The 72,089-nt window shown below is 34.5% G+C and overlaps 4 protein-coding genes and 1 non-coding gene across 7 annotated transcripts; all 5 read left to right on the forward strand.

The window, feature by feature from the left end:
- Positions 1-9,735: 9,735 nt before the first annotated feature.
- Positions 9,736-9,809, forward strand: TRNAV-AAC (transfer RNA valine (anticodon AAC)). Its single transcript has one exon. It is a non-coding gene; the product is annotated as a tRNA-Val (tRNA).
- Positions 9,810-9,878: 69 nt separating this feature from the next.
- On the forward strand, positions 9,879-14,358 carry LOC126708688 (UDP-N-acetylmuramoyl-L-alanyl-D-glutamate--2,6-diaminopimelate ligase MurE homolog, chloroplastic). Of its 2 annotated transcripts, XM_050408554.1 has the most exons (5): positions 9,881-11,887; positions 12,227-12,343; positions 12,676-12,851; positions 13,423-13,568; positions 14,059-14,358. In XM_050408554.1, exons 1-5 carry the CDS (start codon positions 10,006-10,008, stop codon positions 14,075-14,077), a joined length of 2,340 nt encoding a protein of 779 aa, XP_050264511.1. In that variant the 5' UTR covers positions 9,881-10,005; the 3' UTR covers positions 14,078-14,358. The 2 variants fall into 2 exon arrangements, with proteins under 2 accessions (XP_050264512.1, XP_050264511.1); XM_050408555.1 differs by lacking the exons at positions 13,423-13,568; positions 14,059-14,358 and having other exon boundaries at positions 9,879-11,887; positions 12,572-12,706.
- Positions 14,359-20,841: 6,483 nt separating this feature from the next.
- On the forward strand, positions 20,842-24,253 carry LOC126710034 (uncharacterized). Of its 2 annotated transcripts, none has more exons than XM_050410415.1 (2): positions 20,842-21,329; positions 22,095-24,253. In XM_050410415.1, exon 2 carries the CDS (start codon positions 22,216-22,218, stop codon positions 24,025-24,027), a length of 1,812 nt encoding a protein of 603 aa, XP_050266372.1. In that variant the 5' UTR covers positions 20,842-21,329; positions 22,095-22,215; the 3' UTR covers positions 24,028-24,253. The 2 variants fall into 2 exon arrangements, with proteins under 2 accessions (XP_050266372.1, XP_050266373.1); XM_050410416.1 differs by having other exon boundaries at positions 22,099-24,253.
- An 11,548-nt stretch (positions 24,254-35,801) lies between these two features.
- LOC126709130 (signal peptide peptidase-like 2) lies at positions 35,802-45,128 on the forward strand. Its single transcript, XM_050409236.1, has 14 exons — positions 35,802-36,126; positions 36,969-37,127; positions 37,237-37,348; positions 37,708-37,827; positions 38,042-38,193; positions 38,303-38,485; positions 38,789-38,823; positions 39,990-40,146; positions 40,549-40,602; positions 43,496-43,588; positions 43,700-43,842; positions 44,410-44,480; positions 44,672-44,755; positions 44,849-45,128. Exons 1-14 carry the CDS (start codon positions 35,989-35,991, stop codon positions 44,971-44,973), a joined length of 1,626 nt encoding a protein of 541 aa, XP_050265193.1. The 5' UTR covers positions 35,802-35,988; the 3' UTR covers positions 44,974-45,128.
- Positions 45,129-55,894: 10,766 nt separating this feature from the next.
- LOC126709131 (aquaporin PIP1-1-like) lies at positions 55,895-59,575 on the forward strand. The gene is made up of 4 exons (XM_050409237.1): positions 55,895-56,336; positions 56,491-56,786; positions 58,987-59,127; positions 59,230-59,575. The coding sequence occupies exons 1-4, from the start codon at positions 56,009-56,011 to the stop codon at positions 59,323-59,325; spliced, it is 861 nt and encodes a 286-aa protein (XP_050265194.1). The 5' UTR covers positions 55,895-56,008; the 3' UTR covers positions 59,326-59,575.
- The last annotated feature ends 12,514 nt before the right edge of the window (positions 59,576-72,089 follow it).

Below are 72,089 nucleotides of genomic sequence, written 5' to 3' on the forward strand. Positions count from 1 at the left end.
GTCCACTACCCCAAGGTAAAGGTCAAGTAAAATTTTTACTAGTTGCTATTGATTACTTCACAAAATGGGTCGAAGCAGAGGCTCTAGCAACAATCACTGAAGCAAAAATTCAAAACTTTGTGTGGAAGAATATAATTTGCAGGTTCGGGATTCCCTTGACGATCATATCAGATAACGGGTGGCAGTTTGACAGCCAAGGCTTTAGGGACTTCTGTTCGAGCCTGGGCATCAGGAACCAATTTTCATCCCCCGGGCATCCCCAGGCGAATGGACAGACGGAAGTAACGAATCGGACACTGCTCAAAATTATCAAAGCCAAGCTTACGACGCGAAGGGCGCCTAGCCAGAAGAGTTGCCCAATGTCCTATGGGCTTACAGGACTACAGCAAGAACATCGACTGGAGAAACCCCCTTCAGGCTCACCAATGGCACTGAGGCAGTGATCCCGATCGAAGTAGGAGTAACCAGCATCAGGCGAGAGGTATTCAACAAAGAAGGAAATGACGATCAACTACAACTCAACCTGGATTGTCTGGACGAAATAAGAGACAAGGCTTCTAGCAGAATGACGAGGTACCAGTAGAAGATGGCCGAATACTACAATAGGAGGGTGAAACTCAGACGACTTGACATAGGTGACCTTGTCCCGCGCAAGGTTACCATAGCAACAAAAGATCCTGCCCAAGGAAAGCTTGGCCCCAATTGGGAAGGACCTTATCGAGCCGTCCACTACTCTAGGCAAGGCAGTTATCACCTGGAAACCATAGACGGGCAGAGGCTCCCCCGGCCATGGAACATTGGGCACTTGAAGAAGTACCATTAATAGATGTATCAAATGAATATATTCATTCCTGAAATTAATAAAAGAATCATTCACCCACTGTCTTCGTGCAAACAGATTTAGCCAGCAGTAAAACTAAGAAGGGCTAAGTAACAAGGTTTCGCCTTGACGGATGTTAGTTACTGACAATATCCGTTAAATGGGTTTAAGACAAACGGCCAAGTAACAAGATTCCGCCTTGACGGATGTAAGTTACTAACGATATCCCATAAATGGGTTTAAGTCAAACGGCCAAGTAACATAATTCCGCTTTGACAGATGTAAGTTACCGACGATATCCCTTAAATGGGTTTAAGTCAAATGGTCAAGTAACAAGATTCCGCTTTGACGGATGTAAGTTACTGACGAGGCTAAAACAAGACAGAATCCCTTAATGGGTGTAAGTCAAGCAACAAAAGGACTAAGTAACAAGATTCCGCTTTGACGAATGTAAGTTACTGAGGAGGCCAAAACAAGAAAGAATCCCTTAATGGGTGTAAGTCAAGCAACGAAAGGACTAAGTAGCAAGGTTCTGCCCGACGGATGTGGGTTACTAACGAGGTCATTTAAAAAAAAAAAAAAAGAAGTACAAGAACCTCGCAACAAATCAAAACAAAGCTCAGGCAGTATCGAAAGGCTGTCAATTGCAGATCGGGTAACGGAACAGTGATGAAGGAAGAGGAAAACATACAACTAAAGTTTTGCTAAGTGCAAGGTATGGACGAGCGCAAAACACCACAAGCATATCAAGTGCCAACAAAGTGTAAAATCACATAAACAAGTAAGTACGTAATCATAAAATTAATTAAAGCCCAAAAACAATGGGCAATTACCATTGTTCTTTCTAAAGACCCATAAACGCTGGGCCGAAAAACATTGTTCTTAAAACAGATTAAAAAGAAACTATTGTGAAATCAGATGTACAAAAAGCCCAAAACATAATGGGCACACACACAACATAAATTTTTTTATAAGTGTCAGGTTCGGGCATCAGTAGGGGTGTCACCGACAGGGTCGTCAATGGCAGGGGCGTCACTAGAAGGGGCATCATCATCAGGAGTCTTCTCAGGGGCATCACCCTCAGGAGTCGACGACTGGGCAGCCTCATCCATCGTCATCTCCTGATCCACCACTTCGAGATCCAGGTTCGGCAGGTCAACTCCAGTGGGATGCTTGACGAGGTACCTCCGCAAAAACTCGAAGCCCTTGAAATACCAACTGAAGAGCACTGTGGTGTACTCCTTAGTTTGCTGGAAAGCCTTAACGGATCTGACAGCGATAGTTTTGAGCTTTTCCTTGGCCACTTGAAGTTGGTCGTCCTTCTCTAAGTTTAGCTAACGCTCAACTCTAAGATCAGCATTCAAGGCCTTGACGTTTTCCTTTAAAGTGGCGGCCTCGTCCATAGAATCGATGAGCTTCTTCTTCAGCGTGGAGTTCTCCTTCTCCAAAGTCTCCATCTTGGATGCCAGAGACGCCACCTTGGCCTCTTGGGTAAGGCATTCAGAAGCAATGTGGAGACTCTCTCCCAACACCTGGGGAAGGAAATTGAGCCCGTCAGTCAAAAAGAAAAAGAAAAAAAAAAAAAGGACATTGAAAGTGCAAAAGTATTTTACCTGGACGATCCTGTGTACGTGTTGACTCACAACCATGTTGAGTGGCACCCCGGAAAAGACCTTGAGGTCCTTAGCATTCACAACCCCATGTGCCCGTTCCACGGCCATACCCTCGTCATCCCAGACTGTGGGTGGGCAAGAACCAACTTTTTCCTTTTCCTTTTCCTTACCTAACAATCGCTGCCTTTTCGAGGAAGGGGTAGGGATCTCTTCAACCGACATAGCCGGAGAAGCTGTCCTTACATTCTCAACCCTGGAGATGATGGGAGTGGCGTCTGTATCTGGAGTAATGGATAGACCCTTCCCCGTGACACGAACCCCCTTCTTCCCAATATTGGACAAAGGTTTGTCCTTCTTTGACCTCATCTTTGCATACATATCCTTATTGAATTTGGTCGTCATTTCTACAAGAAGAAAACACTTAAAAAAAAAAGGGGAGAAAAAAGAAGGATCCAAGCACACACGAGAAAATTAATACTGACGAAGTCAATACTTACTCTTTTTTCCCTTGATGTCGATGTTGCGCAAGACGTAGGGAGATGGGTCCGGGCCTAGGCAATAGAATGCAAGCGTCCGCGGATCTACAAGGTCCTCCCAACTTTTAATCGTCTTGGCGTACTCTATCGCCGTTTCAACACAATCCCAGTATTTGCTTTTTAACTTGGGTCATCTTTAACTGCCAAAGAAACTACTAAAAGAGTTAGAGACGGCCACATAAGCAGAATGAAAATTAATAGACGAGGAGAAACATTGACGCACCTAAGTTCGGGGTTCCCCACCGATGGAGCAACCTTGGGATATCACCCCAAGCCTCGCTAGAGGGGGTCTCAAAATCATCCCCGGACACGAAAAAGAAACGAGATTTCCAATACCTGAATGACGAAGGTAAACCCTTGACGATCCTAGTCCTCCTCGCCCAAGGTACTAACTCATAATATCCTTACTCTTTTGACTCCTTTAAACGATAAAGATAGACGAGCTCACTCACCTTGATCATATCCCCATTAGCGGCCAACCATATTTCCATACAGTTGATCACTATCCTCCATGAATTGGGCATAAGTTGCCCAGGAGCAATACCAAAGTAACCTAAAAGCTCCATCACAAACGGATGGACGGGAAGCCTAAGCCCACAAGTGAAAGCAGCCTCGTAGAAGCATACCTCACCAGGGAAGAAGTGGCAGGCCTGGTCCTCACTACTGGGCCGACGAACACGAACCCGTTCAGGAAATTGAAATCTATCTTTGAACCTAGCCACAGTATCAGCGTCCAGCCCGCACAACTCCTCAAGGGCGTAAAAAGCCCTAACTGAACGAGGGGCAGAGACAGCCGTATCGCCCTCCACTGGGTCATCGCTAGACGACAACCCAGTTTCGACTTCACTAGATCTCACCTCTGACATCCTCTTACCCTCAAACCAAGCAAGAAATTGGCCTAATATTGGAGATAGCTCCCCTAAAACCACACTCAACCCACAACCTTCAAAAATAAAATCCCTAACCAAGGGAAAAAAGTCACCAGAAACACCTAAAGCCGCCCCTAAGCGAGCGAAAAAGAAAGAGACCGAAGGGCAAGCTACCCTAACCTCAGAGGAACTAACCATGAAAAGGGAATAAAATCCTAAAAACTAGTAATAGATTATGAAGGAAAGGGGAATGGAAGAAGAAGAAAAGAGGAACGTACCTTGAAGAATGAACGATTGAATCAAGAAAAATCCGAAGGATATCACCGGAGCAGAGTCGGAACGGTCGCAAGAATGAACAGAAAAAATAAACTCAGAGCAAATGATTAAAGTGAAGGAGAGGAAAGTTTGAAACCAAGGCCCAAGAAAACTGAAAAATAGCGGGAAACCCAAGGGTCATGATATTGACTCCATTGATCAGCATGCGCCACGTGGCCACATTGCGAGTAGCGCTGCCACTATGCATTAAATTCGGAGCAAAACCCCAAGAGTCATGGACAGCTCAGGAAAACTTTTCATCTTTTATGGTCCTCATGACACGTTATAATGACCACAGAACCTGGGGGGGCAACTAATGGGAATGACGAGATTACGTCTCCTAGATGAAGCCAACAATCATGACGAAGTCATCTTGAATGACGAAGAAACCGATCACCACTGACGAGGATAGGGAAATCATTCAATATAGTCAATCAATGACTTGGGCAGTTACAAAACCAGCCATGCAGACCGTTGGGAGCCTATTAAAAGCCACATTATTAGGTAGGAGGCGTTACTGAGAAAGGCATTAACGACCACAACGGCTAGCAGCCAAAGCCACATATATAAAGCCCTCACATTATCAACAGAAGGTACATATACACACTCTAAGAAACACTCATTATTATCCTACTAATCTGTTTCATTTCACAAAGTGCTTTCCTATTCTAACTTTGGCATTGGAGACGTTATGGCAGGCACCACACCGGTGACCATCTTAAAAGATACATTCACGCAGACTGGAGGTTGGTTCCATCTGCCTATTTTGACTGACGAACTCATGCTTCATCAATTACAATCCAAATTCTTCGTCTAATCTATCTAATTCTTTTTCAATTTTAATTTGATTACAATCCAAATTCTTCATCTAATCCATTTAAGAAACAAGTTTAAATTTAAGTAAGACTCTTATTTTATTTGTTCTTATCGACTTATTTGGATAAAGTAACAATAAGTATTGTATCAATTTTTCATAAAGTAACAATTTTACTTTTAGCCTATTTTAAATGTTAATTGTTGTTTTTTGTGTGTGTGGATAAAGTATCAAATGATAGCTAATATGTATTAACATAACAAGTTTAAGTAAGACCTTTATTTTATGAGATGGGTTCAAGTTACACCTGGTGTAACTTTTTAGAGTTACACATTTTCTAAACCATTGGATTTAAATAGATCCAACGGTTAAAAAAAAAAAAAACTCATTAATGCTAATATTCTTATTGATCTCATTTATTATCCCTTATTTATGTCATTCTATACTTATCTCTAAACTCAAAAAAGGTATACGTATTCTCCTTCACTACAATACATTTTTTTTTCTCTCTCTCTCTCTTTAGGGTTCCACCTCTATGGACAGGTCGCCAGCTACAAAAAAAGCCACAGCCGCCAGTTGCATTTCATTCTTATCAGATCATTTTGCACTTGTCTTTTTTTTTTTTTTTTTACATGTGTATTTTATCTTTGGATGAAAATACAATTTTGTTGATTGATTTCTATAAGCAAAAAGGTCCTGAATCAAGATAATAGGTAGTCTGCGAATGCATTATAAAACAACATGTTGACAATGTTTAATTGAAAGCCATCCTTGGAGACATTAACACGTTTTGGCAAAATTGTTAATAGACTTCCTCCAAAACATTTTCATCATTCTTCTAACAGACTGCTTCTCCAATATAAAATTTTATCCAATTTCCATGCCATTTAAATACTGCAATTTGAATCACAAAATTTAAATAAATAAATAAAAGCCCTTTAAAAATTGGATTCTAAAATGAGAATAATTATTATTTTGAATGGCAATAGGTATGAGAGTATTGGACATCTTGCGTTTTACATGGTGGGATGCGTGTGTGTATATTTAAATTGTATAAGTCTAAGCATTTGAGTACAAGTAATAGGTACTTTATCACATGATGTTTTACTAGTGAAAACCTCAATAAAGTTGAAGGGAAACCATTCATGGTTGGATATGATGTCCTTGTTATAGGAACGAAAAAAAAAAACTATATACTTAAACCATATTTTGAGAGAGTATGCTTACTATCAAACCTTACAAGCATCGATTTCTTATGACTTAAGAGGTTATTTTGAGAGAGTTTGTTTACTGCTAAAGCTTTCAAGGCATTCATACTTCTTGGATCAGTTAGGACTTAGGAGAGGTTATTTTGAGAGAATATGTTTACGACTGAATCTTATGAGCCATTCACACTTATTGGATTTGTTAGGACTTCTTGGCTAATCGGTAAAAGAATTGTTTTTTTTTTTTTTGCATATTCTTAATAAAAAATTTACCACCAAACTTAGCATCTATTGTGTATCTTTGTTTCCATTTATTTTTAATAAAAAAAAATTGCAGATTATCATTTAAATTTATCCATGATTGTCTCCAGTTTGGATTGATTGGTAGAGTAGTGTTGCCTCTACTCATCTTTCAATTGATGGAATATACAATCATCACATCAGCATATCACTTGGTAGAGTATACATATTTTGCCATCGACAATTTGGCCATGGAGGTGGAACCCTAGAGAGAGAGAGAGAGAGAGAGAGAGAGAGAGAGAGAGAGAGAGAGAGAAGGAAGCACATATACCTTTTTTTGGGTTTAGAGATAAGTATGGAATGACATAAATAAGGGATAATAAATGAGATCAATAAGAATATTAGCATTAATGAGTATCTTTTTTTAACCGTTGGATCTACTTAAATCTAATGGTTTAGAAAAGGTGTAACTCTTTAGAATTACACCAGGTGTAACTTGAACCCATCTCTACTTATATATATATATATATATGCATTTCATAATACCTTAGTTTTACACAATATGAATTTATTATATAACTTAAAAGTAAAATATTTAATTATTTTTTATTATCTATTCTATAATCTAATTTTAAGTAAATTAATAAAAAAAAAAACTATTTACATATGAATTTTGATTAAGCCGTGCATCACACAGGCATAATACTGGTATTACTATATACATTTAGCCAATAAATGTTTATATATTAAAATCAAATAATTATGATGACATTATACATCAACGGTCATCTAATAGACTAATAAGCATATAGCTTTTTTTTTTTTTTTTTTTTTGAAAAACAAACACACACACACAAAAGAAGAGGGAAAAATGTTCTAACACAAAGACACACCACAACTCCACTCAAAAGCATATAACTGTATATGAAATCAATGAATTAAAATTACAGCTATTAACCCATGACATTTGCTAAGTTTCTGAAATAGGTTAGTAAAATAAAATCGAAACATTGAAAGATATTATATTTTGATTTGAAATATATAATTTTTATGAAAATATCCAACACTCTTGCTAGTCTCATTACCTGCAAAATACCTGTGGGGACATGTTTTGGAGCCTAAACCCAAAATGTAAAGGGATATTGGCCCAGTGAGCCCAGTACTATAAATTTGTAGAGAGTGGATTAGAGAACTAGGTTCTAATGAGTTGGACAACGGATAAAATGGGTTTGAAAGATAATCAAACAAAAACAAGAATGATTGATCCAAATAAATTCACTCTCGGCATAGTCTGAGGAGGTAAGTTCTAATATAAATCAATTGAACAGATTACTAATACAATTTTGATTGCTACAGTCCTTTCTCTCCTTATTTTTCGATCCCTTTCCTTTGGGGTCTCCACTCTCATTTATACTACGTCTTTTCTTTCATCTTTACCCTACACGTGGACAGCTAATGGCTTATGCTGATCCTTGTCCCATTAGCCTCCTCTAGAAGTCTTTGGGGATGGTTGTAAGGTTGAAAAAGTATTGTTCAGAGATCACTTCCTCATTAATGAGGCCAGAGAGTTAGTTACAGAGCATTCAATGTGGTGATAGCAGCTTTCCCTTAGATATTTTTGAGTTCCCATCCTTCTTGTACGATTATGAGGCATGTCCCTATTACTGGAGTTTCTTGGAAGGTCACCTTAATTATTAGGATACACATTTAAGCTATGCTTAGCTTATACGAAGAGATATTCCTTTTCGGACCACCTTCCCATTCGTACCTCACTCATGAGATTCTAAACTTGACGCAGCCACTACCATTTATTTGTCCTCGAATCACCATGCTCTCGGCCAGAGCCTAAGGTCCAATATATGAGTTAGGCCTTTAACCCTACAATACCAATACATCATATGTTTAGTGCATATTTTATTAATTTTTCTACTTTGGAGTAAAGGATCAAGCACTTTCCTTTAAGTTTGTCTTATAAGTAGGGGTGACCACGGGTCGGGTTTATGCCCAACCCATGACCAACCCGACCAAGTTGGGTTAAAAATTTTCAAACCCACCGTTGACCAGTCAGAGAATAGGGTCGGATCGGACAGTTCTTTGCCGGAAGGTGGTCGAGTCTTGGTTGGGGTTAGATCTGGTCAAAACTTGTTGGATCTGGTTGAAAATGGGGTCGATCTGGCAAATTTGGCTCAAAATTGGACTTTTATGGTAACATCTTGCCGGATCTAAGCGAATCTTGAAGAGATATCGTGGGATCTTGATGATATCACGTCGGATCTCAACGAGATCTTGCCAGATTTAACAAGAATCGATTGAGAAAATGTATAGGCGGTGGAGATCGACGGCCTTTTTGGTGGTAGAATCGGTTGTGTCGGTTGAAATTGGGTTTAAATGCAAGGACCCACCAACCGACTTGCCAGAATCGGGTTAGGTATCTCAGAAACCGTCGCCGACCCGTTACCGGAGTCGGATCAGGTGGTTTTCGGATTAGGTTGGTCGAAATTTTGGGTGGGTTGGGTTACTAGGTTGTCTTGGATAGGCCTACTTATAAGGTAGTTTCTCGTCATCCATATTATATTATTGCAACAGATGGCTGCAAATTAATGAAATTATATGAAGCTTTTGTTGCCTTTTCTTAACACTTGTAGGTTAGATTATGATAATAACACAATTTTGCCCCAATAAGTTATAGATGTTTAAAATGCTTTAAAAAAATAAACTAATGAGCTAGCCTAAGGAAATTAGTTCACACTTTTTTTTTTGCTACTGGACGATCTATATATGAATAGATGAGTTGGGGATGCTTCCTCATCCTCACATAACATGCAACCATTATCATCTATATTCATCATTTTTTAAATCACTTCTCCACTTGTTATTTTCCATATGCTCTCTGCCAATTAAAGAGTTTTAAGTCTCTCTTAGATTTTTAATTCCATAAGTTTTTTCCATTCCTTACTTTCAAGTGGGATGTTCTCTAAATCTCTTGATAGTTGTGAATTGTGATTACTAATAGGCCAACTTTGTTGGGACAGAGATCCATTTAACGATCAAGAATTAAATTTCACCACATAGAAAATCTATAACTATATAATATGACGTCATTTATAATATATATTTTTTTAAATTTATAAAAACTAAACATTGCCCATAAAATATTCAAAGATGGGCTTTTTTTCATTTTGGATGAAAAGGTTAGAATCAAGGATGGGCTTTTAGTGGTTTCAAAAAAAAAAAAAAAAAAGGATGGGCTTTTAGCCCTTTAGGCTTTATTAGATGGTAGCTGTTGTGTTTACTTTGTATCAAGAAGAGGAGGTAGCCATCACGGTGTCGTGGTGTAGTTGGTTATCACGTCAGTCTAACACACTGAAGGTCTCCGGTTCGAACCCGGGCGACGCCATTTTCTCTTTTTTTTTTTTTGAATTTTAAGCATAAACCAAAAGCATATTAATAAACTCTCTGTTTTAAAGTTTTTAACTGTAATAACTGAAAAACCCAATCCCTATTTTTCTCACAAAACCCCTATCCATTTCTCCCTCCAATGTTCCTAAAACCCTGTCTGTCTCTCACTTTCTCTTTCACACACTCTCTCTCAAATGGCTTTCACTTTCCTCTCTATCCCACACTTTCTCTCTCCTCCTCCACCCCACTTTCTCTCTCTAAAACCCCATCAAGTTTCTCCTTCTAAATCTTCTATGCCTTTGCTTACTCTTCGAGTCCCAAATGCTATCGGACCCGACGGCAAGTACTACCCGAACCCATCAGACGACGACCCACCCGAAGCTCCGGAGGACTCAGCCCATGGAGTCTCCAAATTCCAGCAAATCCACCGCCAAGCCTCCAGAGCCCGCAAGCTCCAAGAGGAAGACTTCCTCAACAACCGCTCTACCTACCTCTCCGCCATTGCTGACGTCGAAGACGCCGACGAAAACGATGACCCGTCTCAGATTTCGGACTCCGGTGACGATATGTTCGGTGATATCGACAAGGCCATCGCTATGCAGCGCAAGGAGTTCGTGAAGCAAGGTCTCTTGAAGCCCAACCCCAAGAAGAAAAAGAAGGAAGAGAGCGAGGACGAGGTTGAAGGTGAAGGGCTTGATGAGTTGGAGCCAGAGGAGGTTGTGGATTTGGAAGAGATTGATGAGCTTCAAGGGCTTCGAGTGGTTGCTGAGGACTCGGACACTGATGGGTCCGAGAGGTTTGACGATGATGAGGTTAGTAAATTCGCGAATAGCAATCGTGGGTCGATGTCAAATTCAAATTCAAATTTTGATTTGGATTTTGATAGTTATGGCAAAGTTAAGAGTAGGATAGTGGAACCCAAGTTTAAGATGAGCTTAGCTGAGCTTTTGGACGAGAGTAAGGTCGTGCCCGTGTCGGTTTACGGTGATTTGGAGGTTGAGATTACTGGGATTCAACATGATTCTAGGTTGGTTTGCTCAGGGGACTTGTTTGTGTGCTGTGTTGGGAGGAAAACCGATGGGCATTTGTATTTGAGTGAGGCTGATAAGAGAGGTGCAGTGGCAGTTGTGGCCAGTAAGGAGATTGATATAGAGGAGACCTTGGCGTGTAAGGCTTTGGTGATTGTAGAGGACACCAATGCCGTTCTTCCTGTGTTGGCTGCGTCTTTTTATAGGTACCCATCGAAGAATATGGCAGTGATAGCCGTTACTGGGACAAATGGGAAGACGACCACTACGTATTTGATAAAAGGTTTGTATGAAGCGATGGGATTGAGAACCGGGATGTTGAGCACGGTTGCTTATTATGTGCATGGGGATAACAAGTTGGAGTCGCCTAACACGACCCCAGATGCTGTTTTGGTTCAGAATTTGATGGCGAAGATGCTCCATAATGGGACTGAAGCGGTTGTCATGGAGGCTTCTTCTCATGGACTAGCACTAGGGAGGTGTGATGAAGTGGATTTTGATATTGCAGTTTTCACAAATTTGACCAGGGAACATTTGGATTTTCATGGGACTGAGGAGGAGTATAGGGACGCCAAGGCTAAGCTATTTGCTAGGATGGTGGACCCAGAAAGACATAGGAAAGTTGTCAACATTGACGACCCAAATGCACCTCATTTTATAGCACAAGGGAACCCAGACGTGCCTGTTGTGACGTTTGCAATGGAGAATAAAAATGCGGATGTTCACCCGCTGAAGTTTGAGCTCTCCCTGTTTGAGACACAGGTTTTGGTCAATACGCCTCATGGTATACTGGAGATTTCATCGGGGTTACTTGGAAGGCATAATATTTATAATATTCTTGCAGCTGTGGCAGTTGGGATTGCAGTTGGGGCACCTCTAGAGGACATTGTTAGAGGGATTGAAGAGGTTGATGCAGTTCCAGGGCGCTGTGAGTTGATAGACGAGGAACAGGCATTTGGAGTGATTGTGGACTATGCTCATACTCCTGATGCCCTGTCTAGACTACTGGATTTTGTAAGGGAGCTTGGACCGAGGAGGATCATCACCGGTATATTTGTATTTCCTTTTAATTCGTACAGGCACAGAAACCCAGGTGCAGATGCATACACACACACACACACACACAAATCTACTTCCACGCTGATTCATCTACTAAGCATGTTGTAGCAAGGGGCATCTACATTGTGCATTAAGATTCACAAGATAGGAAGGTGATTAATCTTGTTGCATTTGTCATGCAAAATGCCTAACCAAATCTTTTGTACTTAAATGGTTGGAAGGGTCTTAAGTTTCTAGTCTAGCATTGATAGTTCTTGATTTGCAGTAAATGTTGTATATAATGGAATCATCTTGCCTTTTCTGATTAACTTTCATACTTTATGTGAAGTTGTTGGTTGTGGTGGTGAGCGTGATAGGGGGAATCGACCCATGATGGCAAAGATTGCAACAGATAAAAGTGATGTGACAATTCTGACATCTGACAATCCAAGGAATGAAGATCCATGTATGTACAATGAGTCATACTTTGTAAAGGATGTATGCTGTCAATAGCCATGAACCAGACAATGTTTTGTTACATGTCTTTTCTAGATTTTAATGTTTTCTAAATATATGGAAGGTTTTTCAGTTTTCCTCACTGAAAACTGTTTCATATTTGAGAAAGGATTAGTTGTGGCATTGTGTGTGTGTGTGTGTGGTCATTCTTCCTTGTGACTGTTTTCTCTGTGTGTAGTGTGTGTGCTTCTTCATGTATAGCACTGGATGCTAAGGAAAGTTAAGTTGTAGGATCAAATTCCTGAAGCCTAATGCTAATGCATGCGTGTTTCACTTCATCAGTGGACATTTTGGATGATATGCTGGCTGGTGTAGGATGGACAATGCAAGATTATCTGAAATATGGAGAGAATGATTACTATCCACCTCTTCCAAATGGTCATAGGCTTTTCCTGCATGATATTAGAAGGGTGGCTGTACGTTGTGCTGTTGCCATGGGTGAGGAGGGTGATATGGTTGTAAGTACTTGAAGCTCCATTTTTTTTTCTTTCTTTAATACTCTAAGATATAAGCAGAAACGTTTCAAAATGGGAAGTAAAAAGGTAGCTCACTTCAATCTAAAGGAATGTTTGGAAGTCTTAAAAGATTAGTGTGTGTGTGTCTTTTTTTTTTTTTTTTTTTTTCACATCATTCCTGTGAACAAATCATCATGTAAAGCAAACTAAAGATTTTGGGAAAGAACTAAATTTAAAAATCCATTTGAAGGCTATGAAAGCCATCCAAAGAAAAAGATGAAATAGAAATCATTTGAAAACAAATAATTTATACAAAATTTTAATAATGAAAAGGTATGGTAATTATTTTCACAATTGAAATATTTTAGTAATTCAATGTGGCTTTCAAATTACCCTTATGGTTTGAAAACTAGATGTAAAGAAAAGATCTTTATTCTCTCGGGAGATTAGTCTTATCTATACCATCGCTAACACACTCCAGTTATCTAATAGTTTGCAGCTGAACTCTTTTTTTTTTTTTTTTCTTAAGACCCAAAAAAAAAAGTAGTTGTTATATGCTACTTTTTGGCTGCAGGTGGTTGCTGGCAAAGGTCATGAAACGTATCAGATAGAAGGTGATAAGAATGAATTTTTTGATGACCGGGAAGAGTGCCGTGAGGCATTGCAGTATGTTGATGAGCTTCACCGAGCTGGAATAGATACTAGTGAATTCCCATGGCGGTAATTTAATTGGCTACCATTACCTTCCTAGAATATATTCTTAAACTTCTTTTCAAGTATCTTGTTAAGAATCACTATCTCCTAGGAAGCAACGTATAGAGTAAATTGAAGGGGGAAAGAGAGTGATTACCGATTACTTGTTTTGATCATATAAGGATGCCACTTCCATTAATGTCAGGATCTATTTATTCGCTCGGTTTAGTGTCCTTTCACTTATTAATAATCATTGGCTTATCTGAAAAACATCCTCAACGGTATCTGTTCATCATTTAAACATCATGCCACAAGAGAGTTAGGCAACAACAGAAAGTATATATGCAGTTATTAACAACATCATCAACAACAAAAATAATTGAGTATATGCACCTTTCTTTATCATTAATTGCTGCAGTGACTGGAGAGTGATTGATTTACTGTGAAAAAGTGTAAAGATGTAGTTTGTTGATCATGATTAGATAATTATGCGTTTCTCTGGCCTATGCTGCTGCAGGTTGCCTGAGAGTCATTGATGTAGTTAAAAGGAGTACAGAGATCTTCAGATTAGTCTAAGACAGATCACTTGCTGCTGATTTGGCTGATTGTACGTGTAAGAACTGAGTAGCATATCACCTTCTCTTCCTTCAAAGAATTCAGACAGTGGAGGGCTATTTGGGTATTTGCTTGATGGACACATTACCCTATAATTATAGGCAGTTGACTGGCTCCTTGCTTGAAAACAGCAGTGACAATATTGCAACATGATACGTTAATCTTGGTTTACTTTCTGAAGTGATGTTGGATACTTAAAAAGGCAAGTGCTTCTTTTGGTATGTAAAGTTTACGAATTTAACTCAATGTACCCTTGCCTAAGACTGCAACCTGGTGATTTTATTTTTTAGGTCTTTGGCATGTAAGCTCGACAATCTTGATTAAAAAAAAAAAAAAACAATATGGGAACTAAAATTTCATTGAAAAAATTTTACTATATCAAGCCCAAAAAAAGAAAAAAGAAAAAATGAAAATATGGTGATAAATTGTTCCAGTATTCAAGAACCAGTGTTCATTATATATGTTAATTTCTGTAGTATAAAAATTTATTAGAGAACTTATGTGGCTGATTGAAAATTTGCTTGGTTAAGGTAGCACAATTTAGTTAAAAAGTATTCCTCCCACTAAAAATAGTGTTGTCTTTTGGCATCTATAACGCAATACAATAAAAGCTCTAGTGGACACAATGATAAGAATTTTAATGGAGTGGCAAAATCAACAGCAATGGTTAGTATGTCTAGATATAAGTATGTAGTTTGGTAATAATTTTAGTGATAGTATCCTGTTACCTGGCCCAGTAGGTTATTTTGGCACTTTGTTCTCTGAGGATATGGGACAAAAATTCATTTCCTTTTTGAAGGTGGATTGATTGGAGAAGATGGAGAGGGAGGATGATTATTCCTGCTGCTTGAATGTGACCCTAACAAAGGATTTGTTTGAATATTTTCTGTATATTTAGCCCTGTAAATGGTTTGTTTTATTGCTTAGTTCTGATTTAATGTGAGCAGCTACTGCTTAGAGACAGACATGATTCGTGCATGACTGACTTTAGCTATATCTCCTAGTTTTATCTAATTTTTCAATACTTAAGAATTATTTTTGGAGGGAGATACACATTTTTTTTAACTTTTGATTCTCTGCAGGTTGCTGGACCTTTGTGATTCTTAAATTCCAGCATGTTCAAAAGGTTTGGCCCCAAGAAGGAATTGAAGGTAAAATTTTGTAAGCAATATGTATGTAACATGTAGCTGTATTGCTATGTAAATTGATTGTTCGGACCACGAACATTTGGAACATTTTAATGATCTCACTTAGTTCGGCAAATTACTGAATCAGCCTATTTATGGGTCTTTGAAGTGCGGCCCGATATCAAAATGACACAGTTTGTCATTTGGTCTATATTCTCTTCTTGGTGCTATTGACAAGAACTCCATAAGAGTTTCCTAAAGATTTAAGTTGGCCTCTTTTATGCCTCTCTAGGTGATTCCATATTCCCACAAGATCTCCAAAAGCCTTGTAACTCAATTGGTTAACATCTCTTAGTGTATCGATGACATTCAGGATCCCCCTTCCCCATTGTAATTATCAAATTATCAACCAAAAAAAAAAAAAAAAAGAAGAAGAAGAAGAAGAAGAAGAAGAATTTTACCAAAACTGAAACAAATCACTCCCCTCCCCTCCTTTCCCTCCCACTCAAGTGCAAAAGGAGGTGGGCCTAGATGTAAAAGTGTGGATGAGGTGGGCTTAGGGCTTACATCTTTTTTTATTTGGGCTGAATTATATCTATCGTCTTTAATCTTTATCATGTGCAAATGAAAGCATCTTAAATCTTAGGAGGATAAAAATATCAAGAGTTGTAATTTGGTGAAATCCTTTATTCTTTTCATGAGGAAAATCTTTTCATGAGGAAAATTTTAGAGAACATCTCATTTCCTCACTTCTTGTAAGGGGAAAAAAAATGCTAAATTACAAAGTACAAATTACACGCTCTAACTTTGTCTAAAATTCAATTCAATCATGTAACTTATGATTTATTTATATCAAATCCTATGACTTCAATTCAGCACAATGTTAGAGAATTAAACAAAAGGAATATATTTTGAGATAGTTTCAACCTATGGTATTCGCTCTTGATAATAGCTCTTTATCATCAGATCAAGGCATCAATTAGTTTTTGTTGTAGGCGAGGATTAAACCCTAGATCTCTCATTCAATTATCATAAATTTTACCAGTTGAGCTAATTAGAACCCACAACAAAAGGAATATATTGAATAAAAGTAAAAGGTACAGGACTAATGAATAAAATAAATTTATGTGACTCAATTAAATTTTAGGTAAAATTAGATGGTATTTTTTGTAATATAAAAAAAAAATACAAAGGGAAGTGTCTTGTGGAATGCAGATTATTATTATTATTATTATTATTATTATTATTATTATTATTATTATTATTATTATTATTATGCTAGAGATACAAACATTTTTTCAATTTTTTTTTTTACAAATTACTGATGTGGTGAGTGATTATTGGTAAATGAAAAAGTGATGTTAATGGTAAGTTTAGATAAAAACCAATAAAAAGTTGGTCACATTGACAGTTTGTAAAAATATTATAAAATAATTTGTATCTGTAACATTATTCTATTTATTTTAGCAAAGTCTTGTGGATTATTTATGCATGGCGCAATTAAGTCAATAGGATATTTTAGGAAAACGAAGAAGATTAATTGGAATAAAGTGGTTGCCTTAAGTTTTAAAGCCCTGTTTCCTTTTCTTACCTTCTCAATTCGTATGTAACGCACTATATTGAATACAACTATGGATGGAAAAACCACCTGTAAACAGTGATGACAGGGATATTCTAATCTATATTTATATATTACTAAAAGTTGAAGCGTGATATTTATTGCTGCTGAGCTCCTGTTGCACCACCTCATCGCCACGTCATTAACCACATAATTATTATTTATTCCTCTATTTTTTTTACAAATAAATAAATAAATATATAAATAAATGATTAACTTTACATATTTATTTTTGTCGGTTTTAACATCTATATATATTTCTTTTTTATTTCCAATTTTCCTACAATTTTTTTTACATTCACTTATTTTTTAAATATTTACACTTTCTTCAACATTTTTTCTTCTCTTACCTTTTCATCTCTCCACTACCCTCTACTTTAATATTGTTATTCATCTTTTCCTTCATCTTCTTTTATTTGTCTCTTTTTATCCCTTCTCTCTTACTATAAATTTGTCACTCTTTTCCATTTTTTACATAGTTTTCTCTCACAAAAAGTCTCTCTCTCTCTCTCTCTCTCTCTCTTAATGTTTTGGTGGATTTTTATTTTTTTATTGCATCTCCACTTTGGATTGATAAATTTTTGTGTTTTTAAGAACTCTAATTTAGGTTGATACGATTTAGTTTTGTGTTTTAAGTTATTATTATTATTATTATTTTGCTATTTGATTGTTAAATTTTATCCGATTACATTATAAAAAATTAAAGATAGTAGATAAAAATAAAATAATATTCCATTACATACTATAATTTGGATAATTTAGTGTTTGTTGTTATATCTTTTAATTTTTCTTATTTTTTTTCTTCTCTTTTATTTTACTCAATATTGAAATTAAATCACATCCTCCTTATCATTAAATTATTTATATTTTCTCTTTCTTTTTGTTTTAAAAAATAAAAAATGTAATTTTTTATTGTGCTCATCAAATTGTACTAATTTTTTTAACATTTATACTTTCTCCATCCTTTATCCTTCTCTTTACCTTTTCATCTCTCCAAACATTCTACCTTGATATCACTTTTCCTCTTTTCTTTTATCTTCCTTTATTTTGTTTCTTTTTATTATCATCCTCTTAGTATAAATTTGTTATTCATCCTCTTAGTATAAATTTGTTATTCACTCTTCCATTCTTTACATAATTTTCTCTCACAAAAATGTGGTTATTTCCTACTCTTTCTCCCTCAATTTTTTGGTGGATTTTTATTTTTATTTTCCTTGCATCTCTATTTTAGCTTGATAAAGTTTTGTATTCTTTAGAACTCTATTTTGGTTGATGAGATTTAGTTTTGTGTTATAAGTTATTTTTATTTTTATTTTATGACTTTGATTGTAATATATTATCATATTGTATTATAAATAATTAAAAATAGTATATAAGAATGTACTATTATTATATTACATAGAATTATTTGGATAAGTTAGTGTTTATTGTTATGTATTTTATTTTTATTTTTTTTCTCATATCATTTTATTTAACATTTAAATTCAACCACATTCCCCATTTAAAAAAAAAAAAAACCTTTGACATACCACTAACATAACTACATTTATAACTATTTAAGCCATCCATGATATCTATTTCTTATTAATAACCATAAAATTTACAACTAGCAAGGGAACACACAAAGTAATAAAGAATAAATGAAGGAAGAAAAAAAGAAATGAAATCAAATGTCAATTAATAACTATTATTTGGAAAATAAAATGGTGGTAAAGAGGAGTAAGAAATAAAATAGAAATGGCTATACAGAGGACATTAAAAACTTTATAGTGCAATCAGATCAATAATTAAATATAATAATACAAAAAAAAAAAAAACTCTTTATAAAGTCTAGGGACTAAAATAGTATTTTATTTAAAAAATTATCACGTGCAACGCGCGGGTTTGTGACTAGTTTAATAAGCAAAAATGAAGAGAGGTCCTTTTGTGGTATATCATATATTTCAGGAGATTTTTTTTTTTTTTTTTTTATTTTTTTTTTTTTTATATTTTATTTTAGGTTGCTGTAATAGAAAATATAACATCTGAATAGTATGCATGTTCATTACCAAGAAATTATCCAGTGATTGTTAAAGAAAAATGATTGTTACAACAAATGGAGAGAAAGATTTGAATTTGAATTTTACTTATAAAGAAGATTAGGCATTGTCACTAAACTAATTTGAAATTAGTTACATGTAGCTATCAATACAACGGATGTGTACATGATCTAAGTTCAAATCATTATAGTGTAAAATCTGAGTATTATATATATAAATCTATTCACTTAAAATTTTAGGTTACGTTTGGTAACAATTTTTGTTTTCTATTTTCAAGAACTTGTTTTTGGAAATATTAAAAAAAAAATTCTTGTATTTTTGAAATAAAAAACATGTTTGGTTAGTTGAAATTAAAAGATAGTTTTTTGAAAAAAAAAAAAAGAAAATAGTAAAATATGTTGTTACTAAGATTTGAACTCTAATTCTAACTTATTAAATGAGACAAGTTCATTAAATTAAATTCTTGTTTTCATTGACTTTTGAAAATTAGAAACTAAAACAGCATTTTGCATGTTTTCAGTTTCTTTCACGTACTTAGTTTTGAGAACAGTTTTTGTTTTCTGTCCATTTCGAGTGGCCAAAAAAGTTTTTTATTCTCAAAAATAGAAAATTGTTTTTGGAAACAGAAAAAAAAAAAAAAAAAAAAGCAGTTACCAAACATACTTTTAAATCTCAAGAGTATAAATTTTCAGAGTTAAATTCACAATAACTAAAATTTTTAAGAATTGACATTTATTTTGGTTGGATATTATGACTCAAAGGGGTTTGACTTACTTCCAGTACTTTTTTACAAGAATCTCCTTTTGTTTTAATAAGAGATTGTCACATCACACACTAATAAAATAAAATGTTGAGATTAAAACTTATTACCATTTGCTATTGTATATTTAAAACAAAATGACATGTCCAGTTAAAAAAGTACCGGAGGTAAGTTAAACCTATGAAAAAATTACCTTTAACATTAATAAACATCTTATTTGGATAAATAATACAAAAAAAAAAATTCTAAAACTAACTCTATTTATTTAATTTTAACTTTTTAAGAAAGAAAAAAGAAGAAGATGAATTTAAGTATCACATTAATAACTTTCTCATCTATAAGATATTTGAGAATTAATTATTTTTACCTAAAAGATGTGAGTTAAAATTCAAATATTTCATTAGAATTGAGATATAACTAAATTCCTATATTAAATTTTAAGGCAACGAACACACTCCCATTTTAAATACAAGTTTTAATCGTTTAGTTGAACTTCAAAAAAATTGAAAAAGAAAAAAAAAGTTTATTTGAACATTATTTCTTTATATGTATATAATTTGATATTTAGGGAGGTGTAATTGAATCCTCTATGTTCTAAAATATACCATGAAACAGGATGAGTTACAAAACTCTGTGCTTTCTTTATCTAACTTCTATACCATGATTTTTTTTTTTAAATTATATATTTACACACACTATTGGGCATGGGATGCATCAACATGGGTTTTGGATCAGCTAAAAATTCATACTTATTAGGGAACCAATATCATACTTGGTGATTTTAACCCAGGGGTTGGCCGAGTTGGTTGGGTACTCGGTCTCAGGGTGCTTGTACTAGGTTCAATTGGATGTGCTTTCTAGTTTGAGTTCGGCTACCTGTACTTTGAAAAAATTTCTTGAGCCAGCGATTTACCCCACTATGGGCTCATCCATCATGAACAATGATTAATCTTTGTTTGAAAGTTTTGAGGATACTCTATGCGAAAGAAAAAAAAAAAATACTCGGTGATTTTGATTATTTTTTTGGTCAAATACCTGAAAAGAGAACCAAAAATGGAAGTAAAAGATTCCAACAGGGATTGTTCAAAACAAGAAAAGCAAGAACATAAAAGAAGAGAGAGAAGAGGGATCCTAATAAGGCAAGGCAGGAAGAGAACTATATGTCAAGGCAAACTTTGTTTCCCAACATGGACAGCAGGCTTTGGTTGGTACAGATAAGAAACGTTGGGGTTGTGAATCTGAGTGGAAAAAAAGAGAAACATACTAAATAAAACTGCTTTTTTCCCAAACAATAATTAAAAGGAAACCATTGATGATTATCTTAGCAATCATCCATCCACCAGACCAACTTATTGGAAAGAGAGAAATCCCCATAACTCTCTCTGCCACTCTCTACCCAACTCACTGTCTCACCAAATACAGCAAAACTGCACACATGGAAATAACAATTACACAGACAGCAAAAAAGCTTTTAAAAAAAAAAAAACACTTATTTCCATTAGTGAAGAGGGCCAGTATAAGACATAAGTGCAAAGGAAAATAAGGGGGTGTTCCAGTGATACATGGAGGTTTTGATCATGGGGATGGGAATTTCTTGCTTTGCACCAATATTCATCTGCTGACAAAATGGTTAGGAATATATCTATCTCCAAATAAAACCCCATTAATTTTGTTCTTATTTGGTTCACTTTGTAATGGTATTTTTTTTTTCTTAATATGTTGTTCATTGTTTGATGTGTATTTTGATCATGTTTCTGGGTATGTGAGATAATATTCGGAATTTCATTGTTTGGTGTCTTTTGTTCCAGTGCCTGTTTGTTACTTTTTGTTATATTCTTGTGGAGTTGTACAAGGTTCTTCTTATATATATTTTTGGGTTTATGAAGTTTTGATTTTAAATGAAAAGGTAGTCTTTTTATGCAAGCTTAGGTCTTTATTGGGATTTGAATTTGCTTCATGAGAAGCTTTGACTTTTGAGAATTCATAATTTGGAAAAAAAAAAAAAATTTACTTGATTGTTTGCATTGTTAGGTAAAAAATTGGGTTTTTGAACTTGTAAAAGTAGGCATTCTTTTTTTCCCAATTGGGCTTTTGTTTTTACATTTGGATTTTCAATGTATGCTGTTAATTTCTGGTTGTTGATGGTCTGCCTGTTGATTTTCTATCGTATAGTATGTTTGTAAAACCACTTGCTTTATTTTCTTATTTTTTTTGGTGGCTCTAAGATCAAAATGTGAAAACTTTGAAAAGAAGTCTTATCTTGCTTTAAGTACTTTTCCCCTTCTGGGTTCATTTACATGTTTTGTATTTTTTTTATGAGAAACTTTTGATATCTGCTATATCTCTGTCCCCTTGAATCATTCTGATTAGTTTTGATTGTTCTTTCTTTGCAAGATAGAAGAATGGAGAAGCCAGATTTGATATTCTTTCAGGCACTTCGCTGAACTCTTGCAGTAGATATTCGATTATTTCACTTTTTGCATAGTCCCAACACTGTAAAGCTCTGATTTTGATAATGCCCCCCACCTCAAATATGGGAGAGGAACCGAAATTTCAGCAGCGGTGGGAGTTTAGGAGGGGAGACACTGAGTTTGATTCTTCAAGTGAAGAGTCCAAATCAAGTTCAAGTAGCCAGCCAGTTCTTAAGAAGCATAAACTAGTTTCCAGCTTTATTTCTGATGAACATAATGAGGCCATGGACACCAATAGAGTTCAGCAAAAGGGCAAGCGCACTCCTGGCAATGGGGGTCAAATTAAAATTGGGAAAGCTAAGAAAAAGGATGCCAGAAGGAGTAGAAAGGAAAATTTAGCTAATAATGCAATGGGGAGGAATTCTCCCGAAGAGCTTAATAGAAATAAGAATGGAGCTAGTGCTTATGACCCTGCGGCCCTGGATGATGTTAAAATCTTCATGGATTCTCTATTACAGGATCTTAAAGATACGAGAGAAAATTTGTTTAGATGGATGAAGGAGGAAATGCAAAAATTGGTGGCAGATGATACTGCTCAGAAATCAAAAAATAGAAAAGGCAGTTGTGGAAGGGAGAATATCCAAGTGCAGCACGAGAACTTTGAGAAGAACAATGTGCAGAATCAAAACAACTTTGAGGAGAATGCTCAAGTGCATCATCGATACAATTTGGAGAATGCTCAAGTGCATCCTCAATACAATTTTGAGGATTATGTCCAAGTGCAGCGTCAAAACAACTTCAAGGACATTGTCCAACTGGAGCATAAAAAAAAAATTGAGGACACCCTCCATGTGCAGCATCAAAACCACTTCAAGGAGTCGATTCAAGTGCAGTGTCAAAACAACTTTAAAGAGAACATCCAAGAACAGCATCAAAACAACCATGACGCAAACATTGTGCAGCATCATGACAATTTGAAGTCTGGCATGGGAGCTCAAAATTGCAATGATGGATCTTTAAAGAGGCCTCTTAATAGCAATAAGGCCACTGGTCATCATAATCGCTATCGAGCGGTTGAAAATCAAGTTGATTATGGCCAATCTACTGGACCTAGTGCATCTACACGAAAGGAGAAAGGCAAAACAAGGTTGGTCTCATCTGTTATGCGAAATCTTCAATCTAGTCCTTCCATCCAAGTGCAACATCAGAAGAACTTTGTATTAGGCTTGAGGGCTCAAAACTGCAATAACGGCACTTCAGAAAGATCTGTAAAAGGCAAAAGGATAGCTGATTCCAGTAAATGCTCAAAAGTACTTGAAGATCAAGTTGATCACAGGCAAGCCATTGGATCCATGCCATCAACTGAAAATGACAAAAGAGAAAGGTTGGCAACAACTGCTAATCCAAAATTTCCATCCAATTCCTCAGGTCAGGTTGCTTCTTCCATGTATTTGACATTACCTACTATTCTAACAGAAGCCGGTATTGAGAATTACAGGCTTGAGACATCTCCATGCAATTATGCCAGCCCAAGATCTTCTGGGAATAAAAGGGATGTGAATTTATCAAATGCAAATGTGATGCTCGATTCAAGTTTTTATTGCGGGTACTTTCATGACATGCGGCAAGAAGAAAGACTTGGAAGCTTTACTCAAACAAGTTCCAATATTGTAGGTTGCCTCAACCAAAACAGCACTCCAACCACAAGCATTGGAACTGGTTTCCCAGTCCCACTTCATCAGGGTATGGGTGAAGCCTATTGCATTCCAAGCCAGCGTGGTTTGAAAAATCTACCCCAAGACAATTACAACATAATGGGTCTAAGGATGAATGGAGGAGCCATAACATTTTCTGGTGGAAGCTATGCATTATCAGAACAATATGTTGCCAACAACTTCCACAGGAATTCCAATTAAATAGTTGATGGTGGACTCACGGGGTTTCAAATCCCAGAACTTAAAGATGATCGTTTATTTCCAAAGTAATCGGTGGGGATGAACACTAAACAAAAGCTTTTCTAAAATTTTCCATGCATGAACCTAGCTATGACGTCTAGTCTAGTCATTCTTTTCAATATCTTGTTGACTCAAAACTTCCCAGGCAAAATATGTTATTCCTTAATTTGCTTCAATTTAGATTGACTATCTCTATCATTGTTTTTTACTGTGATTTTTATTTAACCATTGTAGAGAGAGAGGTTTGGGGTCTTGCACCAGCTCTTTTATTAGGAGGGAATGTTAAAAGAGGTTTTATTTGCCTAGGAAACTGGCTTTGCAATTGGATTTCTCTCTTTCCATCATGATATGATTGTACACAGAATAGTGTGGGGTTAAAATGTTCACTCCATTATCTAGTATCCGCTTTAATCCATAGTGGGAGTATTTGAATCTAAATTTTACTGGTATGCTTTTCAGGCCTAGTTCATGTATGTGCCTAGATACCTTCCCATTAAAGCTCGCATGGGAATGTAATAAAATCTTTTTTCGCACGTCTAGAGCAGCCCTTTTCCCCCCTATCTTGATCATAAATGAGAAAGCCTTTTCAGCTGGATATATGCTTCAGCTTTGTTACAGAAATTGGTTTAGTGGGAATATTTGTTTCTTGTTGATCTGTTGTTGACTCATGGTTGACAGTAACTTTGAATGCTAATAATTCATGTGGTTGAATGTGAAAGGAATAAGTCTTGGATCTTAGTGTTCTCCTTTGAAGCTTTTGAAACTATATGATGCCTATGGTCGGAAAAAAACAAAAGTAAGAGAACCTAGAAAGAACAAGAAATAATCCACCTTATTCTTCTCTGCAAAGCAAATTTTTACTTGCCTGCCACTAATGGAGATGTGACAAAAGAAAGATTAGCTTGAACCTTTGCCAAATTGCCCTTTTAAGATCGAGTTCAAGGCTTTCATGACCACTCAACCTAGGCGAGCTTTCATGATACATTGCTTAAGAAATTATATTTAAATTTTATCCATAAGCATTAATAAAACTAGATGATGTCTCGCGCTATGCGCGGAGTACTTTACAATTTAATTTGAAATCATTTTTATATATATTAAGACCTACATATAATAGTAAATTTGTTATATAATATTTATGTTTGCCCACAATATTTTTGAATACTTTGAAACTTGATTTTTTTTTTTAATTCATATTTTATTAAAAAATATTATACAACACTATAAGACTATAACATATTATAATATTTACCATTAAAAATAGATTTAATTTTTTATACTGATTAAATGATTTTGAAATATATAAATAAGAATTTAAAGCATAAAATACTTGTACATCCTAAAATTACATAAATTTAAGCAATCTTTCAAACATTTCCTCAACCACTCTATTCTCACAACCAAATATGGGGACCTCAAACGCAAACACCCAATTCATTATCTCAATGAAATTAAAGAAATTATTTGTAAGTATTAACATAAAGGGAACGTGATTAAATAAAGAGAAATTGGTTAAAAACACATCCATTTATCATTGATTTTTATTTTTATTACTATGGCTTATACCGAACAAAATAGGAGTAAAAAAACTTACAAAGAAACCTACGAATTATGAGTTCTAACACAAAAAAAAAAAAAAAAAAAAAAAAATAACTTCATAAATAATCAATCAGAATGTTTCCTTTTCTTTCTCTTTAATTCTAAAACAAAATACATTTATGACATTCCCAAACCAAAATCCTAAAAGCGAATTAGAACCTTCACAAAATCCACAACGTTCAACTTCAACATCAAAACTGTAAGGTATTGTCATTGAATAAAAAATGCAAGTCCCCTTCCTTGGTCATAATCTACTCATACGGGTTAGGATCAAATGGTATCACAATGTTGAGTTATGTAGGTGTCATTGAAAGGTTGAAGCTAAATGACATCGTTTTTTTTTTTTTTTTTTTTTTTTTTTTTTTTTTTTTTCTCCTGATGATTGTATTTAAGATGGAATGTCAAGAAGGGCTGTAGGCATATGTATATAAAAGAGTAAAAGTGAAAATGGTAGATGGAAATGCAAAGAGTTTTTTGTGTGTGGGGGAGAGAAGAAGTTCTGAAATATTGAACCAAATTAAATAAATAATAGTCTTAAAATATTGAATAACAAATTTAACAAAAAGTAGTTTTGAAACATTGAACCAAAGGAAATAAAGAGCCCATATTTTTGAATTTGTTCTTATCTTTAATGTAACTTAAGAGTATTTCAATTCTCTTCATAGAATGCACCACATGACAGAACCTTATGCTCTCCCACGTGAGTTCTTTGCTTTTATATATATATATATATATTGATGTCAAGGTTGATAGGAATTACATCACGGAGAGAGAGAGAGAGAGAGAGAGAGAGTTGCAATTGTTATTGTTATTGCTAATGCCAATGTTGTGATGATTTGCTGGGCTCAAATAACAATATGAGATTGAATACCATAACTGTTATTTATATTTTACTATGTTAGAACATATTCTTTTCATGTCGAAGACACTGGTTCTTAATTGTAATCTGACTGACAAAACTCATTCAAGCCAATGGTTAATTTTGATGGACAGACTTAAAGATGCAACATTGAAATTTAATTAAATTTAAATTCAACTATATGATCTTGAAAGCTCTAACTACACACAAGAAAATTCATTGATGAATAAACCAAATTTTTTTTTTTTTTTAGATCGATGAATAAACCAATAAATCACATGGTTGTGTTGCATCGACCAATAAGTCATTGAATTTAATTGGAAAATATAAGGTATAATACATAAAGAACTATATTTAAGTTTAGACAGATTTCCTGGTCCATTCCAACTCACAATATAATTTTTCTGCAATTTGAGCACGTGTCCTAACTCCTAATGCAACTGGAGATTTATTTGGACTCAAGTCTGTTTTACATTTTAATTGCTGCTTCAATACTAACCTATGGACCTTAACCTGAATTAAACTAAGATAAGCTTTTGGAAGTTCCTAGAGACAAGCACTATCAAAAGTCAACATAAAATAAAATATCATAACCCTTATCTGCTTAAGGCTAACTGCTAATGCCTGATGGTGATGGATACTCATAAACCAGTTTTCAATAATGTGTCTGGATGGTTTTTTGAATTGTTTAAACTTTATCCCAATGCGTTATTGGCCATTATGAGTTTAGACATAGTACCATGTACAGAGGGTCATGATTGTACAAATATTTTCAATCATTTAAAGTCACCAAGTGGTTTGACATTTGGTACTGGGTAGGATTATATCATATGTCCCAGGAAAAAGATTAATTATTAGAAAATCAGTTTTTATTTTATTTTATTTAGAATATTAAGTATTTTTAAAGTTTGTATTATATATTTAAGAGTTAAATTCTTTTGGATATATACCACTATCAATTACTATTATAAAATGAGCACTGTCAATTACTATTATAAAATGAGCTAGATGTGATTATGTGAGTCATTTGAGTATTCATCATTGTAGATAAAATTCTCTTCAGAGACAAGTGGTGCTATTCGAACTTTCTGCTTTCTTTTTTCTCCTATTGGCATAACTCAAAAGAAAACCTGATGTATTATTGGAGTCTATTAGCTTTATTTCCTGCCACCCAAATTGGTAATTCAAAGATAATTTTCTTTTCAGAAATGGAGGTATGTATTAGGGCCTTTTGTATTCTTTAAAAAAAAAAAAAAAAAGTATAGAACAACTTTAGGAAAAAGAATAAACAAGGTTAATATAATGGAATATAAAAAAAATCCAAGTGCAACCTTCACGCTAAATTACTAATAAACTATAGCTCAGTTTTTTTTTTTAATAAAACAAAACTTCATTAGACGGAACAGAATGGCATCATTTTTCCAAAAATCCCAGAATTGTGGAAAGATGCAAATTAAGCCATAATAAATTTATACGGAGTTAAACTATAATTACAGTATGATTGGAAACTGTATCATATGAAAACTATGTGAATTTTGGTGTGTTCTTACTTCTTAATGCTTTTTTTTATTTTTTGGGAGAAGCAGTGTGATTAATGAATTTGTTTGTACTCACGGAGTCATAGTCACATGCTTTGGTCTAACAACAACAACACAATGTTCCGTCTCGAACGTTCTATGTCGAGGACTTCAATCATGGCCAAAAAAAACAAAAACAAAATAACATTTACAAACATTTTATTTTATTTTTGTTTGAAAATTGAAACACACATTATCTTTTGCTATATCTTGTACCATATCTTTCGATGTGTAGTGAAACATTGTCAGTGAGAGGTTGCATTTATAGAAAACATAATGTACTTTTTTTTTGGGTAAGTGGGGTTCGAGACTAGCACAATTCAAGACAAGACTAGTAGGTTTTGAGATAGGAGGCATGCTCATGTACATTCCTTTAGCTTTTAATTCATCCATCATATTCATCCTTTTTTTTTTTTTTTTTTGGTAAAAGGGGAATTAGCATAAAACTAACAAGAAGACAAAGAGTCAAGGCAAAGCCTTTCTGAATACAACCCCTGGCTGTCAGCCACTATAAAAGGAACCAGGTCCACAGGCGGACTGGTATACAAAATAAAATCAAGACTTTGCAGTCGACCAACATTTGCTAACCAATCGGCACACGAGTTTGCTTCACGGTAAATGTGTCTAAAAACAATCTGGGGAATTTGGGCAGCCAACTGTTTGCAGTCATCAAAGAGGGGTGAAATCACAGAGTTATTAAAATCTGGGTTATTCAAGGCATCAACAAGGGCTTTCGCATCTAACTCCACAATAACATTTGACAGGTTCATCTGGTTGCACAGCATTAAACCATCCCTGAGAGCCCAAGCTTCCGCTATAAAACTATTGGCTTTACCCACTTTCCTGGTGTATCCCGCCACCCAATCTCCTTGCTCATTTCTGATCAGCCCACCCCCTCCAGCATTTCCCAATAAATCATCAAAGGACCCATCAGTGTTTAATTTCAACCAACCTAAGGCTGGTTTTTCCCACCTGATCTGCCTTATGACCATGCGACGGTTACCTTTTGGACGGTTAATACAGAGAAAGAATTCAGTTGCTTGCATCTTAATCAGCTTGGTAAGGCACGGGTTGGGGCTCTTTTGATTAAAAACCACTTGGTTGCGTTGATTCCATATTAACCATAAAGCAAAAGGGAAAACAATGTTCCAAGGAACTCCATCAACAATGCAGGAAGCCTTGGCCTTAGCATTCGAAGCGAGCCAATCTCTGATGCCTTGAGAGTAAAAACCTTGGTTCCCTCTTATCTGCCCCAGTTGCTGCCAAATAGGCTTGACTAACTTGCAGTCACGAAGAGCATGGCTGACTGTTTCAGGCTCCGTGTGACATAAAGGGCAGTCAAGAGGGATGTGAAGCCCTCTTTCGACCAAGCAAGCCCTCACCCCCACACTGTTATGCATGCATTTCCAAATAAACATTTGGATCTTAGGAAGAGTGCAAGTTTTCCAAATCCACGCTCCCGGAAAAACATTAGCTTCTGAAGGCTGAGTAGCAAGCCTATAGGCGCCTTTGGAGCTAAACACACCTTTAGGGGCCCCTTTCCAAGCTAGTTTATCAACATTTCTAGCTGCAATTGGGAACGGGACAGCTTGGATACTCTCTTTGATCTCAGGGGGTAAAACAAAAGGGATGGCTGACCATAACCAGCCGTGGGGGGAAATGACATCTTTCACCTTGAGGTTGGAGGCTTCAAGGGGGAGTGGCCCATGGAGAATGGACCTTAAGGGACCCAAATCCGACCAGCTATCCCTCCAAAAATCAAGCTGACTGTCATGACCAGGAATCCATTTCGTGCCCTCTTTGAACACTTGTTCGCCTTTCTTCAAACCCCTCCAAATTGGAGATCTAGGCAGCTTAGATTCATCTCTGGCATTTATACGCTGTCTAGTCCCATATTTCAGCTTAAGCACCTTAGCCCACATAGCATTACTTTCCGTGTGAAATCTCCAATTAAGCTTAGCTAAGAGAGCCGTGTTCCTGCCCTTTGCTGACTGGATTCCCAAGCCTCCCAATTCTTTTGGGGTGGTGACTTTCTCCCAATTAACCCAATGCATTTTCCTTGAGTTATCCGTAGACCCCCACAGGAAATTCCTGTTGACCCTATCTATGCCCTTTAGAATCTTATCTGGAAGCTGAACATTCTGCATGACATAGGTGGGTATGGTGGATGAAGAAGCTTGAATGAGAACCCTTCTACCCGCCATAGAGAGTAAACTTGCTTTCCAGCCAGCCAACTTCTTTTTGACTCTATCCAAAACAAAACCAAAATCCTGCCCCCTACTACCCGAATGCTTGAGGGGAAAACCAAGGTAATTGCCCAAATTCGGAGTTGTTCGAAAACCAAGGAAGTCAGCAAGATTCTTCCTTAAATCAGGATCAACATTGGGTGAAAAGTACACCCGGGATTTTGAATCACTCACGGACTGCCCAGATTTCTTACAAAAGACCTCAAGGACCTCCTTTATGGCTTGGCAATTTACCTGATCAGCCTTTGCGAAGAAAATAAGATCATCCGCAAAGAAGATATGAGAAAAAACAGGGCCACTTCTAGAAGCTCTAACGGGGGACCACAACTTGGCTGCACACTTTTCCTCAATGAGATAGCCCAAATACTCCATGCAGAGGATAAAAAGGTATGGGGAAAGGGGGTCTCCCTGCCTAATGCCTCTAGAAGGGTTAAAAGACTCCAGGCAGCCCCCATTAAAAAGGAGCGAAGTGGAGACAGACGACACACAGCTCAAGATGAGGTCGATAATATTATCCGGAAAATTGAACTGAAGAAGCATTTCTCTAATAAAAGCCCATTCAATCTTATCATATGCTTTTTCTAGGTCAATTTTGATGGCCATGTAGCCCTTTCCCCTTTTGGCTCTTCCCATGGAGTGAATGAGCTCTTGGGCTATAATGACGTTATCCGTGCCTTTTCTTCCCGGGATAAACGCAGCTTGGTAAGGAGAGATAATGCTATCCAAGTGAGGCCTAATCCGTGCAACAATCACTTTGGTAATGATCTTGTAAATCGTGTTGCAAAGACTAATAGGCCTATAGTTTCCTAGAGTTTCAGGGCCCTGCATCTTAGGGATGAGAACAATAAGGGTTTTATTGAGATAGTCCGGAACTCTGGAAGTAGCAAAAACCCTCTCAACCTCCCTAATAACAGAGTCACCCGTTATGAGCCAAAATCTTTGAAAAAACCCCGCATGCAACCCATCCGGCCCCGGGGCTTTGTAAGGTTTCATGGACCAGAGGGCACTTTTAATTTCCTCACTCGACACCATGGTACTAAGGGAGCTCTTAGCCTCTTCAGATAATCGGCCATGCCATTGGGCCAAGAGGTGAGGGATGCGGGTGGCTGTATCATGCGAAGTGGAATAAAGAGAAATGTATCCCTTGCGGAAAAATTCTGGAACTTCCCTGTCATTTGTGATCCACTCCCCCATATCATCCTTAACCGAGGCTATACAATTTCTTTTCCTCCTAGCTAAGGTAGACATGTGGTAAAAGGAAGTATTACGGTCCCCTTGTATCATCCAATTGACCCTAGATTTCAGCAGCCAGAGGTCCCTCTCTTGATCCAAGACAAGATCAAGCTCCTGGTGAAGATGGTTTTCAAGGGCTAGCAGAGAGGCCCTAGGGTTAATAGACAGAGCCTTTTGAATACCATACAGCCTAGCTAGGATTCTTTTCTTCTTGTAATGGATGTTACCAAAGTGATTCTTGTTCCATAAAGTGGCCTCCTTGGAGAAGTAATCTATGGAATCAGCCAAGCCCCTATTATTGTTCCAAGCCTTAGAGACAACATTCGGGAAGGAAGTATCAGAGAGCCAAAACTCTTGAAATCTGAAAGGCCTGGTGAGAGACAAAGCTCTGCCAGGACAAGTTTCAAGAAGAACCGGGCAGTGATCCGAGTGACATCTCGGCAAGTGCGTGATCTTAGCTTCAGGGTACAAGACACACCAATCAGGGTTCATAAAGAATCTATCAATCCTTTCTAGAATTAGATTATTAAAATCTCTCTTATTTGTCCAAGTGTACCTAGGGCCCGCAAAGCCTAAGTCCACCATACTACATCTATCCAAACAGTCTTTAAAAAGCAGAGACCGGTTTATACTAACCCCTCTGCCTCCAAATTTGTCCTCATCAATTAGGGGCTCATTAAAGTCCCCAGCCAACACCCAAGGTAACCTATGTAAATCAGCTACTTTGGCAAGGTTTTCCCACAAAATAATTCTTTCTTCACTCCTAGGGCTAGCATAGACAGCGGAAAATATCCAAGTAAGGTTTGAGGAGCGTACCTTAACCTCGACATGAATCTCCTGTTCCGTCTTTGCCAGGCTCTCAATCTCCACAAAGTCAGAATTCCACAATAACCACAGCCCACCAGCATACCCAATTGTATCAGTGTGGATAGCCCCGTCGAAAGGAAGACGATCAGTGATCTCACGAGCCCTATCACCTCCCAACTTCGTTTCCATAATCACAAAAATAGCCGGGTCATGGGTTTGAGCTAACTCACGGACATGATTCTGAAAATTAGGCTTCAGAGCGCCTCTACTGTTCCAGATAATAATATTCATGGGACACAAAAACAGGGGAGTGGACAAAACATCAGACAGCGGTAGAAGCTTCACCTCCTTCCTCTGAATCCATACGGTCTACCACACCAGCACCGATGACATCCGTTCCTCCTCCGGATTCAGCTAGAATGACCGAGTCCATCGCCGAGGAATTAACATCAGCCCCTCCACCGGATCCGGCAAAGGTGGACGCCCCGTTCTCCTTGCTTCCTTCAATAGCGAAGCAATTACTCTCTGTGCTTCCCTGATCAAGCCGACCACTTCTCCCATCACAAGGAACAGATTCACTTGAAATACCGCAATGAAGAACCCCGGCAGCACTGACACTTCCTCTTCCATCCTTGTAACCCATCTCGGCGTTCTCAGTAGATTTGAACTCAAAGGCATCATTAGAAGTTGGTTTGGAAGCAAGGTAGGTGCGAGAAAAGGAATTGGACGAAGAAGACAAGGGAGAGCTGAAACGGACATCATCTTTCTGAGGGGCGACACTACTCTTCATAATGGGGGCAGAGGGATTACCACGTGCTAGGGCTCTTTTCCCTTTTACTGAAGCAGGAGTGGATCTGGCTGGCGGCCTGGGCTTGTGTGTTGGGCTTAAGGACATTGCACCTGGCCTTGGAGACAAGTTAAGCCCGTTGGTTATTGCCCTCATATTCATCCTTTATAGCTAGTCTTTCTGTATCTACATGTTATTATTGTTATTGAAAAATAACAAGGAAAATCAAAACCCACCCTTCCTACTTTTGGGAGGTGAATTTTCTGACCAGGATGATTTTTGTCTTTAAGTTGAAAGGTATGTGTTGAAAGTAGGATAAGACATTTCACCGGTTCTTTGCCTTTCTATGAGTTGTCTTCTATGAAGTAAATTTCACTCAACACATTGTGTGTCTATATATATATATATATATATATATATATGATAATTTGATAGTTAGGAAGTTGGGGATTTGAATCTTAAACATTATGAGATGTTAGTTAAGTTACAAGATTCTTGGTTAACATATTGTATTTTTATATTCATACATATTTGGAGAATAAATTTACTTATGGATGAGTGTTAAAAATATTGTTATTGTCTACAAATATAAGCAATAAATAAATAGAAAGAAAATTAAAACCATCTTTAGCGACAAAGTACTTCATTATTTTCCATTTCATCACTCAATAAGATGGATGATAATGTAACCATTTTCTAGTAGTTATATATATATACACACAAAATAGAATAAAATGGGATGTCCGAAGGTAGCTTCCCTACTTAGAATTGACCTTAATTGAAGCCACTTAGGCCATCACTTAAGGCACCTACTATGTAAAGGCCTCTAAATGTGAGGGGAATAAGTTTTTATTTTATTTTATTTAAAAATATGTGAATTGTATGTTTTCCCCTTCACTCATAAGAAGTTCTAAAAAGTTATTGATTGATAGAAATCCAATCTATTCACCAGTAAGTGAACTAGCTTATAGTCTTATGCATATGTATAGATACATTTAAAAATAAACATAATTAGATGCATATTTAAATACTTACAAAAGTTGAATACTATTAATAAACATTTTTTTTAATATTTTGTTGAACTCTTAAAAAAAACCTTGTAAGAAAATTATTTGATAAAACATGCAAATTGCTCATTTTTGTTTATTTAAAAAAAAATTTGTTACTTCTTAACTTAATTTATTTCATGTGTGCATTTTGCAACAAAATATAAACAACCAATTTTTAGAATAAGGTATACTTTTACAAATAAAGTCATTTGACACAAAATGAGAGAGGGAATGACACTTGGCACCAATTGAAGCCCATTTGAAATATAAAGACACTTGGCATCACATTAGGACAATTAAAAAGGCACTTAGCATAAAATTGAAGATTAATTCTAATTTAAATTGGATTATTGATTTAATTTTTTTCTCAATTTTCACTTAAATATAATATATATATATATATATGATATATGAATAGTCATATTAAAAACTATGAATAATAGATTTTAAATAAAAATTTGTAATGTAGAACATTAATTAAAACCATTAAAGTGATATTTAAATATTAAAAAAAAAAAATCCATTTAAGGTTGTTGCCTTAGGCCTCAAATTGTATTGGGCCAACTTTATCTCTCCCTACTTAATCATAACCATAGCAATATCCTACATGCTAAGCATTGGGCCATAGCTAATGCAACCCCACCAAGGTATCAATGATTCATTTCTAAAAGATATGGTCATCATATTTCCTAAATTGGATATTAGATTTTGAATGTCATTATTTTTTCTATCCCATATATACGAAGTATTAGATATTGAATTTTGTTACTATTATCTTTTAACATAAACTTTAATATAAATGAGTAGTGATTTTTCAAAAAGGGTAGTAGTAAAGTTATCATAAATTTTATTATAAAAGGCTTATAATCTTACAAAAAAAAAGTTAAAGTGATATTACAACATGAAACTAATTAAGCAAGTGACAAATAATTTTTATTTATTTATTTATATATTATAATTGTTGACGTAGCTTATGGTGATTAGTGTGCTATAGAAATAGAAGTATCATAAAAAAAAAAAAAATTTGTGCTATAAAAGTGACACCAATGATACCTCAAAGGAAAAATGGTATTGTTTTAATCATACGTTAACAACTTACCATCTTATCAAGTCTTGAGAAAAGACTGGAAAAAAAAAACCTTGTATTTCTCAAGTTGAAAATATAAAAAACTAGAGGTGAGATTAGAAAAAAAAAAAAAAAAAGAGAAACGTAAAAATAAAGAAAGAGAAAAAAAATTATATATTTTGAGACTTAAAAAGGTATTATAAAGTCACAAGTTACAATGACATTAACCATAATTTTCCCGCGGTATTCAACTATCCGGAAGTACGGAGCGTCAAAACTCAATACTTAACATATACTAATAAATCAATAAAAAAAAAAAGAAAAAAAAATATTACTATTAAAAAAAACAATCTGAACCCTTCAAAACGATGGCCCTTTAAGTTAATCTCGTTTTTTGTTTTTTATGTTTTGAGAAATAGTTAATTTCGTATTCGGTGACCGTAATTACCGGCAACAGTACTAAATTACTATACAAATCCCAGTAGATCCAAGAAAGCGTTTTCTTTGAAACATACCAAGTTTTTTTTGTTGTCACTACCAATAAAATATATAAAAAGAAAAACCAAACCCACAAGACCTTTCTCTTTCTATCTATCCCTGTGTTTTTGTTTGTCTGTTGTGCTATTGAGCTTGTGATGCAGAGGAAGAGGACCTAAAAGCAAAAGGGCTGCTAAATCTGGTGGAGGAGGTAGAGAATCCATGGATTCACGGAGGCTAAGCTGGGTTTTAGCTGTGATTTCATTGGTCTGTCATGTTTGTACTGTCAGAGCTGGGGACATAGTTCACGGTGACGATACGGCTCCCAAGAAGCCTGGCTGTGCCAACGACTTCGTTCTGGTAAATCTAGTGCTGCTTTTGCTTTTTTCTTAGATACCCATTTCTTATTTCAGTGATTTATCAGCTGGGTCTTGCTCAATTTGTCTTTTTTTTTTTTTTTTTTTTTTTTTTTTCTTGGGTTTTGTGTTTTATGGGTTAATGATATGGAAGAATATAATTATAGTAATTAGTAAGTAATTTTTTGTTGTTGTTTAATTTGGAGCTAATAGTTTGTCCACATGCAGATGATGCTGAGCTTGCAATTTATTTATATATTTATTTGTTTCCTTTTTTCCTCTATTATATCTAAGACTCGAATTAGTATGGAGTATGGACCTATTTATAGTTTAATTTACTTAGTGAAAGTAGATTTCTCATTTCTACATATATGCCTCTGAAATTTGTGCTAATTCTAATCTTTCCTGTTATTTTCCTCTTCATTAGGTTGGATGTGGGCTTCTTCTTCTTCTTTTTATTTTTTTAATGTTTAAAATAATTTTTTTAATCTATGCATTTTGCAGTCAGTGATGTTTTTGGGGGTTGTTGGCTTGTAATTATCTTATAGTGGGTATTAAGCTTTTGAATTGGTATGACAATAATGCTGTTCAGGTAGTTTAGCTGTGTGAATCTTATGAAGTGGAAGTGAGAATTATGACAAAATTTGCCATACTTTTTTTGGGTCATAATTGAGTGCCTTCTCCATTTCTTTATATCCTTTTTGCTTTCTAGATTGACATAAAATGTATCTGCTTTGGGGAAGCTATAATGGGAAGCTCATTTAGTAATGGTTTGATGTATTATACCTTCTTTTTTGTGGTTTGGCCTATTTTCTCATACATTAAACGAAAGTTGCTTTATGTCAGGTAAAAATTCAAACTTGGGTTGATGGCATAGAGAACGCTGAATTTGTTGGTGTGGGTGCTAGGTTTGGCACTACCATCGTGTCAAAGGAGAAAAATGCAAACCAAACTCTCCTTAAACTTTCGGACCCTCTAGATTGTTGTACTACGCCAAAGAATAAGGTTTTTCTTTTTTTCCATTCCATACATTCTAGACATCTAACCATGCTGATTGGGAAAAATGCATTTGTTGATATTAATGTTTGTGGTACTGTGATTTCGATTGTGTTAGGTTGCTGGAGATGTTTTAATGGTGGAAAGAGGCAACTGCAAATTCACAACCAAGACAAATGCTGCAGAAGCTGCTGGTGCTTCAGCTGTACTCATTATAAATAACCAGAAAGGTAATCTACATATCTGTTTTTGCCTTTTGATGTGTGTATTAACACAATTGAAGCTGTGTAAGGGGCACACCAAATAAATGTGTTATACTACTCTGAAAATTGATATTTATATTACGATCCAATTTTTCATGAACATGCATAGTGTTCTTCTATTGATAATCTGTGATAGGGGAAAAAGGTTTTATTCTTATTACTTATCAAAAAAAAAAAAAAAAAAAAGTCTATGATAGGGTGAGATATATAGATACTGGTGCAAAATTAGATACTGAAGCAGCAGGGGAGAGAGGTGATACAAAGCTAAAGGTCAATACTGTTACCATTACTAACTTGGTATTGAGCTTGTTTTTTTCTTCCTGCAGAACTTTACAAGATGGTTTGTGAAAAGGATGAAACTGATCTAGATATAAAGATTCCTGCTGTAATGCTTCCGCAGGATGCTGGTGTAAGCTTGGAAAAAATGCTAAAGAATAGTTCATCAGGTAAGCATTTCAATGTTCTACATAACTACAAAGCAAAACTAAAACCTGTTGTCTACAAGTGATCTATTATTCATCATAGCTTTTTGTTACTTAAGTGATTATGTATTTAGTCATCTCTCTTGAGTGAGTAAATGTGCACCATCTTTTCAGGCAAATATAATTATCCCACTGTTACTTTTATACAGCTTACTTAGAATTTATAGGCTTCCTGCAGTGTCTGTGCAGCTATACTCTCCACGCCGACCAATAGTCGACATAGCAGAAGTATTTTTGTGGTTGATGGCGGTCGGTACTATCTTGTGTGCATCTTATTGGTCTGCATGGAGTGCTAGAGAAGCGGCTATTGAACAGGACAAGCTACTTAAGGTCATCAATTGTTGTTCTTAGATAAACATGTTTATCCTTCCTAAACTAGTGTTCTTCTCTTTGCAGCTATAAATGCCGTCTGAGTTACAAAATTATCTTGTTCTTGTAGGATGCAGCAGATGAAATCCCGATTGCTGAAGCCATGGGCAATACTGGTGTTGTAGACATTAACACAACATCTGCTGTCCTGTTTGTTGTTATTGCTTCATGTTTCTTGGTTGTACTATATGAACTCATGTCATACTGGTTCCTTGAGCTTTTGGTGGTTCTTTTCTGCATTGGTGGTGTAGAGGTATAATATTTCCCTACTTCATAATGATCATATTTGCCAGCATGCTCATGTAAATACTTGTATATATGCATATATCTGCATTTTCTTTTAATTCAAGCACCACAAAAGAATTGCAGACATGCGCATGTGCACATGCGCATGTAATATGCACCTTGAGTTAAAGGTTCACCATGTTGTGATTATAGTACCGGAACCTGAACATATTTTACTTTGTCTTTGTTGTGTTATCCTTTTCTTATTTTACCTTTTTATTTTCTTCTATTTCTTGGTCAATTCTAACTATGTAGTTCCTTGTATATGCAGGGTTTGCAAACTTGCTTGGTGGCTTTATTGTCAAGGTACAAATAATATCTCTTACTGAGAAATGAGTCAAAAGGCTTTCAGCATGTTAAACAAATCTGTATTTGAGAAACTAACCAGCCACATAGGCACTTGCTGCCTGGTGGTAACAATTTTTGCATCTTTGCCTTGGTGGCTCAGATTAGGTATTGGCATCTGTTAGTAGGTTGCTATGATTTTTTTTTTTTGGATAGATAGGATAGAAATTCAACCTATAGTGTACACTCCATGATGATTGCTCTTTGTCATCAGGTCAAGACACCAATTGTTTTCTAGTGTAGGCAGGGTTTGAACTTTGAACCCCCAGGTCTCTTGTTCAACGATAAGAGACTTACCATTTGAACTAATTGGAATCCACTATAAGTTTCCATGATTGAAAATCCCCAAATTGGAGATGTCTACAATATCATGTTCTCCTTCCCTGAATACTATTACATTACATAATCATAAACGCTTTAATATTCTAGCAAAAAATGATGCCCCTTTGCTGTGAATGTAGAAATTATGCCCATTTAAAAATCTTCTAAATATATGAAAAATCATAAGTATTCAAGCATTTGAAACCTTGACTCAGAGAAAATGCGGTAGAAAATTTTCTAGCTTTGACACCCCCCCCCCCCCCCTCCCCTAAAAAAAGAAAAAAACTCATTTGGCCTTTGTGCTTATGCATGTGTAGGCAGGGTTTGAACTTTGAATCCCCAGGTCTCTTGTTCAACGATAAGAGACTTACTATTTGAACTAATTGAAACCCACTATAAGTTTCCATGATTGAAAATCCCCAAATTGGAAATGTCTACAATATCATGTTCTCCTTCCCTGAATACTGTTACATTACATAATCATAAATGCTTTAATATTCTAGCAAAAAATGATGCCCCTTTGCTGTGAATGTAGAAATTATGTCCATTTAAAAATCTTCTAAATATATGAAAAATCATAAGTATTCAAGCTTTTGAAATCTTGACTCAGAGAAAATGCGGTAGAAAATTTTCTAGCTTTGACCACCCCCCCACCCCAAAAAAAAGAAAAAAACTCAGTTGGCCTTTGTGCTTATGCATGTGTTTGTATATCATTTCTTACTAGTTTACTTGTGCCCATTTAGGTGAAGGATTTTGTTTCTTAACTATTAAAAGGGATAGAACTAAATCTACGCATGCTTGTGCAGGTGGTTCAAACGTACTGCAGAATCATATGTTAAAGTACCTTTCTTTGGAGCTGTTTCATTCCTAACTTTGGCGGTTTCTCCATTATGCATAGCATTTGCTGTTGTTTGGGCAGTTAAACGAGATGTCTCCTTCGCCTGGATAGGTCAAGATATACTTGTAAGTTTAAACTTCACTATATGCTGTTTTTCCTTTTCCTTTTCTTTTTTATGATTAAAAGTATTAGTACTAGCAACAACAGACTATTGGCCAGTATACATTACACCTGCATAATTTAGTTCGCATTATTGCCATGAGCCAAAAGAGTTCACCCAATCTGTAGGACTGGTATTGCTTGTCAAGTAATGCTCTATTGAATTTTCGTCTACTTTCTTCTATAGTAATTTCATATATATATATATATATATAGATGAGATGCTAATGATTGAAAATTTAAACAGATCTTAAACATGGGGCATGAGACCTATTCCAAATTATCTGATTGATTCTTAGGAAAATGCAAGTACTTATAGGATGAAATTCAACTAATACTTGCTTATCTTTTCCTTTTTCTTCAATCAGGGAATTGCGCTGATTATTACTGTTCTTCAAATTGTCCATGTACCCAATCTCAAGGTAATGATTCAAACTTTTTGTTTTATTGGAAGGGAATGACTCTACACTAGGCTATATTTATAAAAATATATAATTAAAAAAAAATTTATAATCAGTAGTGTGCAACAATATCAATGCTATGAAGCAGTTAAGCTGAACTAAAAATTTATGGTGTTTATTTTTGTTTTATTTTATTTTGTTTTTATTTTTATAGATATTCATTGATAAATGTTTGGGAGAATTACATAAAAAGGTTTAAAGTTTATACCCTATTTCAGATTAGTCCCAGGATTTTAATAGACAAAATTAAAATCCTAAATTTTAAAAAATGTTTCAATTTGAAGCCTCTCTGCATCTTTCTTAGTCATTTCTTTTATTCTAGACACGAATGGAACAGAGAGAAGTTGGAAACCATTGATTAAATTATGTATTTCACCTAGGGCTTGTTTCTAAATCAATTTGGTAGCCACTGAACAGAAGGTGGAGAGAGAGAGAGCTTCTCTCTGTCCATCTCTGTAAATTCTCCGCCAATAACTTTCTCACTTTCTGTTTAGTGGCCACCAAATTGATTTATAAATAAGCCCGAGGTGAAATACAGGATTTAGTCAATGATTTCCAATTTCTCTGTGTTCCGTTACTGCCTAGAATAACTGACATGAATAATATAGATGGACAGTGGCTTCAAATCGAAACAATTTCATAAGTCTAGGACTTTAATTGACGAAATTAAAAACTTGGGATCTAATCTGAAATATGGTATAAACATTGGGCCTTTTTATGAAGTTTCCCCTAAACGTTTTATGATGCCAAAAATGTAAATGTGAAGGTAAGCTGGCATCAAGCATTTTGATGTGTTTAATTAATAAGAAGCATGTGATTGTTTATGTGTAAATCCAAATTTATCAATTTGAAACTTCTACAGAAATTTGAGTAGGGAGAGGCTCAAGTTTGGCACATTTGAGAGCATGTTGAAATTTTTAAATATGTTCGGCTCTTACGGTTACTTGGAGAGTTGCTTGTGGCTGAAATCTTTTATGGCATTGTATATAATTATCATGAGCGTAATGTTGGTTTAGTTTACAAATTTAAGGAATATAGCTGCTACACATAGGGGTGTCAATCTGTGCAATCAGTCAGTTTTTTTGCCTATTTTTGCATTGCACAGATGAGGCTGGTGTCCCAAATTTGTAAACTGCACCGCACTGTGGAATGGGCTGGACCGGCCGCATCATAGGGAGGTTTTCCATGTGGTGCAGTTGGCTAGATCAGTACACATTTCTCTATATTTCCAATTCAAAACTCGTTTCAAACTTTTGAAGTTGAATGTATGCATTTCTTAATATCAGTAGCCCTAAACAAAGTCAATTAATGAATTTGTTACAAGTATTCAGTAACCCCAAACAAAACTAAACATTAAAAAAAAAAAAAAAAAAAAACAGAAACCCCAAACAAAACTAATCATTAAAAAATAAAAAATCAGAAACCCCAAACAAAATCTTGTCATTCACTTCCGCAAGGGAGGGGGAAAAAAAGAAGACCTCGACTCTGGAGGGATATTGTTAGTTTTCAGTGAAATATCACCTGCAAAATAACAAAACCCTGTAGCTTTCAGGGAAATTTCAGAGAGAGAGAGAGAGAGAATGAAATTTTGAGAAAAGGATGATTTCTTGGTTATCAGCCTCCAAAACAATGTTGTTTTGTGCTGCTATTACTTTATATATATATATATATATATATATGGGTTGGTTAGTGTGGTTTTGGATAGCTTTTAAAATCTGCATGCCAGGCCAGCCCCATCAGTGTTTCCCTTTTCCATTTCAACCACCATGGCCGATGCCTTTAGCGGTCGGTTGTGGTCAGTTCTGGCCAGCTTGAATAACACCCCTAGCTTCGCACCTTACATGTGATGCTTGAAAGTTACTGAAAAAGGTAAGGTATCTAGAGATTGGAAAGATCTATTAGAGATATTTTGATATAGTAGGGTTTTTTGAAATATGAAATAGATAAGGTGGCTTTCCTGTTGAAGATTAAACAATGTAATACCCAAGCAAAGCTTCTAGAGAAAGAAATAGTCTTAATTATGTTACTTTATGTTGTTGTAGTTTTTGTGCATGATGCTAATAGCTAAAGTGGGCAAGCAAGCAAACTGCTTTTGAACAGCTTAAGATATTTTGTTTGCCAGCTCAACTGAGCTCATCTCTATCCTGAACAAGCTTGATTTCAAGTTTAGCTACAATACAAGCCAGCTAACAGAACACTAGGGTTGGATTTATTATGTGTCACATGTGATACTTAAAAAATAAAAAGCATGTAATACTGACAAAAGCATGTGAGCACTTAGCTTCTGTGCTGCTGTATGTCATGAAACACTTGAAATTTTGCTTAACAGTGCACAGTGACAAAAGTGAGGTTATTAAGTTTGAGAGCTGCTGTACCTGTTACCTAGGTGGCTGAAGTTGGGAAAAGGATATAGTGAATTCATTTCTGTTTTGCACATTATTTCTCATTATCAATCTTTATATATAAGTTTCTTTTCCTACCTTTGATTTTCATATATGGTGCATGAGCTGGTTTAACTGGATTGGATTGATCAAATGGGTTTAATGGTGGCCCAAGCTAAGTTCAAAGCCATGACTATGACTTATGTTGTATTTTTGTTTTGTGTCATATTGGAAGTTTCATAATTGCTTAATTTTAGATATGTGCAGTTCTAGAAGTGTATTATAATATTAGTTAATCTTTTACAATTAATATTTTGTAAGTTTTGTTATTCATTAGTTTTACTTCATGTCAAGAGTTTTATGTGGAATAAATATGTATATATATATATATATGTGTGTGTGAAAAACAGAATATGCCACTATGCAATTGAATGACTATTCTTCTGACATGATTCTGAATAATTTGTTATCAGGTGGGTACAGTTCTTCTCAGTTGTGCCTTCTTGTATGATATCTTTTGGGTGTTTATTTCTACGAAGTTTTTCAGTGAAAGTGTGATGATTGTGGTAAGTAATCAATACAGTGTTACTCTTTATGATAGATCATGACAATGGTTTAGACTACTTGGGGTTTCAAATGCTGAAGAGTACATCCAATCATTTATATCTTTTCAACAGGTAGCTCGTGGTGATAAAAGTGGAGAGGATGGTATCCCGATGCTACTAAAGATCCCACGCATGTTTGATCCATGGGGTGGTTACAGCATCATAGGATTTGGTGACATCCTTTTACCAGGACTGCTAATAGCTTTCTCTCTTAGGTTAAAGCTCCTTTTCATCTTTGCAAGAGTTTTGTTCTTACAATTGCTTGAGCTTGCAAGAGTTTTATTTTTACCAGTGCTGCCAATCCTTGGATGGTTTTCTGTTTTTCTGGATATGGTCAGCATGTTCATTTTCCTGATTTGACAGCTTTAATCAAATTCTTTGAATTGCCTAGTATTTTTGGAGTTCTAGTCATAATAATTCATTCAAAAAGATATTGATTTGAGTAATAAATTTGGTTAATTTTAAGAGAATTGGAACCGGTATAAGAAGATAAGAAACTGCCATTACCTTCTTCATTTATAGAAAGACCTTGTGCTTGCTTGGAGTTCTGATTTTCTTTTGTTTCTCTCTGTTTTGAATGCTCAAAATTCTTCCTCTGACCTAGAAGATGCAAGAAAATAAGGAAATTTGGGTTCTTGCAACAGTCATCCCAAGTTTATATAGTCCTTATTACAGCCTTTTTTCTGCTTGTGATAATTTTCCAATACTTGGGGTTCTGTATTTAATCAATACTTTTTATATAATAAAATATATGTAATCAGTACCTTGGAATGTCCTTGCAGGTATGATTGGCTGGCAAATAAGAGTATACGAGCTGGATACTTCTTATGGGCAATGATTGCTTATGGATTAGGTAATCAATAGTTAAGGAATCTCCTTTCTTTTGTTATCTGATATTAAGACTTAACATTTTTCATAAAATTATTAGATATAAGAAGTGTTATATTCTTTTCCATTGTCTATAATCATGTCTTTATATAGCAGGAACTTTTTCCCTTTCTTAAGATTGTCATACATACTTTTTTTTCTTGACATCTATGACAGGTCTTCTCATTACATATGTGGCATTAAACTTGATGGATGGACATGGCCAGCCAGCGCTGCTTTATATCGTCCCATTTACACTTGGTAAGCAAGTATATTGCAAATGGATGGACATGTTAGATTGCAAAATGGCTTAATATGTTACTGTTACCTTATCAATTTATACGTATGTTGCAGGGACCTTCCTAACATTGGGAAGGAAGCGAGGTGATCTCAAGGTCCTTTGGACTAGAGGAGAACCAGAAAGACCCTGCCCACATATCCATCTTCGACACTGTGATGAATCCCATGAAGAAAAATAACTTGATTTTCTATTAAATTGTAGTGTATTGCTGATCATTAGGAATCTGGTAAATAACCCACCGGCTTAGCATAACATAGTGTTGTATTATGTTGAACCCCTTTAAATAAACCAGGGGCTTGTTATCAATCAATTAAGAATACTAAGCGTTCAACATTTTGAGGGTTTTGACGTTTTGCATGTGGATGGAAGTTCACTTTTTCTGCTGTAATACCAACAGAAAGAATGTTGAGTATCATAGCTTGGATATAGCTTCTTATAGCTTAGGTTCTCTAGTAGAATTCAACCATGTTGATGCATTGACTAATCACGCATGGTTGAATTTAAATGTTTTTGGAAAAGGATAATGATAGTTTTATTGCATGGATCAATACCTCCATGTGGTTGAATCCAAATGAAGAACATAAGGTGTTGCACCTATTTATATCTTAGGAATCACGGACACAGTACATGTATGGGTACAGGTACGACATGGTGACACGAGCAATTTTTGAAAAATTATAACATGACACAATAGTTATGACATTGGTGTGACAGATACGACATTGATATAGGACTTCATATAAAGTGTCCCTACTTCCTAGATTATATCTAATTTTATCATTAAGTTTAACTTAGACATTGCCTATGTTATAACTTCAAGCTAAACTTGTCATGTGTAAAATACTCGTCAGTCCCCTTTCTTTTGCACTTTAGCAAATTTTTTTTTTATAACTTTTATATTCACAACTATTGAGATGGTATGTTGTAATTTGTACATGATAAAAAAAAAAAAAAAAGAAGAGTTAGTTGTAGATTCAGGTGGAAGTGTTGCGATTTGGGACGGGATATTTTTGGTTGAATTCACAACTGTTGAAAGTTATTTCCCATTGGTGAAACTCATATGAGCCATAGTTAGAGAAAATCCCAGAAACAAAAGTTTGGCGTCAACTCAATCGAAGATGAAAAGATTTGGACAGCCTAAATTGTGAAAGGTCATCTAACCTTCAATCACCTGATCATAAAATAGATATTCAAATCAATTTATGTATTGATATTGTCCATTTTAGTAACTTGAGTCCACTAGAATATGCCCGAATATTTTGTACAAACAAGAATATTTCGCGCATAAACTAGTCATAAAAGATAATAAACACTAGCTCAGTGTAAAAGATAATAAACACATTGATGTAATGTACAACAACAGACGTACCTCAGGAATAAAATTTCGTGGTTCAAGATTAGAATGTGTCATTATTAAGTGGAATATATCAGTAATATATTGTTGCTTGTAATTTTATTTTATTTGATACATATTGTTGCTTGTAATAGAAGTTAATAGTGTCGGTGTTTTTCTAGCAAATTTAAAATTATGCTGACATATATTGTAAATCCATCATAAGACGTGATTAACCTTCCCAAAAATCACATGATTATGCCATCAAACTAATGATTTTAAAGCAAGAAGCGAGCTAGTTCATAATCTTCCCAATGCAAATGCTCCTAATTCCTTATCCTTGTCTAGTATGAAAGGGATGATAAAATTAGCGAATAGTGACTACTGCTTCCTGCTAATTAAAGGGGTGCACTTTTTAATACAGGTTTTTTTTTTTTTTTTTTTTTTTTGCGTAATATGTATCACAATTTGTTAAGTTGATAGGTTGTAATAATGTCACTTTGATATAAATTTTTCATTAATATTATTTTTATTTATGTATCAATTATAACATTTTTTTGAGAGAATTTAAAGTTTCAACTTATGGAAAACATCAATAATAATTGTGAAATTTTTTATATTTTTATATTGTCACGTATCAAGTAATAATTGGATTACTTTTTACCTAATATCAATTATAGACCCATAAGAGATGTACAGCCCAACGTTGTTTATATTTTTTAGAAATACGTTTGAATGAAAAAATATATAAAAATACGTGTAATATTATTTAAAAATTAAAAACATGTGTTTAAATACATGTACCAAACGCCACTTGTAATCTCATTACAAGCTCACATTTGCACAAGTTGCCACAAAGTATACAATTTTAGAAGAATAGATAACTTTTTAAATAAGAGTAGACATTTTGAATGAAAGAGAGTGGCTGCTTTTTCACCAAAAAAAGAAAAAGAAAAAAAAAGAGAGTGGCTGCTATAATCTGCTGGCTCCCATGACCAGTTCTATGTTTAGGTGAATTTGTCATGATGCAGAATTGTATAACAATTAACTAGCCTGTGACAGTTCCAGTCCAAATATTATTAAAAAAAAAAAGAAAAAAAAAGGCTGTGACAGAACATAATCCAAAATAAATTGCAGCAAAGTAACTTGCACATTGTACAAAACAAAAATCAGCAAATAAATGATAAAAGATGAGCATCAGTAAACAGTGAGAGCATATTCTAGTTGAAGGAACTTGTCCCCGTGATAAATCATCTTTGTCTTGACAATATATGTACCAATTGCGTCTTGGTCTGTTGGTCCTTGCCTTGAGAATTACTTGGCAAATATTCTTAATGGTTAAGTTGGGCCAGTGGTGGGCCATGATGATGACATAGCAAAGTATAAAATTCAAGGCACTGAGATCAAATCGATAGCCACGTGGCCTCTGGTTAGAGGTTTTGGCATTGTGCCTTTGAGCAATGAGTAGGAGCTCTTGATTTTTGTTTTGTTTTGGGTGTAAAAAAAAAAAAAAAAAAAAAAATCAAAATTGTTTTGTTGCTTTTAATGTGAAGAAATGGTTGGCATTGGGGCTAAGTTTAAGCACACTCTAGCATGTGGGGCTGAGCCGTTGGGTGGCTGCATGTGAGGTTTGGGGGCACAAAACCCAGAAAGGTATATCCCTCATGAGTGTGAGTTGTCTAGCACAACAAGCTCTTTAAAAAAAAAAAATTGTAAAGCTGAAAAAGATGATTGCAATGAAGAGGATAAAAGGCCCACAAAACTCAGTTAAATAAAGAGAACATAGAAATACAAAAGAAGGGGATGTGTGGTCCAAGACTTGCACCTATTCCTTGTCAACCATGTTTGTTAATGAAAATGATACATAAATGAATAAAATAACTTTAAGGATAACATTGAGTATGGACTATCATGCTTAGCATCCAACATCAATCAATTTTGAGACAAAATATTTTTTAAAATTATTTTAATAATTATTGACTTTACATATAAATGGTATTGTCAATAATAAATCCAAATAAAAATAATATTACTTTAATTATAATAAATCATATTAATAATTAAAAAATATATAGTATATATCCCGAAACACAAGTTAGAAAATGGGCCTACCACTACATTTATTCTTTTTTTTTCTTCTGTTTTTGACACAAAACAACTTAGAATAAATTACACATCTGAGAAGGTAGTAAGTTGTTATCAATAGATAACAAAATGATTTAGCGAATCAGTATAAGAATTAATAATAATCTTTTTTTTTGAAAGGGAATTAATAATAATCTAACAATTCAACCATTTGTGAAATTTATCTAGAAAAAGTCTGTATGTGCTGAAATATTCCTAGTATGAATGGACATGGGCGAAAGCAAAAGGGGAAAAGAAAAGAAAATCATGGGCCAAACTGCTTTGGAAATGGACCCCTTTGTGAGTACTGAGCACGGTTATATGACGTTGCAAATAGTAATTAGTAATTACTCTTCATAATGTCACGCATACTTGTTGCCACGTGCTCGCACAAAAGGCAGTTACTTTCCTAACGGTCACATAACGGTCAGTTTCTCTCAGCCATTAGATTTGGTTTTCATTGCACACCATTTTTGACGTTGTGATTGCATTGCCCCAAGTCCTACGTCAGAAGCTTAAATAAGCAATTAAGTGCATTAGCATTGGTTTACACCCCCCAGTTGGGGTAATTTGTAGAGTAACATGAGTTTGCCACACTATATTCTTAGTTAGCAGAAAGTGGAAAGAAGTTTAAAGAATAACATCTTGAGTCTTTGAGGCTCGAGTTCAGTGAAGAAATCGAGCCTCGAAACCTCGAGATCGATTGCTGACATGGAGATATTTTTGCCACATGGAACTCGAGTCTTAAAGACTCGAGTTCCATAGAAGAAGAAAAAGAAGAATCTAAAGAACACGATGAAGATCTGAGATTCTAAGAAATTGAAGATGAAGAGACCCACAGAAGATCTGAAGAAAGAACACGATGAAGATCTGAAGAAATTGAAGAAAGGAACCCATGGAACCCAAAGAAGAACACGATGAAGAACCCAAGCACAAAGAAGAAAGGATTCCACGAAAGAAGAACCAAGAAGAACAACAAAGAAGAAAGTACTCGATTTCCACATGGATTTTTTTCCACATTAGGTTGCCATCACATGCAACTCGAGTTTTAGAAACTCGAATTCCACTTTTGAACTCAAGTTTTAGAATCTCGAGATGCTAGTTTGCTACATAGTTTTGTAAAATGACAACTAACTAAAATATTTTAAAAATTATGTTAAATGCAAAAAAAATTCCCCTCTTGTTACTATTATACACACTAAACCCATAAAAATGAGCTCCATTCGGGTATGGAAACCTAAAAGTTTTTTGCAACTTGCTATGGTAAGTATGGGTATATACAACCTATCGTAGCAGAGGATGAATAAATAAAATATTATTTTTTCTTTCCTCTCTCTTCTCTTTCTTCTCAATCTCTGAGTGTCTCTCTCCTCTCTCTCTCTCTCTTCTTCTTTTCTTTTTCAATCACTCTCACTCTCTGTCTCTGATCCCTATCTTTCCTTCTCCAACTCTTCTCTCTTCTCTGTTCTTTTTTCATCTTTCTCTCTCTTGATTTGGAGGTTTTTTTTCTTGGTTGTGGGTTATGGGTCTGGTGGGGTTGTGGTAGAGACGTGGGCTATGGGTTGTGGGTTAGATGGGGCTATGGTGGAGACGAGATCTGTGGGTTTTTGGTGGTCGTGGGTGATGTGATGGTGGCGGCGTGGGGATTGTGGGTCAGATGGGCTGTGGGTTTTGGTGGATCTTGGTGGGCGTGGGATGGGCTGTGGGTTGGTATTTAGGTGGCCGAATCGGTGTTGGTATGGTGATTGGGTGGCCGGATTAGTGGTTTTGGTTTTTGGGTGGTTGTGCTTGGTGATTGGTTTTTTTTTTTTTTTTTTTTTTTTTTTTTCCTTCTTCTGTTTTATTGGTGGTTTCTGCCTTGGTGGGGGTTGTTGCCTTGCTAGGGTGTGTGGTGGTGGTGGTTGCTACCTTGCTGGGCATGTGTGGTGGTGCAATGGTGGTTGTGATTGGTTTGCTTGGGAGATAGAGACAAATCAGAGAGATAAAGACAGAGAAAGAGAGGAAAGAAAGGAATGGAAGAGATATAATTTTTTTTTTTTTTAATTTGTATGGTTTATATTACTTTAATCAATTGGATGTAAAAATAGAAATTGGGATGTTGGAGAAATTGTAAAATGAGATGGTAAAATAGATAAAGTAGGTTTTTGAGGATGCAAAATAGAACTTTTTGGCATCCCCGGCTACTAATGCTAACGGGGCAAGCAAGATTGAAAGAAAAAAAAAAAAAAAAAAATTCACATTATGGGTTTTACTAACAATAGTAAATTATTCTAGAAAAGATAAATGCTATGTTAACAATATTTTTCACATCACATCAAAAAAAAAAAAAAACAATATTTTCACAATACTTTTACAACAAATCATAGATGGTAAGTTATTATTAATTATTATAAGTGGGTAAAAAAGTAATTTAAGTAGTAAATTTAAATTATATCCAATAACAACTTACCACTTGTCTTATAAAAAAAAAAAAAAAAAACTTACCACTTGTGAAAATATTGCAAATGTAACAATTTTCTTTAAAATTTTTTTTATGAAAAAGTAAAAAAGTCATTAACTTTTTTTTTTTATTATATAGTTTATTCAATTTTATTTTTCATAAAGGTTTTCTAAATTGGATTTTTTTTTTTGGAGGGCATATTTTAACCAGCCACTTTGCCTTTTTTAATTCAATCATTTATACTTTTTAAAAAAAAAATTTCAGTCATCCATAAAAATATTATCATTTTTCACAATTGTTGATATAATTTATACTAATTGATATATAGTAAGGGTCAGATTAACGGGTATTCTTGAGGCATTTGCAAATAGATTATTTTAAAAAAAGTTTTAATACCACCTTATGAAAAATATAAAAAGAAAAAAAAATCAATTACTTTTTTTTTTCTTCATGAAACGTTTATAAAAATAGTTCCTAAACAATGCCCTTAGACCATTTGCTAACTTTTCCCATACAGTAATATTGATGATAAAGTAGATTTGATCCAACACTATTCCAATATATGTTTTAAATTGATTGTGTCTTTATTATACTTTAAAAAAAAAAAAAATTCAGTCATCCATTAAAATATTATCATTTTTCACAATTGTTGATATAATTTATACTAATTGATATATAGTAAGGGTCAGATTAACGGGTGTTCTTGAGGCATTTGTAAATAGATTATTTTAAAAAAAGTTTTAATACCACCTGTAGTTGCACGATTTTCCTGGCCCAAACCCTTTTTGATCAGGCCCTGGCTCAAAACGCAACACACAATAAATGTTTGTAGAAGATGGGTGAAAGAACTTAGCCTCAGTGAACCTGGTCGGCCTTAGGTATGGAGAATATTGTTGCAGGGATAAAAACACCCAAATGGATACTTCCCAGAAGATTTTATTTCCTGAGTGATGAATACAGTTTTTTCCGTCCTCTTTCTTTGAGGGACTCTATTACATTATATAGCTCTATTATTCTTATCTGAACCTTACACTTGTTGATCATCTAAGCCCCCACTTGAGCACCTGTCCTATCAGACACCTTTATCATCCCCTTGTGAGTTGCAGTGGCCAAGGCAGTACTGTTCAGGGGTCTTTTCCTCATTAATGCGGCCAAGAGGGTGGTTGTGACATATTTAATGTGGCGGTAGCAGCTTTCCATGAGATATTTTGGGTTTTATTCTTTTTATATGCTTGGAGAATGAGCTGCAGTGGTAGGGGCGAACTCTTGGTCTGGACTTCGTAGCGTCCGAGGAGATGTTACTCCTCGGACAGGTTTCTTTTACCGTAGTTGGGCTTGAATAACGTTTTGGCTATGACTTCTCCTCGGACATGATGCTTTTCGGACGGGCCTGTGTTTAGGTGGCCCATTGTTTTGGGCCGGGCCCCACACCACCTTATGAAAAATAAAAAAAGAAAAAAAATCAATTACTTTTTTTTCTTTTCATGAAACGTTTATAAAAATAGTTCCTAAACAATGCCCTTAGACCATTTGCTAACTTTTCCCATACAGTAATATTGATGATAAAGTAAATTTGATCCAACACTATTCCAATATATGTTTTAAATTGATTGTGTCTTTATTATACTTTAAAAAAAAAAAATTCAGTCATCCATAAAAATATTATCATTTTTCACAATTGTTGATGTAATTTATACTAATTGATATATAGTAAGGGTCAAATTAACGGGTGTTCTTGAGGCATTTGTAAATAGATTATTTAAAAAAAAGTTTTAATACCACCTTATGAAAAATATAAAAAGAAAAAAAAATCAATTACTTTTTTTTTTCATGAAACGTTTATAAAAATAGTTCCTAAACAATGCCCTTAGACCATTTGCTAACTTTTCCCATACAGTAATATTGATGATAAAGTAAATTTGATCCAACACTATTCCAATATATGTTTTAAATTGATTGTGTCTTTATTAAAATTATTAAAAAAAGAGAGAGCGTCATTTGTCATTTAAGTTTTTCATATTAATCCGTTAGTTATTATTATTATTTTTAAGATAAGATTGAGATTGTATTGAGTCTAAACAATATAAGAAGATTGAAAAAGTAGACATACTTAAACACTGAAAACATTCGTAGAGTAATTACATACAACCCACATTTTACATTTGGCTTTAATCTTATAAGCTTAGTTTTTAGTTCTCAGTTTTTATAGACTTGAACATGTTCAATCTCTAACTCTAAATCTTTTTTTAAGTCCAAGTCCAACTGAAATAAACTTAAATATGATTTCCTTAACAATTTATTCTTGCAAATAAAGTTACAATTATTAAAAATTTTGATTGACTGTGAGTAGAGTGGCTGAATTTGAACGTGTTTTTAATTTGTTATTTGTTAAGTGGGGATTGGGGCATGGGCCATTCGGTCAATCAATAGTTAGTAAATGTTAACACCAAAAGACAATTAGACAAGGGATGATTCTAAAAAAAAGAAAAAAGAAAAAAAAAGACAAGGGGCATGGGACGGGTATTGATCGAGTGAAGATAAAAAGAAATGTTAATACAACAAAATTTTCCTTAATAGAATTACTAAGACTAATAGTTATCAAAGTTGAGTTGAATTGTTAAATAAAAGAATTGTACAGAGTAAAGACATAAACTAATTGATAAAAATATTCTAAATAATAATAATTGAAGTTCATTTAACAGCAATAATTAATATGTTTATCAAATTTTTTTTTTTTAAAATTTGAGATAGAAATCTAACTCTATCTTAATCTAAGTACATATATGTGTGAATCTCCCTTCTAAAGGCTTGAGTCACAGCCCTTACCCTCTCACCCCACAAAAACTTGTACTATGAAGTGACCATCACTCCAAGGATGCGTAGTGGTGTTGTATTTAGAAATAGTAGATTATTTTCAAGATTTAATCTTAGCAATCATAATTATTATGTTCATTATATGAAGAAAAAATATACCAAATGAACTTATAGTTTATCTTTTATTATCTTCTTAGTACTATGGACAAATTTATAATAAAATCATGTAGACTACAAAATTCATCTCCTACTCAAGATTCATCTTCTTATTGACCCCTTCTAGAAAAAAAAAAAAAATCTTGAAGTCGCCACTATTTAAACCTTACTTTTTTAAAGTATAAATATACTTTAACACATTTTTAAGTTTTAATACCAAAATTTCAACAAAAAGTTAGATAAGCTTTCCAAACTCTATATAATTTGGTTAGGACTTAGGAGGGCAAACATATTTTACTATTGCAAGGCTTCCTATTGGTAGGGGCTGAACTACAAGTTTGGGATTGGGGGCCAAAGCAATAACAATTATGAAAATATAACCTAGTTTATTACCCTTTTCATAAATTTTTATACTTGTTTTCAAAGTACCCTTATCTCTCTTTTATTATCATGGGTTTACTAACATATACCTTAAGTTAAGTATAAATTAGTAAATTATTTTAAGGAACTTTTTATAAAAAAATGAAAAAGTTATTAATTTTTAGAGTATACATTAATCGGATCCTATTATTATTATTATGTTAGGTTTTTTCTTTTTGCTAGGTTATCTTTCTTCTTCTTCTTTTTATTTTTTACCCCCCTACCTATTATCCGACCTTACATCATCTTAGGAAGGGTTTGGATACAGCGTTTCAGCTTCTACGTTTTCAAGTCGTGCGTTTCAGCTTCTTTTTTTTTTTTTTTTTTCCTGGACGTGCCTCTGTCACTGTTCATTGTCCATGAACAGTGATTTTAGGTTTATGAACAGTAAAAAATAGAGTGAACAGTAATTTTTCACACATTAAAAAATTATTTTGTTACAGTATTTTCAGTTTTCAGTTTTCAGTTTTAGTAAAAATAAGTTGTATTCAAACGGACCCTTGTGCACTTTACAGTCAGAAAGTGCTGAAAACTGAAATTCATTGAGCTAGACCACATGTGATCATGGCACCTTCAATTTCCACAAAAAATTTCACATTAAGGCTGTGTTTGATTGAATGTAAAATATTTTCCGAGTCTAAAATATTTTCAGGTGAAAATATTTTCTAGTGTTTGGTTGAATTCCAAAAAATGCTTTGGAAAATATTTTTTAGTATTTGGTTGTGTTGCTAAAAATACTCTAGAAAACCCATTTTTATCATGTTTCTCACATTTTCTTAGGATCCAAACAAATATTATTACAGAGAATCAAAATATATAAACAACACAAGAAACAAAAATCAAAACAGAAAAATCAAAATCACAAGACCAATCGTGAGAGAGGGACAGAGAGAGATTAGTTTGTGGGTGCGACTCGCCAGTGGATGAGGTGGGTCGATCTGAAGGTGTTGGGTCGATCTAGGAGTGGGTCACTCACTGGGTGGGTCAATCAGTTCGTGGCGCGATCTCGCCAGTGGACAAGGTGGGTCGATTAGTGGGTGGGTTTGTGGCGCGATCTTGCTGGTGCTGGGGTGCGACTCGCCGGTGCTAGGATGTGCGATCGGAGCTCTCACCGGTGCTTGGATGTGCGATTGAAGAGGAGTGTGTGTGAGAGATGATGGAGAGTACCATTGGACTGTGTGAGGAGTGCGTGATCTGTGAGGAGCTTAGAGTGTTGTGTGAGGAGTGTAAATGGTTTAAAGTGAAAATAAAACCGGAAATGCTTTTATAGGAGTGAGCCCTTATTTTACAGTCAACACAGAAATGGTTTTCAATTTGACCTAATTTTCGGTAACTACCAAACATACATATTTACAGAAAGAAAACCATTTCTGGAAGTGGTTTGAACCCAAAACAAACGCACCTTAAGATTGGGTAAATGAATTAGGTGGCCCAGAACAGCTAATCTAGTGGACCAAAAATATTCAAAAACTCATCATAGACAAAAATTATGATAATAATAAAAAGAATGACACTCTGTAGAGGATAAGAACAAAACCAAGGCACCAACCAGAACCTGTCAACATCCCTCTGCTCTTTCCAGAACCCTAAAAAATACCATCCTTAATCATGATAACTTGATAAGATTAAATATAAAAAACCCTTAAAAAAAAAGCACATTAATTATTTTTTTTTTGGTTAATAAAGCACATTAATTATAACTGATTACCAAGAATTTAATTTTTTTAAAGTAAAATAAAAAATAAAAAAAGACAACCCATTTTTGCTTTCAGCCAAATAATGGACTTCCCATCTATAAAACCACCTGACCTTCTAACTTTCCTCCACTTCACTGCCTTTTACTTGAGTGCGTTCAGAGAGAGAAAAAATAGCATCTTTTTGAGCTAAGAGAAACAGCGAGAGAGAGAGAGAAAGAGAGAGTGAACTATGGAGGGTAAGGAAGAAGATGTTAAGGTTGGAGCAAACAAGTACTCAGAGAGGCAACCCTTGGGCACATCAGCTCAGACAGACAAGGACTACAAAGAGCCACCCCCAGCTCCTTTGTTTGAGCCAGGGGAGCTTTCCTCATGGTCCTTCTACAGGGCTGGGATTGCTGAGTTCATAGCCACCTTTTTGTTCCTCTACATCACCATCTTAACTGTGATGGGTTATAACAAGTCTACAAATAAGTGTACAACTGTGGGTATCCAAGGAATTGCTTGGGCCTTTGGTGGTATGATCTTTGCACTTGTTTACTGCACTGCTGGTATCTCAGGTTAGCTAACTTTTTTTTTTTTTTTTAAAAACCTTCCTTTTTCTTGTTATTCTTGCTCTCTCTCTCTCTCTCTTTTTTTTTTTTTATTTTTTTTTATTTTTTTTTTAACCTTTGTGTACTGATCAAATATATGTGTATATATTGTTTACAATAGGTGGACACATAAACCCAGCTGTGACCTTTGGGCTCCTTTTGGCAAGGAAGCTGTCCCTTACAAGAGCAGTGTTTTACATAATCATGCAGTGCCTGGGAGCTATCTGTGGAGCTGGGGTTGTGAAGGGTTTTGGACCAACCTTTTATGAGGGCAATGGTGGTGGAGCCAACGTTGTGAACCATGGCTACACCAAGGGTGATGGCCTTGGAGCTGAGATTGTTGGCACTTTTGTCCTTGTCTACACTGTCTTCTCTGCTACTGATGCCAAGAGAAACGCCAGAGACTCTCACGTCCCTGTATGTATTATTATTTCTCTCTTTCTTTCTTTCTTTCTTAATTTTAACTTTACTATGTTTATATATATATATATATATATATAAATAATTTCTCCATGGGATTATTTTTCATGACCCTTGCAAGTGATTTTCTGAGTTGATTTTGCGTGGACTATTTAGCTTTGATTGCTTTGCTAGTGCTTTTGGTCTCTTCTTTGTGCCATTTATTACTTTATTAGCCGTTTTACAAAGTAATGTTTTTTATTTTATTTTATTGTTTTCCTCTTGGTTTTTTGCTTGCAAATTTTGGTCTATGGTTCTTTTGTATTTATCTTAAAAGTGGGGTTTCCGCCTGGTTATGTTTGGAACTCTTAGAGAAAGTTGATCCCCTAACTTTACCTTGCTTTTCGAAATAAGTTGGTTTGTTTACCAAAAAAAAGAAGTTTTTTTTTTTTTTTTTAACAAAGTAAAATTGACTGTTATAATTTGCAAAGCTGGTTGGTACCGGTAGGTCATAGGTGTAGGTTGTCTTTTCTTTATAATTTATTTTTTTATGCTTTTTATGGTTAGATTTATATTGTTAAGTTCTTGCATGTGCCATTGATTTGTGTGTCCTCCGGGTAAGAGAGAGGGAGAGAGACTTGTGGGGGTGCTTTCTGGGTGCTGTGACCATGTTTATATTTGTAAAATTTAAGTAGGAAATAAAAAGTTAAACTTGTTGCCCAAAACTGTTTTATACAAATCCTAAAAAGCTTATTTGAAGTTACAATTTTAGTTATTTTTTGAGTATGTGTAAAATAGTTTTTTTGATGAAAAAAATGGGGTGGGGGTGACCAACGTGGCGATCTATGTGACTAAAGTATCACCTTACTTGCTGGGTCTGTAGTCCTGTTGGGGTGTAAGGGAACTACAGTGAGCCATAGCTTTCTAACCTCATGAGGGACATTAGTGAACCTTGAGCTGCTGAGGAAGGCAACCCAAGTGAGTCTATATTCAGATTCAAACCTTGGACAAGATACTTAACGCATCTTGTGCATCACCCAAGACTACTAGACTACACCCCTTGGTGGTTAGTATGTGTAAAATAGTTTGTTTGCAATAAACACTGCTTAGAAATAAATTAAGTAGCACATTAGATTTATAAAATTTAATAAATGTATCTTAGGACCTACTTCATATCTATTAAATCTATTCCATGGGGAAAGATCGTGGTGTGACACTGTGACCCACCACCACATGCAAAGGTAGCGTAACACAAATTGTCTTGGATTCCTTGGGGTTTCTCTTTCTTATCCTTTGGTTCTCTCCCACTTTAGATTCGAAAATTATTGGTATCAATTATCAACTACAAGTGATCATCTTAATCCATTGTCTACCATATCAATTATCAGCTTGGTTTGGGCATTTAACCAGAACAAAATTCACAACAATTTTACAACAAATCTCAATTTCCTATTAAAAGATACTACCTTATTTGGGGAAAAAAAAAGTTACAGGAAAATTGACATGTCACAAGGCCAATAATGTGTTCGAATTCTTGTTCATGCTGATGTGGCATGAGTTTTAGAGCAAACTTGACATGATGTTATTTTCGTAGCTTTTGGTAGTACCTAATTTTTGCCACGTCAGTTTGAAAAAAGATTGGCATTTCACTAATACAATCCAGTATGCAAAATGTTCAGTCAGATTGTGTTTATCTCATGAATTCATATATTACTTTTATTTTTTAAAAGAAAACAGAGAAGTAATTAAGGCTTACCAGTTACGATGTTCAAATGATTAAATCAAGTGTAGTTTAGATAGCTTATTTTTTGCCAATTTATTTTATTATTTAGCTTATTTTTATTACTATTTATGTGCCCTACTGCACTTTTTGGTACTATTCATGGGTCTTACTGTACTATTTCAGATAACTTTTACTTTTATTTACGGTACTTTCAATAAAAAGTTTTCAGTTTCAGCAAAATAAGCGGATTCCAAACAGACCCCGAGTCTCTTTTTTTTCCCACTTTAAGTACAACGTTATCCCCCCCCCCCCCCCCCAACACATTTACTTCCCCTACAAATTAAATGTTGTGTGACAAACATCAATTGACTTTGATAGTAATCTAAGATATATGAAAAGCACAATGTTAAATGTGAAAGCAGAAATCAATTGACTAGATTAGTAATTTATGCATTAAACACAATATTCTAACCTAGTGTATTATCATTTTTGCAGATTTTGGCTCCACTTCCCATAGGGTTTGCTGTGTTCTTGGTTCACTTGGCTACTATCCCCATTACAGGAACTGGTATTAACCCTGCCAGGAGTCTTGGAGCTGCCATTATCTACAACAAAGACCATGCATGGGATGACCACGTAAGCCTTGATATATAAATCATATATAACCTACAGTACATTATTATTGACTCTTTGACATGAGGTTAAGATTAACAATATATCTCCCTTTGATTAAAACAGTGGATCTTCTGGGTTGGACCCTTCATTGGTGCTGCTCTAGCTGCTGTGTACCACCAGATAGTTATCAGAGCTATTCCTTTCAAGGCCAGGGATTAAGAATCTTCCCACTTTGAAGCTTCTCCTCACATCATCTCTTTTTATTTTTATTTTCTTCTACTCTTTTCTTTGATGTGCATTTTTCTCTCTCCCCCTAATGTGCATTTGGTGTTAATGTATTAATTGTGTGTAAATTATGCTGTATTAAGTTTGTGACGGCTTTTAATGGAGAATTCTTTAATGTTTATGCAACATTACCTAATTTGCTACTTTGCTTGCTGTAATATACATTACGTTTTGTTCTTTCTCATTTTATTTTGTTGAAAATCCAGTCAAATTTTATATTGAAACTGACTAAGAAGGAAATATCACGAAATACAAGAGGAACTACATCAGAGGCCTTCTTATAACTCAAATCAGCTCTTCATGGGCATAAATTCTTCTTTAACCCATTTATTTTCTTTTGCATCTATTAGAGCACTTACAGTAGCGATTTCTCAAAAAAGAAAAAAAATGCACTTACAGATGCATCCTTCGGAATATCCTGTTAGTCTCATAACATGAAAAGCAAGCAAAGCTTTTAAGCAACCAGGATTAACCAAGAATCAAAGTGGTTGAAAGGGCTTTGTCCTTATCATAGTAAGGAATCCTGCATCTTATGGGTAGAGCTTGGTTACCCAATACTTGAATTAAAATCTCTCCCCCATTTTTTTTTTTGGATAGGTCTTCTCCCCCCCATTTTATTTTAAGCAAAAAAGAATGAAAATACTTTGTAAGTCGTAAGGATTGAAACTTTTTTTTTTGGGAAGGGAAGCATGTATATTTTGGAAACAGTCCAGATAAAAGTAAACAAAATTTGAATGGTTGGTCCAATGAGTCTGAAATTTCATGTGATTCATGAGATTTCGGATTTATTGTCTTCTTGTTAATACTTTGACAGAATACTCAGGAGTTTTGAAAGGATTTTTTTGGGTAATTAAATTTTTTTCCTTGGCTGAAATGTTGTAAGTGAAAGGTGTGCCATACTCCCTCATCGAAAGGGACACCTTGCCAAGTGCCCACTCAGGTGATGACTAACATAATGAATGAGGCATGCTATGACCAAAGAGATTCCTTTTGATGCAAAGGGCATTTCCATCCCCCACATAAGATAGTGGGTGAGTTCCTTTAAATGTATGAATAAAATTACCAAGAAAAAGACTTCAAAGATCATGCTTGCTATTCAATTTTTTAATGCATATATTCTTTATTTAGTTTTCTACTTCTTGAAAATTAAGTTACACTACTACACAAGAAAGATCTTTAAGTCTTAACCCAAAAAAAAAAAAAAAAGTTTCTAAAGGCTAAAATGATAATAGAACAAAAAGTAACAAAATATTCCAAAATTTAAAAATATTTCCTTGACTAATCCCTAACCATCATTAGTGAAAGTTTTTTTTTGGTTATTGTTCCTTTGTCACCAAACCGTGGTTAGGGTTTGGTCAAGAAAATCTTTTCAAATTTGAGACATTCTTTTACTATTATTAATAGAATAACTAATGTGTTGATTTCCTTAAATCTCAAGGGAGGGGAGTAATTTTTTTTTTTTTTAAGTTTAAGATGAAGTGTTATTATTTCAAATTTCAAGAGAGGGGAGTATAATTTATGCCCACAAAAAAAAAGGAATTTTGACAAAAATCTAGAGATTCTCTTTGCAAACCTAGAATATCACTCCCCCCCCCCCCCCCCAAACTATTCGTGGACATAATTTTTTTTTTCTTTTTTCTTTTTGCCATATGTTGAGAGATACAGCATTTAATTGTTGAGATGCCCAGTAGGTTTTTTTTTTGGTTGAGAAACAAGACAGTTCTTTATTCTAAATTAACAGAAATTTCTGTCAGCCAATACAAGATGTTGAACATCAAAGGGAATGTCATCATACCAATTTATCAGCCACAACATTCCCACTCCTCTTAACATGTATAAAAGTAGTATTAATAATGAGTCCGGTTAAAAGTGATATTTTTCCAATCACGATATATCATATTAACAATTATAAAAGAATATCATTACTTTTACCTTCAAAAATTATCATTTAGCATGAAATCAAAAAAATAGTATATGTATACTGAAATTTTTTTTTTTCCTGAATATTATATGTATACTGAATTTATAAACAATAAAACCATCCAATTTTTGGTTGGTTTGAAGAGCTCTGATTAAAAAAAAAGTTTTTTTTTTTTTTTTTTTTTTTTTTTTTTTTTTTTTTTTTTTTTTTTTTTTTTTTTTTTGAGGTGAATAACCACGGGAAATAGCGGTTGGCTCACATAAACTAAATTACTTACTACAAGGAAAAAAAAAAAAAAAAAAGACAAACAAAATTATATACAGGTATTTTTTTTTTTTTTTTGGAGAATCAATATAGAGGTGGAATTAATTCAGTGATCACACGCAATTGCCAAGCACTAAATTGAAGAAAATGACGTTTATTATTTTTTTACTTTGGGGCGAAAAAGAATTATGTTTTTTTATTTTTTATTTTTTTATTTTATAATATTATGAATAAGAATTAATTAATTAATTCAGTAATCACTAAGTTGTGGGCCATTTTGGATGACTGTAGGCAGTTGATTTCCCTTATTTTGGTTGACTGTAGGCAGTTGATTAACCGGTTCCATCAAGTCCGTATCAATGTGCTGATGGTTTAGCTAGGATGAGCTATAGGATGAATGCTGATTTCCTTATTTATGAGAGTCCGCCTGTGAACATATTAGATGTTTTTGAGGGAAATTTCAATGGGATGTATTTTAACAAGATATGTCTTGAACCTTATATTGTTGCTTAGTTTTTAATGATATCGTCTTTTCATCCCAAAAAAAAAAGAAAAAAGTTGTGGGCATGATGATCCTTCTTACCTCAATAATAGTTTCTTCCTCTATTCCAACGAATAAATAGCACCAATGATTTCGATTTCATAATTAACTTTAGCCTCCCTCTCTCTCTCTTTTTTTTTTTTTTAGAAACTTTAGTGCAAAGATGCCTGTTTAAATAAGAGTATTAAGAAAAATCACTGACAACAACTGAGCCGTTATCTTTAGCACCCAAAAAGAAAAGAAAAGAAGAAGTTATTTTGTTTTTATTTTGGGCCCGAGATATGTCTAATTCAACTCCCATTGCCGAAATTGGACACCAGGCCCAAAATATGAAAATATGCTCTATCAAAATATATCAACAATAAAAATGAGGTTGAAGTTAATTCCATTGATAAATTCTCAAAAATTGGTAAATTTCTAAGTTCAAAAAAAAAAAAAAGAAGGTAAATTCTCTTGTCATTAAATGAAAATTTTGGGATCAAACTCTGCCTACACTAAAAATTAATTAGTGTCTTGGTTAATTTGAAAAACAAAAAATAATCATAAAAAAAAAAAAAATACAGACAACTCAATTTTGCAACTTCGACTTGTTGCTTTCTTTTTCCCTTCCATTGGAAAAAATACTATAGAAAAAAAAAAAGACAATTATTTAGTAGTTGAGGAATTAAAACTGAATACAAGGGAAAGAATATGCAATTGAATATAGTATGGGTGTGGACTTGGGTTTTGGGGTTGACCAAGGTCATTAAAGATCTTTTGGCAATTTGAGGGGTATGAGAAAATTGGTTTGATGAAAACTGATTTGCTCATCTCATTCATTGAATCAAAAGCTGTACATATATATACAAAAGAAAAGACCCAAATCAACTTTGTAACTAACTTAACAGATTGATGCATGTGTGAACAGAGACTAACAAACATAACAAACTCTTACACGTGCTTGACTACTAAACTAACTATATTTACATACAAAGCTACACATCGTTTACTGTACAAACATCAGCTAAACTACACTGTCATTTAGATAGACTTGTACATTCCTTGAGTTGCTTCAAGTCTGTAGCACGAGACATGGTCCCTTGATGATTATCTAATCCTTCGATAGACTTGTACATTCCTTGAGCTGCTTCAACTTTGTAGCATGAGCCATGATCCCTTGATGATTATCTAATCCTTCAATCTTTGTATCATCTGCTCCTGTACTAGCTATTACATTATGTGATTGTCTGGCCTGCTCTGGTACTTGTTTGGGCTGCTCTGGTGCACTAGCTGCTGCACTATGTGACAGTTTGAGCTACTTGGTGTGGTAGCTGCTGCATTATGTGGCAGTCTAAGTTGCTCTGGTGTGGCAGCTGATGCTGCACCATCATGCCTTTAATACGCCCGCTCAAGATGGACTGAGGAAGAGTATATATTGATTAGTCCCATCTTGGACACCAATTCAGAAAATTGCTTGCAACCTAAAGCTTTAGTAATAAGTCTGCTAATTGACAATATTGGGTTCTCACATGATTCAACTTAATCACTTTAGCTAACACTTTGTCCCTCACAATGTGACAATCAATCTCTATATGCTTGGTCCTTTCATGAAATACTGGATTGGATCCTATGTGCAAAGCTGATTGGCTATCACAAAACAACAATGCTTCTCTATCATGCCTAATCTGCAAGTCCTTTAACAAATAAAGAATCTACACAATCTCACAAGTTAACATAGCCATGGCCCTGTATTCTACCTCAGCTGAAGACCTCGATACAGTGGCTTGCTTCTTTGATTTCCAAGAGATTAATGAGTCTCCAATAAAGACGCAATACCCTATTACAGACCTCTTTGTATCTGGACAAGATGCGTAATCTGCATCACTAAACCCTTTGGCATGGTGTTCTAAACTAGCAGAGAAGAAGACTCCTTTCCCTGGTTCATTCTTAAGATAATGCAAGACCTTAAGAGTAGCTGCATAATGAAGCTTTCTTGGCTTTGCCATAAATTGACTTAGCTTGTGGACTACAAAGGTGATATCAGGCCTGGTGATGGTCAAGTACAACAGTCTCTCTACCAGCCTTCTGTATTGACTTGGATCATCAAGCAACTCACCCTCATACTTGCTAAGTTTCAATGTATGATCCATAGGAACTTTGGAGGGTTTGCATCCTAGTAAACCAACATCCTCTAATATCTTTAAAGCATATTTCCTTTGACACAATCCCTTTTCTGTTCTAGCCACCTCCAAACCAAGAAAGTATCTCAATTCCCCTAAATCCTTCAACTTAAACTTCTGGCCTAACAAGACCTTAAACTCCTCAACCCCTTTTTGATCATTATTGGCAATTAGGACATCATCAACATAAGCTAGCAACACAATGAAAGACTCACCTTGTTGTCTAGTAAATAAGGAGTAATCTGCCTTAGACTGAACAAAGCCAAAATCAATTAAAGTAGTAGAAAATTTGGAGAACCACGTTCTAGATACTTATTTAAGACAATAAAGTGATTTATTGAGCTTGCAAACCATCTGTGACTGCTCCCCCTTGCTGTGAAAGTTTGGTGGAAGAGACATGTGAACTTCCTCATGCAAATCTCCATGGAGAAATGCATTGTGTACATCAAGCTGACTGAGAAACCAACCTTTCATAGTAGCAACTGCAAGCATACATTTGACAAACACCATCTTAGCAACAAGAGAAAAAGTGTCAATATAATCCAGCCCCTCCTTTTGGGCCCTTAGCAACCAATATGGCCTTATACCTTTCAATTGAGCCATCTGACTTGTACTTCACTTTATACACCCACTTACAACCTATGGGCTTCTTACCAAGTGGCAATGAAGTAAGTGTCCAAGTTTTGTTAGCTTCCAGTGCCTTAATCTCAGCATCCATGGCTTCTTGCCACTTGGAGTTGCCTACTGCTTGATGATAGAAAGTAGGTTCTATGATGGAAGAAATGGCACAACAGAAGGATTTGTAGGTAGAAGAAAGGTTAGCATAAGACAGATAAGAATGAAGGGGATGAGATGTGCCTAAAGTGGAATTGGAGGAAATTGGAATGGGAGCTGATGTGACTTGGTTACAATGATAAGCCTTAAGGTAGGAAGGTGGCTGATTAGATGCATCATGTGCATCGGGAAAGTCCTGAATATCCTCATCAAAATCATGATGAATTTGGACAATAGTGTCATCAGAAAGAGGCAAAGAAGAGGAAGGAGGAGTAGAGAAAGGAAAATCAAGAAAATTAGAAGAAGGGGTAGTAGGAAGGATAGGTAAAGGTATGAGATTAGTACACTTAGGAGATGTACCTGAGGAAAAAGGGAAGATTGATTCATAAAACACTATATCCCTAGAAAGAAAAATAGTATGAGAATCAAAGTCAAAAGTTTATAACCTTTGACATTGAAGGGATAGCCTAGAAAAATGCATTTTCTTGTTCTAGGAGTGAATTTGTGCTTATGAGGAGTGAGATTGGTGGCATAACACAAGCAGCCAAAGGTTCTAAGATGTGAATAGGAAAGAGTTTTATGAAAAAGAAGTTCAAAAGGTGTCTTGTGATTAAGAAGTGGAGAGGGAAGCCTATTGATCAAATAGATTGCAGTGAGAACACAATCTCCCCAAAAGGATAAATGAACATTAGATTGTATCTGCAATGCCCTAACAGTAGCAAGTAAATGTTGATGTTTCCTTTCCACTACTGAATTTTGTTGTGGAGTGTAAACACAACTTAATTGACGAACAATTCCATTGGAACCGTAAAATTCAGGAATGCTAAACTCTAAGGCATTATCAGATCTAATGGACTTAATTTTGGTTCCAAATTGGGTGAGAATCATGTTCTAGAAAGACACAATTAGAGGTCTAACATCAGATTTAGCTTTTAACAAGAAAACCCAAGTTGCTTTAGAAGCATCATCAACTATAATAAGAAAATATTTGTAACCATCAGATGTTAAAATAGAAAATGGACCCCAAACATCCATATGAACAAGATCAAAAGGATGAGAACACTTATTATTATTGAAAGGAAAATGAATTCTCTTCTATTTTGCCAAAGGACAAACAGTACAAGTCTTATTACAACAATTCTTAAGAAAAGGTAAAACATGGCTCAAAGACTAAACCTTTACATCAGAGGGGTGCCCAAGCCTTGAATGCCAAAGTGAAAATAGATTGTTGGAAAGGGAGGAAGAACAAACAGCAGTGAAAGTCTTGAAATTTTGCTTGGAAAGGAAATCAGTAAGAGAGGCAGTAGCTTGAGATAAGCTTGAATCTTGAAACAAGTATAAGCCATCATGCATTTGGCCCATTCCAATCGTGCTCCAACATGTAAGGTCCTGTATAAAATAGAATTTTGACAGGAAAACAAAGCATATAGGTTGAGATTTAGTTAAAGCACTGACTGACAGGAGATTGAAAGTGAAAGAAGGTACACAAAGGACATTGGTAAGAGTGAGAGGAGAGTTGTATGGTTCCAATATGTGTAACAATAGCAGCTTCCCCATTAGGCAATTCAACCATAGTATGTGAGATTTTAGTAAAAGAAGTCAACAATTGCATTGAACACACTATATGATCACTAGCACCAATATCAATAACCCATGTATTAAGACCATAAGCTCTCCTATTAACTATTTTAGTAGAAAATACAGAATGCTTGAAGTTAATAGGATTACCTACAACTACATTAGATGGACAAGCTATAATATTGGCCACATGGGATTCTTGACCTTTTGTGGATTGCTGAGTCGAGGAAGAACCAATTAAGGTCAGAAGCTGTTGGTATTGATCATGAGTGAAAGCTGGAGCTTGAGATGCAGGCATAGCGGAGGCAAAATTAGTGACTCCAGTAGATACATTGCCTTGAATCAATTCAAGATTGGAAGAAACATGATGAGCAGTTGCATTTTTGTTGTTCTTGAACTTGAAACCTGGTGGGAAACCATGCAGCTTATAACACTTGTCCACAGTGTGGCCCAACTTTCCACAATGAGTACATAAATGTCTTTCTTTCCCTTAAAAATTGTTTCTTGAACTCTTGGTAGCCAAGACAGTAGATTCAACTCTAACAGCATTAGTGACAGACCTTTGCATTTCTTCTTGAATAAACAAAGAGTGAGCCTTATTGACAGAAGGCAATGGATCCATTAACAGTATTTGTGTTCTCACTTGAGAAAATGAATCATTCACTCCCATGAGAAACTTCATTATGGACTCTTTAGCTTGAAGATTCTTCAACCTCTGATTAATGCTACACATACATTTTCCACAAGTGCATTGGGGAAATGGACTAAGATTCTGAAGCTGATCCCACAAGACCTTAAGTTGAGTAAAGTAATCAGTGAGTGATTGTTCTCCTTGATGAATCTTAGCAATTTTCTTCTAAATATTGAAGACCTTAGTTCCATTCCTTTGGCTAAATGTGTCCCTGAGATCAGTCCAAATCTCAAGTGTTGTATCTCTATATATGATACTTGCTTGGAGTTTTGGTGAAACAGAATTGATGATCCAAGTGCCAACCATGTTGTTAGCAGGAATCCATGTTGGAGCAGCTGTTGGTGAATTCACCAATGGAGAAGAAATGGTTAAAGAACCATTGATGAACCCAAGCTTGTTCTTGGCAATCAAGGATTTTCTCACTGATCTCGCCCAAGCAGGATAATTTTCTCCTCCAATCAATGGTTGAGAGGTGAGAACAGCTCCTAGATTCTCTCCACGATGTAAAAATAGAAGGTCATTGAGATTGTATGAATCTTGTGAAGAAGATAAAGATTTAGTGGTGGAGGCATTAGCAACTGTTGTGTCTACCATTAAAGAAACTGAAAAAAGAAAGCGTGAAGAAAGCAACAATGGTGGATGAGAAATTGAAAAATTCCCAAATTTGATCTATAGAAATAGAAGTGTCTTGAAGTTTGCTCTAATACCATATGAGCAGGGGCGGAGCTAGAAATTTTTGTTTGGGGGGGCCGATTTGTGTTGCTAATTTATTAGTCCATACAAATTTTTATACACATACACAAACACATGTATCTATACACACACAAAAAATTAGTATCTTTCATAATGAATCCTTAAAATTAAATATTTCATAGAATTAAATTAATCTTTTACCATCTTCCATAGTGAAATCCTTACAATTTTCATTTTCAATATAAGTTACCAAATTGTCTACCGTTGTGAGTAAAAAAATTTCAATTGAATTAATGAAGTGTTCAAAGACATAAATGATCCAAATTTAAAAAAATACGAAAACACATTTTATCATAAAAAATGAATTTGAGAAACAATACACTCTCTATAACTATCAGACAAATTGGACAATTTTTTTAAGAACATTATTGGACCAACTCAAATAGTTGGAGGGGCCAAGTCTCATTTTTGAAGGCTAATTATTAAAATATTAAATATTTCTATTTAGTAAAAAAAAGTTTCAAAAATTTTGGGGGCCATGTAGCTCCGCCCATGCATATGAGAAAATTGGTTTGATGAAAACTAATTTGCTCATCTCATTCATTGAATCAAAAGCTGTACATATATATACAAAAGAAAACACCCAAATCAACTCTGTAACTAACTTAACAGATTGATGCGTGTGTGAACAGAGTAACAAACATAACAAACTCTTACACATGCTTGACTACTAAACTAACTATATTTACATACAAAGCTATACATCGTTTACTGTACAAACATCAACTAAACTACACTGTCGTTTAGATAGGCTTGTACATTCCTTGAGCTACTTCAACTCTATAGCATGAGACATGATCCCTTGATGATTATCTAATCCTTCGACAGACTTGTACATTCCTTGAGCTGCTTTGACTTTGTAGCATGAGACATGATCCTTTGATCATTATCTAATCCTTTAATCTTTGTATCATTTGCTCCTGTACTAGCTATTACATTATGTGATAGTCTGGTCTGCTCTGGTGCCTGTTTGGGTTGCTCTGGCGCACTAGTTGCTGCACTATGTGGCAGTTTAAGCTGCTCTGGTGTGGTAACTGATGTTGCACCATCATGCCTTTGATAAGGGGCTTGATCTTGATCATGACGTTTTAGCTTAGAAAATACCAGAGGACCCATCCTAGTCGTTGAATTAATATCACATCAACACCCATACCCAACAATGTGAAGATAGAGGAATATAATGCAGGTGGGTCATCCTAGTACTACATCCTAGTCAGCCCACTTATGATTATGGACCTTGTTAGGCCCAAATCAACACAATCCGAAATTAGTAAAACTATTTACTTTCTCTATTATAGTACTAGCCTCGTCACATGTGGTTGTGTAAGGATATTTTATTACACAAAATGATGGTCACACGCAACTATATGAGAATATTTTAGTACACAAAATGATGGTCACATGCAATTGTGTGAGGATATTTTAGTATACAAAATGATGACATCGAAACAAGGAATCCTGTTATTAGTAAAACTATTTAATTTCTCTATTATAGTACTAGCCTTGTCACACACGATTGTGTAAGGATATTTTAGTACACAAAATTATGGTCACACACGATTGTGTAAGGATATTTTAGTACACAAAATGATGGCTACATGCGATTGTGTGAGGATATTTTAGTACACAAAATGATAAAATCCAAATAGGAAATCTTGTTATTAGTAAAACTAGCTAAAGGCACGTGCGTTGCACGGTTTTATGATAAAATTTATAGAATATATGTAAAAATAATTATTATATTTTAATAATTAATTATTATAATAAAATAAATAATTCTTATGAATAAATAAATAATTCTTATTAGTTGTGTTATAATATTATTTTTAGTTACATGTATCAAACTATTTCATATGAATTTTGCATTTAATGAATCTACATATGATTACAAACCTTTCTTAGGATATGCTTGGAATCTTTTATGAAAAACCTTAAAAAAAAAATCAAGAAGAAAATTAAATTATTCTCAAAAAAAAAAAAAAAGAAGAAGAAAATTAAATTGAATTAAATTAAAAAATAGAACCACATAGATTGTAAGTTGCATATGAGTCTATGACCGCTTTAAAATAAAATTTTAAAAAGTAGCTATCATTTCAACTTTGATTTTACTATTTTAGTCAAATAAGTTCGATTGCATAGGAAAAAAAACCCCTATTTTATAGTGATGGCTCAAGAGTAAAACTAATCAATGCACAAAAAAATTGATATTGGAAGAATGATGACTTTTTAAAGATTATGAAATTCAGGAATTAAAGTTCCAAAATTTTGTAATTAAAAACCAAAATAAAAATGATTAATGAAAATTTTTTGGGAATAAAAAATTATACTAATAATTAGCAAAAAATATTAATTAATGTTGCAAACCAATACATAATACTATGCATACTTTACATAAATAAGTATTAAGTGATAATATTCAAAAGATAAATATAAAAAAAGAAAAGAAAAAGGGAACAACATGAATAACTCCAATTTGAAAAAATAAAATTCATTTTGTTTAAAAAAATTATATAAAAAATCCTATTAACTTAATAGTGGTGTATTTAAATGATCCAAAAAAATAATAAAGCATATACTTTGGTGCCTAATCACATCTAGAAAAAAATAAAGCATTCAAAATATTGAAAAGCAATTTAAATTCATGTATGCTTGCATGAGATACGTACTTGTCCACCATTGTTTGGAAAAAAAAACACCAAAACAAAGAAGAGAAATACATAGTTGTAATACTTTGGATGGTAGGTTTGATAAAAACTTGTACTATGGATTTCATAGACATCAAATTGCCTAAGGAAAAAAAAAAAAAAAACACAAGAAAGGAGAGTTAGATTTCTAAACAACATAGAAATTATAAAAGAGTGAGAATTATTAATAATAATGGGGGAGAGAAAATAAGAAGAAGTTGTTATGCCTAAGAATATATAAGAATACACCGAAAAATAGAATATATATAGAAAATTTTCAGTTGTAAGGAATTATAAGAGAAAAAAAAATGTTGACAACAATGACATGAATGTAAGTAATAATATTAAAAAAAAAAAATGAAGAAGAAGAAGAAGAAGAAGTAAGTAAACGTGAATGATGCTAATAAGGAAATAGGATAGATTTATATATATAAATATATATATATATATATATATTAAGTTATAACCAGTTTAGAATTTTAAAGTTATCTAAAGAAGAAGTAAAACTCAATGTAACTTATTTTTTAAAGTTATCTAAAGATGATTTATTTACAATTTAAAAAAAAAATTTAGTCACCTAATCTGAAATTTTTTAGATAAAAAAGTGTCATTTGTACCAATTATCGTAGGCATGGGCCTCATGTGTATCAATTAGTTAGAACTCTACATTAACATTAATCATAATTCTATATTAAATTTTAGTGTTTATCCAAAGAATAAAAAAGTGAAGGAAGGGATTGGATGAAGAGTTTGGATTGTAATCAAATTAAAGTTTTTAACCAACTTAGAAATTATAGGAGAAGAAGATAACAACAACAAAATTTATATTTATTAGCTAGATTGATATTACATTTTTTTTTAAGGTTAAAATTAATATATATATATATATTCTTACGTGAAGCACTATTTTTTTTTTTTTAGAGATAAAAATGAATTAGAGTCCTGATTTTTTGAATTAGAGATAAGAATGAATTGGAGTCCTGATTAATCTAATATTAATCTGCAGTTTTTTTTAGACATGAATTTTAGTTCTGGTAGTATACTATTCATTTTTAGTTCGTTAAAAATCTAAAAATTTAATAAAATTTCTATAATTTGGTGAAGTCTCGTGGCACAACCACGTCTTCTGAACCCAACTTTTATTATATATAATATGATAAGATAAGATATGATATGATTTAATTTCTCTATTATAATACTAGTCTCGTCACACGTTGTTGTGTAAGGATAATTTCGTACACAAAATGATAGTCACACGTGGTTGTATGAGATTATTTTAGTACACAAAATGATGGTCAAACGCGATTATATGAGGATATTTTAATTAGTACAC

The sequence above is a fragment of the Quercus robur genome, chromosome 12, assembly GCF_932294415.1.
Source record: "Quercus robur chromosome 12, dhQueRobu3.1, whole genome shotgun sequence".
In the NCBI taxonomy this organism is placed as follows: domain Eukaryota; kingdom Viridiplantae; phylum Streptophyta; class Magnoliopsida; order Fagales; family Fagaceae; genus Quercus; species Quercus robur.

Bases quoted from the DNA above. Each gene is read 5' to 3' on its own strand.
- LOC126709131 (XM_050409237.1), top strand. From the start codon at position 56,009: ATGGAGGGTAAGGAAGAAGATGTTAAGGTTGGAGCAAACAAGTACTCA. The intron at 56,337-56,490 runs GTTAGCTAACTT...TGTTTACAATAG, and splicing joins CTGCACTGCTGGTATCTCAG to GTGGACACATAAACCCAGCT. The intron at 56,787-58,986 runs GTATGTATTATT...TCATTTTTGCAG, and splicing joins CCAGAGACTCTCACGTCCCT to ATTTTGGCTCCACTTCCCAT.
- LOC126710034 (XM_050410415.1), top strand. From the start codon at position 22,216: ATGCCCCCCACCTCAAATATGGGAGAGGAACCGAAATTTCAGCAGCGG.
- LOC126709130 (XM_050409236.1), top strand. From the start codon at position 35,989: ATGGATTCACGGAGGCTAAGCTGGGTTTTAGCTGTGATTTCATTGGTC. The intron at 40,147-40,548 runs GTAAGTTTAAAC...TTCTTCAATCAG, and splicing joins GGATAGGTCAAGATATACTT to GGAATTGCGCTGATTATTAC. The intron at 43,589-43,699 runs GTAAGTAATCAA...TCTTTTCAACAG, and splicing joins GTGAAAGTGTGATGATTGTG to GTAGCTCGTGGTGATAAAAG.
- LOC126708688 (XM_050408554.1), top strand. From the start codon at position 10,006: ATGGCTTTCACTTTCCTCTCTATCCCACACTTTCTCTCTCCTCCTCCA. The intron at 11,888-12,226 runs GTATATTTGTAT...CTTTATGTGAAG, and splicing joins ACCGAGGAGGATCATCACCG to TTGTTGGTTGTGGTGGTGAG. The intron at 12,344-12,675 runs GTATGTACAATG...TCACTTCATCAG, and splicing joins TCCAAGGAATGAAGATCCAT to TGGACATTTTGGATGATATG.